The 54,730-nt window shown below is 41.3% G+C and overlaps 1 protein-coding gene across 2 annotated transcripts; it reads left to right on the top strand.

The window, feature by feature from the left end:
- The first annotated feature begins 14,525 nt into the window (after positions 1–14,525).
- On the top strand, positions 14,526–54,195 carry tfcp2 (transcription factor CP2). 2 transcript variants are annotated; one of them, XM_012956682.3, is made up of 16 exons: positions 14,526–15,105; positions 26,658–26,809; positions 31,111–31,187; positions 32,582–32,687; positions 33,864–33,970; positions 34,558–34,710; positions 38,518–38,628; positions 39,005–39,093; positions 39,876–39,902; positions 42,290–42,365; positions 43,261–43,354; positions 45,457–45,547; positions 46,181–46,293; positions 46,544–46,686; positions 49,409–49,460; positions 52,651–54,195. In XM_012956682.3, exons 1-16 carry the CDS (start codon positions 14,984–14,986, stop codon positions 52,686–52,688), a joined length of 1,551 nt encoding a protein of 516 aa, XP_012812136.1. In that variant the 5' UTR covers positions 14,526–14,983; the 3' UTR covers positions 52,689–54,195.
- The last annotated feature ends 535 nt before the right edge of the window (positions 54,196–54,730 follow it).

Below are 54,730 nucleotides of genomic sequence, written 5' to 3'. Positions count from 1 at the left end.
CCCCATATGTATGGGTGCACATAAAGACGTGGCCACCAAATGCCCCAAAACAGGGGCAATGCATAAGGGGAATTTCAGTTGAAATTTTGGGGGCTGCGCTCTATGTGCACTACCTGCAGTTTTTCAGTGATAACCCCCCCTACCTGTGAGATACCCCCACAATCTATATATTTACGAAAAGTGCACACCTTCAGCTATTCAGAGACACCACTCTTCTCTTTCTACATGGAAAATTGTGGCCGCAGTCCCTTGCAGAAGTCAGCGCTTTGGTCAGAAATCAAGGAAAAACCAGATACAACACTAGATTTTGGTCAGAAATCAAGGAAAAACCAGATAAAAACCTAGATTTCTCCCCAAAATCTCCATGGCAACTACCAAAAACTTACTAAACCTCAATTTGCAAGTTCCCCTGAATAAAACGATACCCCATATGTATGGGTGCACATAAAGACGTGGCCACCAAATGCCCCCAAACAGGGGCAATGCATAAGGGGGGGCTGTGCTCTATCTGCAGTTATTTAGTCTAAACACCCCCATACCTGTGAAATAACCCCCGCAAACTATATATTTCTGAAAAGTGCACACCTTCAGCTATTCAGAGACGCCACTCTCCTCTTTCTACATGGAAAATTGTGGCCGCAGTCCCTTGCAGAAGTTAGCGCTTTGGTCAGAAATCAAGGAAAAACCAGATACAAACCTAGATTTCTCCCCAAAATCTCCATGGCAACTACCAAAAACTTACTAACCATCAATCTGCAAGTTCCCCTGAATAAAACGATACCCCATATGTATGGGTGCACATAAAGACGTGGCCACCAAATGCCCCCAAACAGGGGCAATGCATAAGGGCAATTTCAGTTGAAATTTTGGGGGCTGCGCTCTATGTGCACTACCTGCAGTTTTTCACTGTTAACCCCCCCTACCTGTGAGATAACCCCCACAATCTATATATTTACGAAAAGTGCACACCTTCAGCTATTCAGAGACGCCACTCTTCTCTTTCTACATGGAAAATTGTGGCCGCAGTCCCTTGCAGAAGTCAGCGCTTTGGTCAGAAATCAAGGAAAAACCAGATACAAACCTAGATTTTGGTCAGAAATCAAGGAAAAACCAGATAAAAAACCTAGATTTCTCCCCAAAATCTCCATGGCAACTACCAAAAACTTACTAACCATCAATCTGCAAGTTCCCCTGAATAAAACGATACCTATGTCTGGTTGCACATAGGCCGCCAAACCTGAAAATGCATAATATTGGGGCTGCACTCTATGCACCCCTTTTTTTTTGCCTGCACCCGAATGAATGGGATACGCTCGGGTGCAGGCACATGTAGCCGATATACGCATGAAAACGCGTGAGAATGCAAAGTCTCGCGTTTTCATGCGTATATCGGCTACACGTGCCTGCACCCGAGCGTATCCCATTCATTCGGGTGCAGGCACAAGTAGCAGGCGTAGGGCTGAATTTTCGGCAAGCGTTTTTCCACTTGCTGAAAAAATCAGCCCTACGCCTCGTGTGGCATCAGCCTAACCCTTGGCAATAGAAACTACCAGAACAATCTTAGCACCTCTGGACCTTTCTAGAACAACTGAAATCAAATGGAATAAAACCACTAAAAGCAATCAAAGAACAATAGTTGCAATGAAATCGGTAAGAGCCCTGGATCCACCAATGTCACTGCAAAAGCAACCTTTTTGGGGGCACTAAACACACAATAAAGAACAATGCAAAGATAAAACACCGTAAAATCCAATAAAACCACCTAAACCAACAGAAGAACAATAATTGCAATGAAATCGGTGGTCAGAGCCCTGGATCCACCAACGTCACTGCAAATTCAGCACCCAATAGCAATACAAAAAGTTACAGTGCAATAGAATAATTCAAAAACAGAAATCAATTATGAAAATGCCAAAAAAACACTAAAATGCAACCAAATAAATCAGATAATTATAGAGCAAGATCAGAAATAAAGTTTTAGTAAAAAAAAAGACTGCCAAAGAAAGCAAAGACAGAAAGAAAAGAAAAGAAAGAAAGAAAAAAAAAAAAAAAAAAAAAAAAAAAAGTGTAAGTGTAAGTGTGTGTGTAAGTGTCTGTGTGTGCTTGGGAAAGTTGTAAATCAGTGTGTATGTGTACAAAAGTGTAATAATGACAAAGATAGAAGAAAAAATGCAAAAAAAAAAAAAAAAAAAATTTTTTAGACAGTTGAGATAGAAATAAGCAAAATAAACAGTGGTAGAGAGTTGTAGTTCAGCTTACCCAAGGCAGGCAGACGATCAGGGGCGATCAGGGGCGATCAATCCAGCAGGAAGGCAGCAGGGGAGCTCCATCTCGTCCGAAGTGCGCAGCAGGAGTGAGGGAGCCGACAGTAGGCGGCGCTATTTAAAGGGACAGCAGTGGACACGTCATCAACGCGTGTCCACTGCTGTCATTGGCTGGCGACGCGATCGGTGCGGCTCGGGGACCCGGATCGGTGAGTATGTCTTACTCTGCTCGTTGCCTAGGGGGATCTGAGGGGTTTACAAGCGCTGCGCTGCTTTAAAAGCGAGCGCAGCGCTTGTAAACCCGACAGTGCCATTGGACGTAGATTCTACGTCCCATGGCACTTTGGTCCCTTGGTACCTGGGACGTAGAATCTACGTCCCTTGGCACTTAAAGGGTTAAGGCCTTGGTATGCTGCTTTCATGCTTAAAGAAGCCGCTTTGTCCATGACAAGGAGACAAATCTTCAAATATTATTTCCCAGAACAGAAATACAGTTGACTCCGCTTAGTTTGTTGTGCAGTTACATTATCTATCAATTGCATTTTAGCTTTTCCCAAAAGTCAATGCAGCTCTTCCCAAGCCCTGATAAGGAGTGTTGTGGTACAAGGGCAGAGCTCAATAGGAAGCAAAGCCAGCAAGGGCAAAGGGAAACATAGAATGGGTGTAAAGAGAAACAATGAAAGATTAGAATGAAAAATAAATAGTTGACACTGTTGTGATTCTGATAATACAGATAATTAGATTTTCCCTTAACATTATTTTAAATGTTTCTGGTGTATGTACTTGTCTGTGTGACGTACATATGAATCCAAAAAAAACCATTCATTTGTATTTGGCTTAAATCATTTGTGACTATAATTGTTTTCAGCTATTAGCATTGTCCAGCTAAACAATATTCTTGAACTAAATGCAGAGTCACATTGGGATACCAAGGGTCCACCAAAAAAACGTTATATTCCCTATTCTCCCCCCGCAACTTCTTTAATCTCTCAATCTCTTTTCTTTACATACAATCTAATCTATCCATCTATTTCTTCATTTTGTCCCCATACAGAAACAGGAAATGGTTGGACTAGATCTTATTTGGAACTCCGGCTTCTGAACCAAAATCTGTTAAGGAGCCCAACACAACACAGAAACCCCTAATATAGCTAACACTGTAATCTGTTCCTTCAAAAAGTATGAATAGATACCATTTTTATATGCTAAAACATTGTTGTTACAAACTTAACAGCTTTTAACATTGTGGTGTTCTTTTCTCTATTGACATTGTGTGTGCAGGTAGGGTTGCCACCTGTCCAGTTTTGACCCAGACAGCCTGGTTTTCGGGAAGGGCTGTCCAAGTCAAAACCTCCTGCCAGGTTTCCCAAATTAGGAAAACCAGGCAGGACTCACTAACAGTGAGCCCCGCCCCCCATGATGGCACAACCCCACCTCTTCCTTGTCCCACAACATCATGGCCCCACCTCTTTCCCCGCCCCCTGCCCGGCTAAGAAAGCCAGCAGAGGTTGCAGCCCTAGGTGCAAGGAATTGTGGGATTTGGAAGATTCAGGCTGAGGACAGTTGACTACTGTTACATTTTATTTGAGTCTCAGAGTATTCAGCCAGATCAGCAGGAGAAGGGGGAACCAGGCTTAGGGAACTGTTCCAAACCATAAATTGATGTATATTGCAGAATGGCTTGAAATTATGTTTTCTTTTCAAAAAAATTGTGTTTGGGTGGAGTTCCCCTTTAAGCTCTTGACCAGCAGATGGCAGCAGCCCAGCAGTGTCCACAGATCCAAGAATTCACCTGACTTTGTGTGTCCAATCTGAGTTTTGTTTAACTGAATACAAAAGAAGTTTTTCCTTTTAGTGCAATGCAATATTTGCTTTAAGCAGTCAGACACATTATATTATATAATATTATATAATATATATATACTATATATATTAGCTTTTTTGCGTGCACATAAATTCTATTTTGTTGCTAGTGAAAGAGTCAAAATCAAAAACTAAGTTCCAACTATTAAAAAAAAAATACAGAAATTACAGTTAGGGTTTAGTTGTCTGCAAATATTTGTATTTTTTCAATTGACTCCTCAGATAAATAAGTAACCAGAACAATTGTAATGCAGCTCTAAAGCAAAAATCCTAAGCCAGGTGCCATGTATGGAGAGCAAGGAGTCCATTCAGCCTAAGTAAAGCTGTAAGCAAGCCCCACAGTTGTATAAACACAGCATCAGACAAACCCATAGGTGAAACTCTTGGCATATTGCTCCTAATACTTTAACATGTAATTAAAGTGATAACTATAATTGGTGTTAAAACTAAAAAGTTCTACCATATGTAAGAACAAGTTTAGTTCTTATTGGTTTTAAAATTCTTATTGCTTTAGCCTTGGAGGCTACTTTGCATCCAGATAAAATACCTGCTAGGCAAGTGTGAAGAAAAATGTATAGAAGGAGAGCTAATCATAATTTTTCACGCCTTATGCATACTAGTGTTTTATATGTTGTTCCAACTGCTCACATTGATTTGTCTGCAAATGGTTCCAGGGCTGCAGAGCACTCACATCCCTGACTTGTGCAGTGTGTTATAAAACTGGCCATACATCTTGAGATCCACGCATTTGGCGGTCCTACAGAGACCCATCAGACAAACCCAGAGATTAAACTCTTGGCATATTGCTCCTAATACTTTCATGTAATTAAATTGGTGGCTATAATGAGTGTTAAAGCTAGAAAGTTTTACCATATATAAGAACAAGTTAAATTCTTATTTTTAATGCCTTATTATTGCTTTAGCCTTAGGGACTACTTTGCATTCAGACAAGATCCTTGCCAGACAAGTGTAACGAGAAGAAGAGCTAATCATAATTCTTCATGCCTTATGCATATTAGGGTTTTATATGCTGTTCCAACTGCTCACATTGATTTGTCTGCAAATGGTTCCAGGGGTACAGAGCACTAACGTCCATAAACTTGCCTTGACTTGTACAGTATGTTCTAAAACTGGCCATACATCTTGGGTCAGCAAACAGAGACCCATCAGACAAGAGCCCCATTAACAATATGGTCATAACCTTATAGAATATTCAAATCTGATAGAGTTCTGCCTGATTTGCAGCCAGATATTAGTCAGACAGGCCCCATACACACAGGGTCAGAGTGGGGGGTGCAGGGTCCACCGGTGCTGCCACCGCAGAGGCCCCGCACCCCCCAAAGGGACGCCGCTGTGATCCCCACACATCCCCCCCCGGTCAGCTAATTCTCAGCCTAAACTTATATGATGGGCAAGAATCGGTCCCATGTGGCATTAGCTTAAAGCCAGCTTTACTGGACAAGCTTTAACCGAATTTGGAGATCTAAATTAGTGAGTGTATTTTACTTCCTTATACCACTTCTATGTTTATAAAACTGACATCTGGATTAGAGTGGGATTAGTTGCAGTGGCCATTAATACAGGGGTACATGCATTCTCATACATTTAACCTATTTTTGAGCTAATGGTATTGCTGGTGCATACAGACCGTTCTACAGCCTTTAGCTTTGGCCTTAGGGCATTAGACTCTGGATGAGTTTAATAGATACAATCATTTTTATGACTGAAGAATTATTTTTGACTTAAAGGTGGCCATACACAGGCCGATATCGGCCCTTTAGTCCGATTTGTGTAGGGGCACAAATGACTGGCCAGCCCGACCGACATCTGGCCTGAAATCAGGCATGTTAAAAAATTTAGTTGGATCGGGGACCGCATCAACGAGCCCATGCGGTCCCCGATCCGACTAAATTTTTTAACCTGCCCAATTTCAGGCCAGATGTCAACTGAGCCTATTACTGGCGTTCTAATTCAATCGTTTGGCCCCAGGGTTAAACGACCAAATTAGCCTAAATTCACCCGTAGGTGGGGATATCAGGGGGAAAATACGCTCGCTTGGCGACCTCGCCAAGGATCAAAACATACACATGACAGTGAATTATCACACAAAGCATTTTCTCTGCCAGCAAAAGAACGCTGGTGAAGAAATCCACCTGCCACTGCTCACAGGAATAAAGCAAATCACTGGTTTCTCAGCCAGTAAAAAATGTCCAAGAGAAAGAAAATGACTGCACTTTCATTGTCTCTTCAGGCACTATGCTTGCCACCAGTCCAATTCTGAACTGGTTAGTTTTTACTTGCTGCTTAAGTCAAAACTATCTGTTCAGGATTCAGCATTGTGAATTCCAAGCAAAAATCTGGCACCTACCCACCAACAATGTCACAACCCCACCCACACTTGACTTCACCCCATGCATTATTGTTTTGGCCGCAAACCCTTTCAGAAGAAAAAACAAACAAAAACTGAATTTGGATGAACCCTAAATAGAAATGGAAACATTTTTAGAGGGATAATATAAAGGGTACAATTTGTTCTGCAGTCTACGCATAGCTTGCAACAGAACATTCAGCCGTAACAAAATGCCTCCAGGATTTTGAATTATTACAACTAATAATAAAAATATAGAAATCAGATTGATGTTAAAGCTAGGTTATGGCACACAAGATGATTTGTCGCCCATGGTAAATCTGCTCTACTGGGGTGGCTAATCTCCTGAAAGTGCTTTCCTAATGGCATTAATGTAAACCACCAGTGCGAAAACACACGTCAGCTGCACTTTATGTAGTAGCCCAGTGTTGCCCACTGGCAATTTACAATAATTTTGGCAGGAAAGCATTTTCAGATTAGTAATTTAATCCACTTATGTGCCACAACCTGAACGTTAAGGTGACCAAACACTAAAAGAGCAGACCTTTCCACTGATATGTCCACCAAAGTGGCCAATATTGGTGTAATATGATCATTTGGCCCTTAACTTGCTGATGTGGTCCCTGATCTGATGGAAAAATTAAACCTGCTGATTGATATATGGCCAATTTTAGGCCAGATATCAGTTAAGTAGGATTGTAGGAGGTGTCCATACACCTTTAGGCTAATCTCACGTGTGGCGCATTCTCCACTGGCAGATTATATTAAAAGTCTATACATCACATTGAAAGTTAATGCAAGCTTTGCCTTTAAAGATGATGTATATCACATCTTCGAAACTTTCTCTTTTGTAGACACTACAATTGAACGCTATTAGGGTAATGCACATAACTGCCTCTAGCATGGACACCTTATGTGCCATTGCCTTTCATATGTTATAATGAAATGTTAGCCCTTCGGATACAGCTTGATCAAAGCAAGCAGAAAAGCGGCCCAGTTTTGTTATTCCATGAAAATCTATGGAAAGGATTAGTCTGTAAACACAGTGAGCAAAGATAAAACCTATTCTCTTTCAACGGGAGACACTGCTTTCAAGTTTGTTATCAAAACAGACAACTGTTCTTGTTTTTATAACATCTGACACACCCAGTATTTAGGAATAGAGTTTAGAACCAACACACTCTGAAAGTGCTTATTTTGAATTAATAACAGCAATATATAATACCACTTCCACACAAAAATGCATTTTAATAAACACAAATTACAGGAATATTCCGATTCAGCACGTTATATTTGCTTGAAAACCCCCAAGACCACTCTTTACAAAGGTGTTTTGCATTTATTGTTATATTATCTGCTGCAATGATGAACTTCAAAATAAACAGTGAAGGACATAAAACTTCTGCCTGCCCTCCAACCAGTGCTCATTAGCCTGATGTCCCACAGAGCGTTAGTTGCCCACGATAGATCTCTGCTATTGCGGGCGACTAACCACTCTGGAAAGGCAACAATAGGAGTCGTTGATTTTCCGAAGTTTCACAAAGTTTCCTCCTGCAGGCAATTAAAACAGCCTTGCAGAGGAGCACATTTCAGCATCCCAAGAGTGGGTAATTACATCAGGGGGCAGGGTGGTGACGTCGGAGGCTGGTCCGTGATGTCAAGAGGCACAGATATGACACAGCAATCGTGATTGGCTGATTGCCGTGTCATTTACTTCAGAGTCCTGTCTACATTTTAAGACCAAACAGGTGGCAACCCTAGGTATGAGATACAATGACAAGTGAAAATGGTCACAAAAACTGATTTGGCTTATGGCATATAGAAGATTTTTTTTTTGTTACACACACATGACACTTTGGTGCATGCACAATTCTAGATACTGTTTATTAGACACTTAAAATAAAGCAGCATGGACCTACCAGATACCTGCTGTAAAACTGTCATACATAAAGGCCCTTTTAAAATTTGGTTACAGGCAGTGCCGGATTTCTACTGGGGGCACCCCAAGGCCGCCCCCATTCGGCCCCCCCTATTGCAATCCCCCCCGAATGTGTACAGACATGCACGAACAAGCAACCCCACCGCGCAAACACGCATGCGCAAGCGCCAAGTAAAAAACTCCCATACGGAGCAGTGGGGAGATGCAAGCAAAATTTGAAAATTTGCTTGCGGCATGCTGCCCCTGTGTTTGTGCCGCCCTAGGCCCGGGCCTTTGTGGCCTCGCCACAAATCCGGGCCTGGTTACTGGGGGGGGGTCAAAAGATAAACACTAAAGTTCCATTCCTAGTCTTTAGTATGTATGGACCAGTTGCAGGGTCTGCTATAAGGCACCATTTTCTGTCTCCCACAGAGCAAGTGTACATTGGTGCATGTACAGTGAGGAACATAAGTATTTGAACACCCTGCGATTTTGCAAGTTCTCCCACTTAAAAATCATGGAGGGGTCTGAAATCCACATTGTAGGTACCCAACCTGAAGGAGCAGATATCTACCCAGACTACCTCCACAGGGGTATTGGCTGAAAGGTGTATTTACCCTGCCCAGACTCTACCAAGAGGTGGGATAAACCGGTGTTCACCCTCTCTTCTTCCTCATAGCACAGTCTTATGTACCATCTGCTTCTGCTTGTGTGTGAGTATTGATACCCCTGCTTGAAACTGGTTACCATCTTGTCTTGGACAATAAACCTGTACCATAGTTTACCACGAGAACCTTTCTGGCATCCATATATCCTGCACTTGCACTTCACAGCTAGGTGAGTTGTAGTCCAACTACACCCTCAACTCTGGTCAGGTCTCTTCCACCTAAGTGAAGGCCCATCCTAAGAAAGGGAGTTGCATGTATGTATGTATATCTTTATTTATAAAGCGCTACTTATGTACGCAGCGCTGTACAGTAGAATACATTAATACAAACAGGGTGTTAATAATATAATAGATAAATACAAAGTATAATAATAAATACAGATAAATACAGCAGCAATAAGAGTCGAGGACACAAGAGGATGGAGGTCCCTGCCCCGTAGAGCTTACAATCTATATGGGAGGGTAACTAACAGACACAAATAGGCAAATATAGGTGCTGTAGGTCACAGTGGGTGACACTACAATATAAGTGCCAGTTCACATGTAACACATGCTCTCATACGTCTACTAGCCTGGTTTAACCCCTTCATAGCCAAACAAGTGTTACACTAATGTAGCCCACTTTATAATTAGATGTGGCGCTACCTGCTGATATGTCACTATACTTGGCGCTTTCAGAGATCCTGAGCCCCGCTTACTTTGGGGAACAGCTGATACTTTATACTTTGGCGTGCCTCCACCCAGAATAGGGATAGAATGAACTATAACTCCCCTCCTGGGACCTAATACTGTACTGCAGTGTGAGGACTCCCAACACTCCTGGCACCTTGCCCCCTCCCTGGGGTAGTTGCTTACCAGGCAGGTGGATCCTCCAGATATGCAGAGACCGGACACTGGATTGATGTTTAACCAGTGGAACTTATTTATTGTACAGATGTATTAGACAGGCAGGTTGCATACAGGAGCAATGAGGCAGTCAGGGTATACTCCCTCTTCCTTAAGAGACCCTCTCTCCACGAGATATTAGCAGTACTACTCGCCAGATGATTCCCTTTAGGGGTTCCCTCCGGTACTTCTCGCCAGAAGCCCCTCTATAGGGCACTTCCCGGTACTTCTCGCCAAGCGGACACCCCCTCAGCAGACCTCACCCCGGTACTTCCACTTAGATATCCCTGGATTAGGCAAATCTCCTATACTTAGCACTTTATACCCTGACTCCAGCTATGAGTGCTGGTGGATCTTAATCCATTACACCTCCTGTCGGGGCCACGCTGCCCAACTAAATAACCTGTCTCCCACTCCTAGAGTGGTCTATAACAACGCTCTAACTGTCTAATGCTAACCTGTGGTATACCTCTTATCCAAGAGGGGTCCCAGGCTGAAAGACCTGAAGGCACATGGCTGCACAGCCTTATATACTGTGTGCACCCTGTGGCCTAACTATTGAACTGCAGGGAAGCTAAATCCCAGTTAACCCTTATAGTGCCAACCACCCAAGGTGTCCCACTACTAAAGTGTTACCCTCCCTGGGGCCTATCCTGGGGGCAACCAACCTAGGGGACCCAATTTCTAGGGAACCCTACATTCTCCCCCTTGACCAAAAATGTCACCTCCTGGCTGACATACCTTTAACCAAACATATACATTTTACCCACACATTTCTTATACCAAATCCTTCTTCCACGGTCCCTCGCGGGGTCTGAGCAGAAACCTAAATTACCTGGGAAAGAAACAGTAAACACAATTTTACCTTTCCCCCCACCCCAAAGTCTTGGTATAAGTCCCAAAGTCCTTTTTCCTGAAAGAAATTGCACACATACTCAGAAATGCACAGGACAATTATCTCTCAAAAACAAAAGAAAATTTTATTAAACTGCTCCTTTACCACTCCCTCCTCCTCCTTGAGGGAGTCCTTACCCCCTGGTGCTCGGCACCTCCTGGGGTCTTCCACCAACGGGTGGGGATTGTCAACATAAGTGGCAGCTCCAGCCGGCAGCTGCCTGACCCTCCTGTAGGCCATAACTGTGGTGGGGCTCACCCCTCAACTGAAGAACAACTCCCTGCATGTGGGAGAAATGGCAGGCCGTCCACGCCTCCACTTACTGGACAACAAAGCAATCTGATTTCCTCCGAGTGCCCCCTTCACACGAGGTAGGTGAAGTGCTGCTTAACATCCTCATAAGGAATATAATAACGAGGATGAGGCTTCTCCACAGAACGACCACTCTCCAGAGTGTCCTCTATGCTGAAATAGCGGGGCTTGGGGTTATACTTCCCACAGCTCTGCACTGCATGTTTTAATACGGTGCGGCCCCACCACCATTCTTGCTCAGTGGCCCGCACAAATTTCCAAGCCTGCCTGCGCTTGGCTCTGTCAGAACTGCTTAAGATATTTAGGGGCATCTTTTTCTTTCTCTGGATCTCCTCCACGACCCACTCTTCCATCATATGGCCCATCCTCTCATATACCCACAGAGGGGCATATGGCATGTAATAGCCCCATAACATGTGCACCCTAAAATTGATCACCCGTTGGATTCTGGATACGGACCGAAATACAGCTGGGTCTGCCTGTCCAGGCAGCACCCAAAACTGCTTTTCCTCCTGTGGACTTATTTTAGGTGGTGCTACAAAGCTGGAAGGGGAAGCGAACATAGGGCCCTGGTCTGCTGTGGCCTCTTCCCCGGATTCATCACCCCCTGGGGTGTACTCACTGGAGGAGTGAATCCCCCCCCTGTGATATGAGGGTGGCCGCCGGTCTGTTGTGGCATCCCTCAGGGACTGCAAATAGGATGGTGGGGCTAGGACCTCCTCCTGACCCGTTTCAGAGGGCGCTGGTGATGGGGGCCCCATGAATTCTTCCCACTCTTTATCCCTGGTGCCTTGGTAGCGGCCCCGCCTGGGTCCCCGCCGGCCCTTCCGGCCCCTGGGGCAGGTAGCTTGAGTAGCGTCACCCCCTGCCAGTACATCTGGTCTAACCCACGAGTCACTCAGGGTCCCCTGGGTACTCACCGCCTCGGCCGCAGCTTCCACCGCCCAGTCAACAGTGGCGGGAGCGCTGGCCCACTCAGATTCACCCTCCGCACCGGTAGCTGTTTCCTCCGGTTCAGTCGCGGGGTGAATTTCCTCTCCCTCCGGTTCAGCCGCCGGATCCATAACGTCCCCCTCCTGGGTGGAACTAGGGCGGGCAGCAGGACTTCCCTGCGAATCCGCCTCCTCCTCATCACTGAGGGTGATGGCGGCATAGGCCTCGTCCACGGCCTCAATTTCCAGCACTTGCTGGCCTCTGGGACCTGCCCCAAACGGGCCACTCCAGTACGGCCGGTCACAGGTGGTGCACAGGGCCCCGGGATGCTTCATCGACCCGAAGGATTCGGCTTCACAACCGCCACAGAGGGGCACCATCCAGTGTAAGGTGTCGTGTACTTTCATTTCGGCAAAGCTGCCGGCCCAAATGAATCGCCGACCGGTATCCTCCATCCGCACCCCCTGTCGCTTGGATGGCTTGGGTAGCGTTGGGGACTCAGACCCCGATGGCACAAGTTTGCTTTGGTTGGGCATGCTGATGGCTCTCTTCCAACACGCAGCTCCTTCCCTTAGCACAGCCACACACGATCTGCCCAAAATGGCCGCGGTGACGTCACCGGCCAAGTCGCGCCCACTCGGTTTGGCGCACTTTCCCAGTTACACGGTTGGCTAAACGCTCTAAGGGGCGGCTTCAACAATCAGGAATGTTCTGCCTCCTCCTCCTCACGGGACTTCCCACGGAATTTCCCAGGTCTGTTTGGCGCCACAAGCCTGTGATCTGATTGGCCCAGAGCAACTCCTCTGCCCTTTTGGCGCCAATTATCCCTCACTGGATACAGATTCAGGGTGCCCAAAATTTAACCCGATCGGAGGTCAGGCTTCCAGATTCACACTAGGCCCAAAACTTTGTTATGGCCCTTCTGCACTGTTCTTTCTGTTCTTTTTTCTGCTGTTTCGAAATCTCAGCAGTGCCTCCAAATGTAGCCCACTTTATCTTTATATGTGGCACTACCTGCTGATATGTCACTATACTTGGCGCTTTCAGAGATCCTGAGCCCCGCTTACTTTGGGGAACAGCTGATACTTTATACTTTGGCGTGCCTCCACCCAGAATAGGGATAGAATGAACTATAACTCCCCTCCTGGGACCTAATACTGTACTGCAGTGTGAGGACTCCCAACACTCCTGGCACCTTGCCCCCTCCCTGGGGTAGTTGCTTACCAGGCAGGTGGATCCTCCAGATATGCAGAGACCGGACACTGGATTGATGTTTAACCAGTGGAACTTATTTATTGTACAGATGTATTAGACAGGCAGGTTGCATACAGGAGCAATGAGGCAGTCAGGGTATACTCCCTCTTCCTTAAGAGACCCTCTCTCCACGAGATATTAGCAGTACTACTCGCCAGATGATTCCCTTTAGGGGTTCCCTCCGGTACTTCTCGCCAGAAGCCCCTCTATAGGGCACTTCCCGGTACTTCTCGCCAAGCGGACACCCCATCAGCAGACCTCACCCCGGTACTTCCACTTAGATATCCCTGGATTAGGCAAATCTCCTATACTTAGCACTTTATACCCTGACTCCAGCTATGAGTGCTGGTGGATCTTAATCCATTACACCTCCTGTCGGGGCCACGCTGCCCAACTAAATAACCTGTCTCCCACTCCTAGAGTGGTCTATAACAACGCTCTAACTGTCTAATGCTAACCTGTGGTATACCTCTTATCCAAGAGGGGTCCCAGGCTGAAAGACCTGAAGGCACATGGCTGCACAGCCTTATATACTGTGTGCACCCTGTGGCCTAACTATTGAACTGCAGGGAAGCTAAATCCCAGTTAACCCTTATAGTGCCAACCACCCAAGGTGTCCCACTACTAAAGTGTTACCCTCCCTGGGGCCTATCCTGGGGGCAACCAACCTAGGGGACCCAATTTCTAGGGAACCCTACACTAATATACACTGTGATGCAAGGACTAATTAACAAATATGCTGTCTAAATTAAATGTCAGCTTTGTGTTGCATTTTAAAGGGGAAATTCACCTTGATATTAACTTTGAGTGCTAAGGTGCTTTTTTCTACAATTGAGCATTCAAAGACCAACTGCAAATGTTTGCATTTCCAGCATTGAACCCGCCAATCAAAGCTAAGCAAGAGTTACAGGCAGCAACGTGACAGCCTCAAATTCAATTTAAAGCAACCACTGTAACTCCCTCGCTTTACCACACAGACTAAGTGCACGCCCCTCAACAAAACCAACCAATCTCCTCTTATTTCTTTTAGCTTACTGCACACTCTACAAATCCCGGTGCCAATAGTATGGCGTCCTTTCCATCTGATTGGTTGGTTGCTGTAGCTTGGGCGTGGTTATGCGCGTCAGACTACGCGCTGCGTCGGGCCCCGCTGCAGTTTCTTGCCTGAGCCTCTTGTCAGGGGGTTGGTTGGCCGGCATTAGCTCGCCCGCCCAGCGCTTCCGCATTACAGCTGTTTGTAGCCCCTCCCCGCTTAGAACTTCCGAATGAGCGTCTGGAACCGGAAGTTAGCCTCCTGCTTGTGCTGCTCGCTCCCAAGACACCAGCAACCATGATCTCCTAAGGAGCCTCAGAGCGGTTCCTTTGTATAAGTGATAGCCAATTAGCGCTGTGTGACGGCTCCGCTGCTGAATGAGGTGGGAACCGAACACGCAGAGTGCGAGGATGCTGTGAGTGCGAGTTTCCATTCTGAATGCTCTCAGTCGGAACGCTGAGGGTGCAGCTGACCGAGCTATGCGTTAGCGGGCAGGATCGCAGCGCCTTGTGATATTCCCGCTGGGCACTGCCAGGCTTCGGCCCACACAGCTGCGTCACTTTTGCTGAGGATAAGGGGCTCTGTGGAACCATGGCCTGGGCATTGAAGTTACCGCTGGCGGACGAAGTGATCGAGTCTGGCTTGGTGCAAGACTTTGATGCCAGTTTATCTGGGATCGGGCAGGAACTTGGCGCTGGTGCCTACAGCATGAGGTAAGCGCGGATATTAGGGCTGTATGGGAATGTCCAGCTGCTGTTGGTTTGGTGCCCGGCAGAGATGGGGCTCCTGTAAAATAATTCCGTGCATCAGGCTGTGCACTTTAGTCCTTAGGCATTGGGTGCCCCAATAACTGGCACTGGCGCCCCACTAGTCACAGTGCAGATTCCATAGAAGGTGAGAGCTGCAGAGTGTCGGGCTGCTGTGTGTGCCCCAGGCGCTCTCTGTATTGTGTCTGTAATTCCTGTGTGTGCCACTGGCTGCCGTGCCGCAAGTTTCTGTTCGAGGTCCTGTTGGGTCAGCTAGCATGACTTTACCTTCAATTGCATTGTATTGTACTGCTCCTTAACCTAGTGTTGACCCAACATGGGTTTATGCATTATAGTTATCAACAAGTGCATATATCTTATAATTAAAAAGAGAAAGTCGATAAAATAAATTTGTTTGCTTAGTTAAGACTCTGGTTATTAGTTGCCCATGCCTTTGCTAGTTTATGTTGAGGGGACAGAAAAGTAAATTAACTGCTTACATATAGTTACATAGGGTTGAAAAAAGACCATAGTCCATCAAGTTCAACCCTTCCAAGTAAACCCAGCACCCACAAACCCATACTGACCCATCTATACACTCACATACAGACCCATACTGACCTATCTATCCACTCACATACAGACCCATACTGACCTATCTATCCACTCACATACAGACCCATACTGACCTCTCTATCCACTCACATACAGACCCATACTGACCTCTCTATCCACTCACATACAGACCCATACTGACCTATCTATCCACTCACATACAGACCCATACTGACCTCTCTATCCACTCACATACAGACCCATACTGACCTCTCTATCCACTCACATACAGACCCATACTGACCCATCTATACACTCACATACAGACCCATACTGACCCATCTATACACTCACATACAGACCCATACTGACCTATCTATACACTCACATACAGACCCACACTGACCTATCTATACACTCACATACAGACCCACACTGACCTATCTATACACTCACATACAGACCCACACTGGCCTATCTATCCACTCACATACAGACCCACACTGACCTATCTATACACTCACATACAGACCCATCTATACACTCACATACAGACCCACACTGACCCATCTATACACTCACATACAGACCCACACTGACCTATCTATACACTCACATACAGACCCATACTGACCTATCTATACACTCGCATACAGACCCATACTGACCTATCTATACACTCACGTACATAAACCCTATATACCAACATCAATACTAACTGTAGATATTAGTATCACAATAGCCTTAAATACTATGCTTGTTCAAGAACTCATCCAACCCCCTCTTTAAAGGCATTACAGAAAAATCAAACTGCAGCACGACCTTGTTACAAAAAGTGAAAAGGTGATTTTATTTTCAGGTCAGATGAACAGGTATTAACACTAGGAAGGGCATTCCCTAACCTCACTGCCCTCACTGTGAAAAACCAATTCCATTCCTCTAATCGAAAGGGGTGACCTCTGGTACGCTGATCGTTTTTATGGGGAAAAATAAGAACATCCCCTATCTGCCTATAATCCCCTCTAATGTACTTGTACAGAGTAATCATGTCCCCTCGCAAGCGCCTTTTTTCCAGAGAAAACAACCCCAACCTTGACAGTCTAAGCTTATTTACTTATAAAGTGCTTCTCTGTTATTTATATAAAAATATGCACATCTATATATCAAACTCAATCTTTAACTCCTTCTGAACTTTTTGTGAGGCTATTAGACCAGTATAGGATCAATTATCTGGGCTGTTCGGGGCCTGGTGATTTCTGGATAAAGGGATCTTTCTGTAATTAAATTCTGTACCTTAAATCTGCTAAAAATCATTTAAACATAAAGTAAACCCAATAGGATTGTTTTGCCACCAATATGGAGTTGTGCAGCTTAGTTACTTTCAAGTACAAGATACTGTTTTAAGATTACAGCGAAAAAAAAATTGAGATAAACTTGCTGTCAGAGCTTTCTGGTTGAGGGATCCCATACCTGTATTTTAATGTAGAAGGAGGTGAGCAAGAGGCACTAAAACAATTCTTTATTTTTATAATTTTAGTCATTCTCTTGTTGAACTATTTTTATTCTGATTACTGTGTCAGACTGAGAGCATGACTTCACACAAGGTGGCCAGAGACAGTGGTCTGTACTGTTTATTTGGGAGCACTCTTCCTAAAATGACATCTTTTGGTTTTACTTTAAAAGTACAAATTTGTTGTTCTACCCATGTTCTCTTAGACGGTTGTATATCTTTTTCTGCCTAATTTAGTACACTTTGAGTAAATGTGCATGCCATGCACAGGATTGTGAGTATATGATTCTCACCAAATATGCAGTAGAACAAGCCTGGTGGGGGTGGCTGTGGAGTTGCACTACGTGAGATTTGCAGAAGCGTAGCAGGCATGCTGTGCATTTAAAATCACTTTGGTATTTCTTGAATTGACTCAATTGCTCAATTTAAATTCTAAATTCTTAACATTTTGGATTTAGCCCTTGGGCAAGTTTGAGACCTCCATTATCCCTTTCAAGGCTACATGTGGCCTGTGGATTTTATCTAGGACAGTCGTGGGTTGTAGTGACATTTAAAGGGATACTGCAACATGCTAGGTATTTACAGGATGTCAGTATTTCTTTGAAAAGCTTTCTTTAGTCATGGTGTAGCAGTGATGCCAGGCTTGGGTGTTGGGCATAAACTTCAGGCATGAGTCTGGACCACTGTCTGATGCAGAAGCAAAGCCTGTTATATGTTTGCCGAGCCCTTCTGTTCAACATCACTAAAGCAGCCATGTCTGAAATGTGTCAGTCTGACAAAAGTAATGATACAGTGCTTATAATGGAGTCCATGGGAGATGGCCTTTCCGTCATTCGGAACTTTCTGGATAACAGGTTTCCGGGTAAGGGATCCCATACCTGTATCTCTTTAAATGACTCTTATTTACTGTTTTAATACATTTATATAAATATGCAAAGGGTAATGTAGTTTTGTACCCAGTGCATCTATTGATAAAACATTGGTTTCATGGCACCGAAGTTGATAATTTATAATTAACTCAATTTTATTGCTATTTATTTTTTTTAATAAAAATAAATTTTAAAGCAGTCTTAAAATTTTATCTCTGTTGCACCTTTAGGGCAGTGGCACACAGGCAGATTAGTAGCCTTGCTTTGCAAGGAAACTTTGGATGACTTCAGTGGGATGGCATGTTGGGGAGATTAGTCACCCGTAGTAGCAAAAATTTATTGTGGGCGACTAATCTCCCCGTGTGCCACTGCCCTTAGGGCTGTGGCAGACGAGGAGATTAGTCGCCCACGTCAAATCTCCCTTGTCGCGGGCGACTAGTCTCCCCGAAATACCATCCCACCGGCGAGTATGTAAATTGCCTTGAGAGGAAACTTCCGTGTTTTCGGGGAAATCGAGGTGCCGTGTATGCCATCCCACCAGCTATTTACATTTTCGCCGGTGGGATGGCATTTCGGGGATATTTGTTGCCTGCGACAAGGGAGATTTGGCGCGGGCGACTAATCTCCCCATGTGCCACAGCTCTTAGGCTGATGGCACACCAGGCAGTTTTCTCCACCAGTTTATTTAAGCCAGGGAGAAGCACCTGAAACTGTCCCTTTCCGTGTCAATGTTTAAAGCCTAACAGAGATAATAAATAAAAGGCAGCACTGCTGGGTGCTTCTTAGGCTATAGTGCATACTGGCAGGAGTAGCAGCAGGTCATTCGTGCATTTTCATATGGCAATAGCAGGTTAGTGTCTTGCCATCAGGTACAAGTGACCTATGGGGAATTCCTGTGTGCCTGAACTTTTTAGCCTTTTAGTCTTTTAGAATTGGGCTGTATTGGAGTTTCCATCCTAGGCAAGATGAGCTGATAGCATTTTTGTTTTTGTTCTGAGCTCTTTGAGTTTGTTGAATGTTTACAGTACAGATGTGTCTTCAAAGATATGTTAACCATTGTCAAAGTTGTAGAACTAGTTGTGTATCAAATTCTCTAGCAGCTCAGCCAGGTAGCCACTTCTCTTTAACAACTGCGCCTCTAGTAATCGGACAAATAGTCAAATATAAGCCTTATTTTTATGTGTTCATAATTTCTTAAATTTTTTTTAACATGGCTCAGGTATGCAAAAAATGATCCCTGTATCTTTTTTTTTTTTTTTTTTTTTTAAAAGCCCCTGACTTTGATATAAGCATTCATGCTTAGATCATAATCATGTATTAATAGATATGTGTCTAAATTGGATCACAATCATATTACGCTTTAATGTGGCCACTTCTAACAAAGCTGTGTAATTCTGTTCGGTGTTATGATATCGTTGGTGGCATGGTCACCTAAAAAAACAGATGCAGCAGCAGAATCAACCCCCAGAGTTGGTTGTACTATGTAGGGGCAGCAGTGGTGTAATAAGTGGTGCCAACATCATGGTTCCGTGGGGTTTAACACCAGCACCCCTGCTGCATGAAAGGAAGTAGAAAAGTGGATCATGAGGCCAAGAAATAGTTGTTGCAGGGTGGAGCTCTGGGACATGACATTAGGGCCCTAAAAAGAGATCTAATCTATCTTGTGTAGGTATTTATCTGTACTTACCAAGAAGAAGCATTAGCTTTTATTGGCTTTATGTGTCTGCAGCCAGGCCAATGCAGTGCCACTCAGTGCAGACACAGGAGGGAGTGGAGGCCGTTTATTATTACACCACTGCTACCCCTACATAGCCTACATAACTGCCTTAAGGTGGCCAAACAAGTTCTGATTTTAGTCTGCCATCTGACAAACCTTTGTATATCGATTGTATGTTTAAATGCAACATTCTAAAACTAACATTCATTTGAAATTGTAGGATAAAAATAAGGATGTTCTGAACATGAAATGAATGTTCTGAACAATTCATTGCAAGTCCCCCAAGGATATTGTGAGATACACAGTACATCCACAGATTTTGTTGTTATTTTCTAGCTTGTCCGATCAACTAAACGACCGCTCACCATGGTACAAAAATTATCGGGACAATAATTGTGAGCCCACACAAGTGTTTCTTAAGCATAAACTGTTGAGGCAAGCCAAGATGTTATCTGTGACATTACACTGGATTGCCTAATAGTACAACCCTGCAGCTTTACCACTACTAACCTCATTAGCCTAAAGGTGGCCATACACGCACTGATATTATCGTACGAAACCTCGTTTCGTACGATAATCGGTGCGTGTATGGCATGTCGGCGAGTCGACTGATATCGCAGGAAGCTGCTGATATCGGACGACTCGCCGATCAGACCAGTTTGAAAATTTTGATCGGGCGCCATAGAAGGCGCCTGACCAAAATTCTCCCTTCAGAGCTGAATCGGCAGAAGGAGGTAGAAATCCTATTGTTTCTACCTCCTTGCCTGCCGATTCAGCCCTGAATGGTGTGTGGCGGATCTTACGATGTTTCGTGCGACCGATGGTCGTACGAAACATCGTCAGATCGCCACGTGTATGGCCACCTTAACTCTAGCTGTATGGCTACAGATTGGATTTAATTACCATGCATAGTGCAACCATAATTACATAGTTAAGTAGGGTTGGAAAAAAAAAATCCATCAAGTTCAATTCCTCTAAAAGAACCCCAGTGCACATATATATATATATATATACTCATATAGGGTTGCCACGTGTCTGGTTTTGACCCAGACAGCCTGGTTTTCGGTAGCCCGTAGGTGGGAGTATCATACTGTGTATGGTAAGCTTAATGCTAATGCCCCACAGAGAGATAAGATGCTGGTGATCGACATCTTCTCCTAGCCTGACTCCTTCCTGTACAGAAGGAAGGCTAGGATCGATCAATTGCTCTGGATGGCCGTATCGCCATATTTGAAATGACCGGATACAAAGTTTTTACAAGGTATTTTCTAATAAAGCATATAAAACAATAAACGCTTGGAAGGATAGGGCAATTATTGGAGCAGGGTAGAATAGATTCTTTTACTTAAAAAATGTTAGTGTTACTTTTCCTTTAAGTCAGCTTCATTCCAGCCAAGACTTCAGTAACCAAAATGCCTTCAATGTTTTGCGATTAACATAAGGGCAATCAAGGAAGTGTGCAAAGCATTGTGGCAACTGTGATCTTTTCTGGCCGAGAGCCAGATGCAACGTTTTTACAAGGTATTTTCTTATAAAGCATTTAAAATAATAAAGCTGTGAAGCATAGGGCAATTATTGGAGCAGGGTAGAATAGATTTTTTACTTAAAAGTTTGTGTTACTTCTCCTTTAATTTTTCAGTAGAACAAGTAGTTGGAAACAGATGAAAGAAAAAGTAAAGGTGGCCGTGCAAGGGCCGGTAAAAGCTGCTTAGGAATAAAATGGAAATGTATTTAGATCTTAAAAAAATATTTTTTTTTATTTGGGTGAGCATCTCCTGTAACAAATTGCACCATAAAGAATGTATTTTATTTATGACTTTAGGCATGAATAATTTTAAGCAGCAGCCATTAGTTCTACACAGTTTAAAGCTATTTATTGCCTTTTCACTAATTACGCTTCTCATTTTAGATAAGGCTAAGCTAGTAACTGAGAAAAAGGTCATAAATACTATAAAAAAAAAATGGCTGTAGGCGGGTGGGTACTCCAGCGCAGTGGAATGTTGCTTTCCCCCTTGTGCAATGAAACAACTGTCACAGAATGCTCTTAGAAATGTGCTATACTAAGCAAGATCCACATCCCAAGGCTGAATGAGTACAAACACAGTGAATTCAAGTTTGGAGGCGATTAACTCTGAGATGCAAGCTTTCAGTATAAGAATTTGTCTCCAGTGTGGGGGGGTTTCTTTAATTTAAATAAATGAATTTACACATTTGTGTATATATATATATATATATATATACTATCAATTTTATTCGGACATTGCAGATAAATTCTGTCTTGTTGAGTTTATGGGAAACCTTAGTGTATTACTGGCTATGTCTGGGCAAGGTGGAGTGATTGGATGCTGTGGTGTGAAATACAAGTAAACGGAAGGAAGGTGGTGGATTTGAGGGTATGAAACGCTTTATATTGTGGCAAATGATTTGCTCATAATACAAGGCATTAGTAAGGAACCCAGGCCACCTTGCAGGTCTGAGCAGTAGAGGCAACTTGGTGGGCACATTCAGACTAAGAAGAGATTTTTGCAGTTCACCAAATTAGCAAAAAATATGATCATAAAAATCAATGCTAGGGGATTATACTGGGCTTGGCATACTTCTGCAATCTAGAAGTAACATGATCATATGTGTTTGCAGTTTCCTTTGCGCCCAGAGGAACAGTTTTAGTTGGGGAAATGTTAAAATTATATCTCTTATACTTTACCGTAATCCCTTTAAAAGTGCCAGCTTTAGATCTTTCCATTATAGAAGCTTCAGGGGAGATGAGCAGATACCTTGGCTACATATAGGCGCCAATTTAGAAACATCTTGCAGAAAAAGGAATTTATAAAGGTAATAGCACATTTTTAAAGCTGCAGCATGTCATTATGTTAAATCATAAGACAAGTTCACGGAAAAAGCTGGACACCGCTGATATCTGTTTATCGAGCCTTGTATTTGCCCTTTGCTTAAGGGTAATGGCAGACGGGATGTTTTGTCTCTTATTTAATTTCCTCCAGTGTGGGTAACTAAACGTCTAAAGTTGAATCCCCAGTGGGATTATTGTAAATTGCTGCTAGTAAAACATAAATGCTGATTTACATAAAGCCAGGTAGGATTGTAACTTTGGGCATTCTTCTCCAGCAAAAAAAAATGGATAAAAATCCCTTCTCCCATCAATGATCATTAACTATTTATAATGCATAGTCCTGGTGTTCATTCTGCAGTGGTCTATGGAGAATGTATGCATTGCAGTATAACATAAATAACTTCTGCAGAAATAAATACCCTAATACAGGGGGGTATCTAAATGGTGGCCATCCAAGTTATTACCGGTATGTATCTATTTCTGCCAATCGGCTCCAGATGATATCATCAATTTAATATAATCCAGCCAACAAACATGTAGTATGTCAACTATTTTGCATGCTACATGGAAACTGTTGGACTGTGTTAACACAGTGACACATGGATGAGGTTTAGTGTTTTGCCATCTTTGCGATTTTCAGCTTGGTGGGTTCTAAGTGATAGTTCCTTAGCTAGCACATGTATTACCATGGAAGCTAAAGAGGCAAGTTCTAGTGTTTTGACAACCACCTAGTTGTAAATCACATAGGTGGAAATATTCAGATATCAGTTGGGCAGGCTTAATTGGTTGGCACCATGCACTGGCACAGTTGGCAGCTTTAATAAGCCAGTGTATGAACAGCTTTACTTTTTTAGGTAATGTCTTTAAGTTTAATAAATGTGGTTACAATGAGCACCTTACGGTATCCTTGATCATCCATCCATAGTCTTTATTCATAACAAATACTGTAACATGTATAGACATGTAGAGGGTAGGGAAAGGTTAGTATAGTGCAGTGCTGTCCAACTTCTGTGGTACACAGGGCCGAAATTTTTCTGGCCCACATGATGGAGGGCCGATAATGGAAGCCAGTTTTGACCACTCCCCTTTTTTTAAACTGCACCCTCTTCAAACCACACCCATGTTATCGCAAAAGCTTTTGAAACCATACCCACATTAATGGTGGTAGCACAGCACAGACAGCATAGGGCAAGGCAGAATATGGCACACACGGGCAGCATAGGGCAGGCAGAGTATGGCACACACAGGCAAGGTAGGGCAGGCAGAGTATGGCACACGCAGGCAAGGTAAGGCACGGCAGAGTATGGCACACAGGCAGCATAGGGCAGGCAAAGTATGGCACACACAGGCAGCATAGGGCAGGCAGAGTATGGCACACACAGGCAGCATAGGGCAGGCAAAGTATGGCGCACACACAGGCAACATAGGGCAGGCAGAGTATGGCACACACAGGCAGGGTAGGGCAGGCAGAGTATGGCACACAGGCAGCAAAGGGCAGGCAGAGTGGCACAGCACTGGTATAGTGAATGAATAGTTATATTGTTCTACTGATTTGTTTTAAAGAATCACAGAAAAGGGCCCAAGGTAGCATTATTGCAGTATGTTTATCTGAGGAATTATCAAGCAAAGCCATAAGGTATAATAGGTTCTGTATTGTACTAACCATGTCCACAATACCGAAGATGTTGATACTATTTTGTTGCCAATGTTTAATGAACTCTGGTACATATATATGAGACGAATGGTGTAAATCCTCTTGAAATACAAAAATAAGTGTGTGTATTACTGTGCTGAAGTCTTATATGTATTTACACCCTGCACAATGTTTTGGGGAGGTGTGTAACCCACCCTGCGGAAGGGATTGGGTTACGCACCTCCCCGAAAAGTTGTGCAGGGTGTGGATAGGTGTCAAATGAATTCTTGAAGTAGCCAGTATTTGGGCTTCAGATCTTGTTTTGGGGTTAGTTTAAGGCTGATGCCACATGGTACTGATTCTTGGCCTTGCAGAAAAACTTTTGTGTGTGTATGATGTGCCCAGCGGTGGCCTCTTTATCCACCCAAACTCACTAATTAGATAGATATGGGTATATAGCTAGAGCAGGAGCAACAGGGGAGAACATTGTAAGCTCTTTTGGGCAGGGCTCTCTTCACCTCTTGAATCGGTTATTGATATGTTACTCTGTATGTCCATTGTATGAAACCCAATTATTGTACAGCACTGCTGAAAATGTTGGCGCTTTATAAATAAATGTTAATAATAATAACAAAGCTGGAGGTAGTTAACAAAGTTACTAGTGATATCCGCTTTTGCTGTATCCAGATGCCAGACAGATACCTTCTAGATCCACTTTAGTCATGTTCCTCAAGGTTGTGTATTTGGAAGCCATATTTAGATCATCTCTTCCCACTTTTATATTTTGTGTATTTGATCGGTTGTCATGTTTATTGACCTGCTTGCTACCGTATTTTATACTGGTGTCATCTATCTGGGGTTGTGCCGATAGTCTTGACATTTGGAGACAGGTTTCTGGTGCTTAGTAAAGGAGATCATGAGGAGTGGGGACACACCAGATGGGCTTTGGTGCACAGTGTAATACTGCCAAAATGCACACACCTTGTGTAATATCACCTTTCTCTAGCGTAAAGCAGTGTCTTTATCTCTGCCCTAGCTCCCCCTCAAACCATGTTGCTAGCAGTTTAGTTTCCATGGTGATGTAGCTGCTGAAAGTTATCTAGTCCTGTGGTAATTCAACCAGTTAATATATTAACTCTTCACAGACATTGCCTGAGAACAACCTCAGACCTAAAGGATGGGGTTTGTCTGAAATGTCTTAGATGCCAAAATGTTATCTTTTAATTTTTTTATACCTTGTATTTGTTCTCATACCTGTGTGTGTATATGTGTGTGTGTATGTGTGTGTATCTAATCGTTATCTGTCTGTAAGTGCTAATGGGTGCTATATTTCTTTTTCTTGGTATTAATCAAAAGAATCTAAACTCTGTTCTTGCCATACATGTATAAGTATTTCTTCAGTTTATTTGACTTTTAGATGAGCTTCACAATTGGGTGTCCACTGTATTGTGGTTGCAATAAAGTTGCTAGAACAAAATGGAAAGGTATAAGCTGTCTGTTGACCTAATTCAACATTTTGACCCACCTTGAAATGTAAGGCTAATCAGTTGGGTATGACTGCACTCGGCTCATGTCTGGTCAACTTTGATGACAACAATGCCTTCCAGGCTAATGCAGAAGCAGATTAAACAAATGAGTTCAAGTGACCTGGTGGCCTGTGCATGGCTTACACATGGCTAATTGGCCTGCTTTAGACTGCTGATTTGAAGGGTATACAGAGGCTAATTATTGCAGTTTCTGGCTATTCTTTAAAAGTGCATATACTTATTTTGCTTCTTGTACTAATTGTGACAATTATTTGAAAACATCGTTCAGCCAATATGCACGTGGGTAGCTTAGCACTTCTTTCATACAGAATTACCTTAAGGTTTGAGCTACCTTTTGCCAAGGAAACAATTTTAGGTTGAGGTTTGTTACACATTTCCTATTTTAAGGGCTACTTGGCATGCCTCTCCTTCATGTGGGTTTGGTATTTTTAGTGCTGTGACATTTCTAGATTTCCACATAATTTTTTTTTAATCCTGGTTTATATGTAACGATTAACATGATCAACAAGATGCAGTCAACATTTTGGCTTTGTTACCAAACCTATATATTCTATACTCAATTTTGTTTAAGGGGGTACACCTTTGAGTAAAATTTATGATCATTTAGAGAGTAATATTCTGAGACAATTTGCAACTGGTCTTCATTTTTTTTTATTGGATGTTTTTTTTTTTTGAGTTTCAGCACCTATCTGGCTGCTAGGGTTCTAATTTCCTTAGCAACCAGGAAGTGGTTTGAATGAGAGGCTGGTATATGAACAGGAGAGCGCCTCAATGGAAAAACATGCTATATGCATATAAGTGCTTCATATATTTTATTATTTTATGTTTTTATTTTTTCAGTGATGTGCTTGCCTTGCCTATATTCAAGCAAGAAGAATCTAGCCTGCCGTCTGAGAATGAAAACAAAATCCTGCCTTTCCAGTATGTGCTTTGCACTGCTACCTCTCCAGCTGTAAAACTCCACGAAGAGACTCTGACATATCTCAATCAAGGTAAGACTCTTACATTAGCTGCTCCTAATTAATTGTTCCTCAGTGACCACTGCAGTCAACCAGTCAATCCGAGCCAAGGTACCAGGGGGACATTGCTTCAGTCGGACCTCAGTGGGAAATGAACAGCAGCAATTCCGCACACACTGGCTACTCCCGGGGACAAGCATAGCTGGTTAAAGCTTTTATACTTAACTACCCGCTATGTTGTCAGTGTCACTTCTGGAACACTATAGCACTGTGACTGCATTATTTTATGGCTTTTGAACTAGCCAAGCTCAATATAAATGTTCAAGAGCCATAAAATACACAGTTAAGTCCCACAGAGCTTGATATATCTCTGATATTGCAGGCTACTAACCACTCCAAAATGCATTTCCACCGGCAACAATAGGAACGGCCTTTGCATTGTATTCTGGAGTCGTGTAAAGTTGCCTGCAAGAGGTTGCCACAACTTCGGAAAACCAAACCAAAGCAATGCAAAGGCCTTTCCACCAGCAGTTCCTATTTGTGTCGGTGGAAGGGCATTTTTGTTACCCGTGATAGGAGACAACATGGGCAACTAACATGCTCTGTGGGATGTCAGCCTAAAGTTTTATTTCAAGGGGTATAAGAAAAGGATCATATGAGCCATTTAGTCATTGGAATTACAGTTACAACCATCGGCTCGTTGATGCGGTCCCCAAACTATTGCGCCTATTACTGGCGTTCTAATTTGATTGTTTAGCCCCAGGGCGAAATGACCGAATTAGCCTGAATTCACCCGATATTGCCCACACGTAGGTGGTCGCCAAGCGAGTGGATCTTAACCTGTATGGCCACCTTTACTCACCCATTGAAGAATATTCAACTACTTTGGCTTTAGAAGCTCTTGGGCTGCTATTGCAGTATGATTTTAGGGAATTGTCTAACTGTACTGTGTAGCACTCAGTACAGTTTTTACATATATGCGTCAGAATTCACCTTTTAATAAAATCTTCTCTTGACTGTCAACTTTGACAATTTGCCTACCTACTGGAGAGTGTTTTTCACTTAGTGAGATGTTTTGAGTGTTTGTTTTTTTTTTCGCCATGGGAAGAGTTCTGTGATCGACCAGTACAGTTGTCTTCACTAGTCATCCAGGCCTTTTTGTGTTGCTGGGCTATTCTAATGATGGCCTGCTTTACTCAGATTGACAGCTCATTGGGCCTCATCTTGAGAGTATACAGCAACAGCTGCCAATTCCACACTTTAAATCAACTCCAGATATTTTACCTGCCTAACTGTTAATTAATGAGGGTCAGTTCAATTCCTTTTGGTCCTTGGAAAAGTAGGGGACTACATGTTAAAGTTTGCAGTCTGCACTTTAAGCACGCATTCATTATATTCATTTGTGCACAAAGTAGTGCTAATCCAAGCGTGCATCATGGGAAGCACCTGCAATTAGTCCTTAAAAACTGGAACTGGACAGTATAGTCTTTCACAAAGATTTTGGCCCAAAATGTAATGCACTGTATTAGGGAAGGCAGGGGGTAGGAAAAATTGGAGCAAGGCAAGACTGAAACTAGAAACAAGAACAGACCTCAGCCATCAAGCCATTAGGTAAGGAAGGAGAAGGCTTTATATAGATATTACATAGCAATGATTGGTTGTACCAAGACCAATAATGTATGTATGCATATGTATATCTTATAAAGCACTACCTACTTATGCAGCACTGTACAGTAGAATAGATTAATACAGGGGGTTAGCAATGCTATGCCTGGTGTGCATGTTGTTTTTGGGTGGCACATGAGTGCCTGTGGAGTGAGTTGTATCACTAAATGTTCCGAAACTGGGCCATTCTCCTTGGAGGGACCCAAGTAGTGGATGAGAGGGTTAGCATACTAACTATTTTTCTTGGATATCCTGTGAATTGTAGCAGGATGTATTGATTTGATATTGTATTGTATTGATCACGTTTTTCACGTACCACAACTTTTTTTGTGAACTCAAAGGGGACCTGATTGTATACTGTACCACAAAATGGCTTTGAGCTGAGGAAGTGTGAAGCCTTATGTGAAGAACAGTTACTTGGTTGCCTGAAGTCAGATGCTGAAAGCAAGCAGCATACCAACATTTCCCAGAAGCTGCACCATTCCTTCCAGCACAAAGACTGCTCACACTAAAGCTGATGATTTTAATCTTTCCCACAAAAATTTTTGGGATAGATTATTCATTAGGTAGGCAAGCTACCACTTATGTACAGTTTAGTGGATAAGAGGATACAAACAAAAGGCTCATACTATTCTTATGGAAAGCTTCTAAACACATCTCCCAATGTCAGTGCTTCTTTAAGCTACCCCAACTAAAATTTCCAAGCATGTCTAATAGACACAGAGCGATATCCACGATGCAAATATACTGGTCAGGATTGTCTAACCAGCATGTACTAAAAAATGGTCTGAAAATGAGTTTTATACACTTAGGGGCTGATTTACTAAGACACGATTTCGAATCCGAATTGGAAAAATTCCGATTGGAAACGAACATTTTGCGACTTTTTCGTATTTTTTGCGACTTTTTCGGCGTCTTTACGATTTTTGCGTAAAAACGCGAGTTTTTCGGCGTCTTTACGATTTTTGCGTAAAAACGCGAGTTTTTCGTATCCATTGCGAAAGTTGCGCAAAGTCGCGATTTTTTCGTAGCGTTAACACTTGCGCGCAGTCGCGCCTTTTTCGTAGCGTTAAAACTTAAAAGGCGCAACGTTTCACGCAAGTTTTAACGCTACGAAAAAATCGCGACTTTGCGCAACTTTCGTAATGGCTACGAAAAACTCGCGTTTTTACGCAAAAATCGTAAAGACGCCGAAAAACTCGCGTTTTTACGCAAAAATCGTAAAGACGCCGAAAAAAAATCGCAAAATTACCGATCATTACGAAAAAAACGCAATCGGACGCATTCGGCCCGTTCGTGGGTTAGTAAATGTGCCCCTTAGTGGTATATGTATGCCAGATTATGAGGGCAATCTAACAAAGGGTACAAAGTGAGCTCCAGGTCTAGTAACCAATAACAACCAGTCAGCAAATAGCATATGCTGCTATTTTGTGCAGAAAAGTATACATGGGATCCCTCCTGTGTAACAGTACCTTTGGTCTGTGCCAGGTTCCTAGTACTAAGCAAGCCTAAATGTCCACTTTACCTTCTGCGAAGCAGTGACCCGCTCGCCCTTGCATGTCACAGTACCGCTGAGCATCCTTCCCTGCAGTCTTATTAGGTGTCATGTTGAAATGTAGGTTTCAGATTAAAAAAATAAACCTTTTGTAGGAAAATGTGAGAGCTCAAAATGTTAACAGTATTTAGGGTAGCAGAGAATGTCTTATGCAGTATACCGGTTATTTGCCTTAAAATCTGGAAGTAGTTTGCAGGCTCCCAGCTGTGTTAGAAATGCTTTCCGTGAATTCCAAACCTGTGATGTTAATTCTGCAAACATACATTGGCTATATGCAATGACGTCCCATAATATATTACTTTCCTAGGGCTGCATTCAGACAAGCTGGAGAATGTAATTGTAGTCTCTAAGGCCTCTCTGGCCACAATTGCCTTTGTGTTCTCATAGTTCTGTTGGTATAATGCTTCCTGTAGTGGGGGCCCCTTTTGTACCAGAATGTGCTTGTTCAATACCCGGGAAGTCAACATTTAAACTTTTTTAGTGTATAATTTAAAGGTATATACACCCCTTTCTCATAATGCCACTTCTAGAACAATTTTAATAGTATCATTTCAGAGACATTTGAGTTTCACATGTACACTTTATAGCCAGAAGTATCTGGACATTAAATGAGGGAAGGTGGGGGGTATACTACCCAAATGTCCAAAATGCATTTGCACATAATTCCCGTTTTGTTTGTACTTCAAAATGTAATAAATGGTATGTCCTGTCAAATCTTTTGTATTTTTAATGTTCATTAAATTGTGACAGACAAATAGCCCTTTGTCTAAAGAGACTTTTTAGCTTTTACTCATTAATACCCCAGTCCTTGCAAGGCTTTGTGTCAAAGAGCATTTCCCTAGGTAAAGCCCACACTGATACCCAGCTGCTTAAAGCAACAGGCATTCACCCTCTTCCATGGGTTATTAGGAATAGAATTGTCCATTCAGTTTGCATGAATTCTTGTGGGCCATATTTATTACAAGATGCTTATTCAGTTACAGTATATGGGGTTGGGACTTGGCAATTGAGTAACTTTGTAATGAGGTGCATAGGCCGTAAGAAATATTGAGGAAGGATGAAAATATTCACCTCCCGCAAGGGATATTGATTGATGGGTTTCCTTTATATTTAGGGCAGTCTTATGAAATCAGGATGTTGGATAACAGAAAAATGGGAGAATTGCCAGAATTAAATGGAAAGTTGGTTAAGGTGAGTTTGTTCATTTTTTCCATTACTAGTCAGATAATTGCTTTTTTCTACATTCCCCCCCCCCCCCCCCCGTTTTTTTTTTTTGCGAAGTACACAAATGAAGTGTTTTCCTTGGGGACAAAATAAAAATGACCCTATCCTGTACTAAACTAAATTGGTCATGGTTTTATGTGTAAATCCCCACTTAATTAATTTGGCCCAACAATGAGACCTGAATTGGCAGAAATAAAGATAATGTTGGGTAGATGTCACAGGAAGTTTACAGGTGGCCAGAAGTAACAACTTGCACTTTAGTCACAAGGTCACCTAGAGAGAGAAAGTTTTGTAAAATATATTTTTGCCCAAAGCAGTGAACCCCAACCAGTGACTCGGGGCAACATGATGCTCACCAACCCCTTGGATGTTGCTCTCAGTGCCCCCAAACCAGGTAGTTATTTTTGAATTCCTAACTTGTTGGCAAGTTTTGGTTGAATAAAAACAAGATTTACTGCCAAATAGTGTGCATAGAGGCTGCCTAATAGCCAAACCTAGCCCTTATTTGGCACCTCCATGAACTTTTATGAGGCTTGTGTTGCTCCCCAAGTCTTAAGGGTAAAAGACTCAATTGTAGACAGGCACCTAAAACTTGTTACACCATCTCAGATCTGGTATAACCCATTGTATGTGTAATTTAAGTAATTAATTTTGGCATTATGTGTAGCTGAGTATAAAATGGGTTAAAAAAACTTGTTTTTCCTCACACACTGGGATTCCTTTATCAACCCTGGGCAACTGCATGTCAGAAGTAACCCACAGCAACCAATAAATGCAACAATTACCACGAGGTTTACCATGAGTTTTACCATGAGTTACTGCCTGCCCATGGTCAAATTTACCCAGTGTTGATAAATGACCCCCCTTTTTTTAACGGAGTGCAATAAAGTAGTAATTTGTGATTTTTTTTCTAGTTTTATTTATTAATAGTACTCTATGAATCTGGCTCTAAATGCTTTTACTATTTATCTACATTACATCCACCCAGGTTATTGCATGGATTGTGTGGAGTCCACTTGGGCACATAAATATATATAGGCTGTAACCTCTTCTTCTTCTTTATTAAATTTGGGTTATGGCAGAGCATTAACTGGAGTCTTGTGGGCTGTATGTGCTCCATATCAGGGGTATTAATGGCCTTAGTTTGTCCAAGGCATCAGTAGAACATTTGCATTACTTCATTATTGAATTATAATTCAGCATGCAGACATTATATATTATAATTTACTAATACAGTGGAAAAAGTTGGACAGCACTAGTGTGCAGAATAGTTTTTTCAAGTACACACTAATAGGTTACAGTACTTTTACTTTGGTCTGCTGTACAACTAATGAAGCCATTTACTGTCCTGCTTTATTCAGAGTATTTTCCGAGTGGTGTTTCATGACCGCCGCCTACAGTACACAGAGCATCAGCAGCTAGAAGGATGGAGGTGGAATAGACCTGGAGACAGAATACTTGACATTGGTAGGTAGTTAATGTGCAAATGCTGATTACTGAGCCTTATCTAAGACTCTTCATTTTCTACAGCAGTCGTTGTTCTGTTCAGTGCCAATCCTCGGTGGTTGACAGTGGTTGCCAAACTGTGTTGCTGTCCCCACGAGGAGGGGCCTAGAAAACTGGCTAATGTCACAGCCTGATGGCCAATTAGAGTAAGAGTCATACTTATAGTGAGATTTGGGGGGAACACTTATTAGCTGCCCAGGTATTCTTTTCATATACATGTATCCTGGTGAAAACCAAGTTAGTCTTGACCAGCTGCTGGACATGAAAAGGAGTTTAAACCAAAAATAGTTTGAAGATCACTGTTTGTCTTCTGCAGATTTGTCATAGACAAATCACATCTGGAATTGCACAGTGGTGCAGTTCTTTTCCATAGTATTTTTTATGAGAAAATCTAACCTTGTTTCATAATTTTCCAAAAACTGTTTTTTATTCAGTTACAGATAAAAGAATATCTTGGGGGGTAATGAGAAAATGTAGGTTCTGGAATCCCACAAACAATTTCCTGGATGTTTAAATATTTAGATTTAGAAACATTCATGCCATAGTACAGTGCACCATAGGCACATGAATCTATAATATAAAATTTATAATAGTGTCAAATTAAACCCCTTGATTTGATTAAACCCCTTCACCTGTAAAATATATCCATGTAAAGTATACACATTTTCTATTAACATCACTGTAGCATGGGTTAGGTCTTTACAGAACTTTAGATGGATACTAAAGTTGACTGTAGATGCCCAGATTTGGTCAGACAGTGTGTCTGATCTTGATCACTTTAATAATTACACCTAACTATATGGGCATGTATGTGAGCCTTTGGTACATTTCAGCAGACTCTCCTACACCACTTTTGGATATTAATGTATTTGTCAAAACTGATCTGCTGGTATACTCATTGGCAGTTGCATTCACTTTCTTTTAGTTCTGATTATTAGGATCATCAGGAGGATCTCATTTGAAAGCTGTATATTGCTGTATAGAATATTAAATCATGTTATTTAATATCAGTTAAAAGTTTCAGAATGTTTAGCATGGACTACTCTAGAAAGACATTACTCTCATGGGTTTGCAATACAGAACATCCAGCTTATCTATTAATAAACAAGTTCTTTAATCTTCATTTCATGATTTTAGATATTCCTATGTCTGTTGGAATCATTGACCCCAGAGCTAATCCGACCCAGCTGAATACCGTTGAGTTCCTTTGGGACCCTGCAAAGAGGACATCAGTGTTTATTCAAGTAAGCTGGTCTTTTCTGCTTGGTGCACTCTGTATTTAGTGCTTGTGCACACAAACCATATGCTTCTATGTTGCGTTATATTCCTTGTCTCTTGAAGTATGCCAAAAACACTCAAATTTTCTATTGGGCAGCAGACAGCATTTTAAATTCTAAAAAATGTTGACTGCAGACTTGCGTCTGGGGCTGCTTTGAGTCTATAGAGCATACAGCATTTAAAACACAGTTACTTGCCCAAAATTGCTTTCCATATATTGCATTACTAGCCATTTAGCTAGTTTGGGGTCAATACTATAGCTAAGAGGTATGAACTTTTGTGTGATAAAGAAAAAAATCTATTCAGTTTGTAACTGTGTAAACTACCTCCACCTGCCAATACAGCCCTAGACGTAGATTAACCTGCCTAATCGACAAGATGATTGATATCCACAGCCTCTGTGATATCAGTCGTCTCGTCGATCCACCAGCTTTAGCCGAGTATTACAGTGTAATATGATTTTCTTTAAAGAAAACCTTTAATTTGGCAAATATGTTTTAGAATGGATAAGGAAGTCTAAATTGCTGTCCTTTGTTTTCAAATCCAAATATAGGTTCATTGCATAAGCACTGAATTCACCATGAGGAAGCATGGAGGTGAGAAAGGTGTTCCCTTCCGAGTTCAGATCGACACATTTAAAGAAAATGAGAATGGAGAGTACACAGAGCATTTACACTCTGCCAGCTGTCAGATCAAAGTCTTCAAGGTACAGAGGAACTGGCTGCCTTGTCTTGTGAAAGGCAAATTTGACATTCTTGATTCAAATGTTGACATTGCAGAGAGAATAATAGCAGCCATTGCATGACGAGCTTATTAATTGCATAGCAACATGGCTTGCCAGGTGTAACACTCATTTTCCTTTTCGATTACCAGTTTAGGTTATCTGTGTCAGCCTTTTTTTAAAAAGCCTTTGTGCTATCCATATAGTCTGGCTTGCTGTATAGAAGATCCAATTACTAGCATGAGTATTGCATATTTACACATGCTTGTGAATAATTTTTGATGGATATTTTGCAGGACTGGGGTTCTTAGCTGTACCTGTGTCTGTAGGTTTTCTTCCACACTCCTAAAATAGGCAGCTTAATTGGCTTTTATTTAATTTTACCCTACTCTGTGTGAGTGTATGATACACCACTTAGTTTGCAAGGTCCACGTGAGCAGTCTTTTTAAACTGCTGCTTGATATGTTGGTGCTATGTTATTAAAGGATAATATTTAATTTCATGCATTAAAAATTACAATATAATTTTAAAACCCTGGTTTTATTTCTGAGAACTTTAATGATCAAAATAGAGATAACGTGAACTTTAGATTCTTTTACCCAATGGAAAATATTTGGAAATCACTAGACCGATGTATCAAATTCAGCCTTGTCCTGTCTGCCAAGCATTGCAGTTCCAAGAAGCTAAAGTAACTGCGTGAGTTTAGCATCTTTGATAATCTGCTCGAAAAGGAAACTAAGTTTGCAGTGATTGCCTGTATTAAAGGAGAACTGAAGCTTAACAAAAAAGTAGGCTAGATATGCGTAACATTATTTGGGGTCCTTTAGCAACCCCTGACCCTTTAGCAGTGACGTTCTTTGCCTCCAAATATTCCCCCAGTAGCCCCCCATCTTCCTTTCTGTTGATTCACTACACATGCTGTGCTGCTGTCACTTACCTAAGTTTAGGGACTGATTCACAATATAATGTATATAGAGTCTAAAAATCATGATACAAGACTGATTAGGAATTAATCCAGATTATTAGTACATGGCAGCTCCAAAACCAGTGCATTGTGCGTCAGCATTTAATAAATAGCCCTGTAGTTTTAGCTTTTCTGACAGGCAAACCTCATGATTCTTTGTGACGACCCCTAAGCTTAGCTTTTAAACAGCTGCCCAGAGCCCACTGAGCATGTACAGTGTCACTAACAAAATTCAAGATGGTGATCTCCTGTGGATAACAAGTCTGGATCATTACTGTTACACAGATGCTGAATCTTTTGTCTGATGTAGTAAATTCAGTATACAGTGTTAAAAAGAAAAAAAAAAAACAAGCTGCCGTCTCAGCTCCTTCAGACCCAGTTGGCTGCTTACTGGCCATGGATGCATCCATCACAACAGGCCTTTACATAGCTGGAAATCATTCAGATCTGATTGTTGGACTTTGGCCTTAAGACCAGATCAGGCCGATTTGCAGCAGTGCATTTGGTGGCCAGATTATTCAAAATGCTGTTAATTTAGTGAGCTAGACAAAGAAGTGGATCTTAGGGTGCATGACCAACTTTAGTTAGCCAGTACGCAATGTTTGTGTCTTGTATTTTACTCTTTACTAGCTGACATGAAACCTAAATGCTCCTTGTATCCCAGCACTAACTCTAAGGAGGGACACTGGGTTTCATAGCCACAACTGGTTTAGCTGCTTTTCTGCTTTAGACAGTTTGCTTTCTCACCAGACTTAAACTTTTAGCCTCAGGAGCTTTCCTTTCATTTGAATATAAATAGCATTTCCCTGCTTCTGAACTGAGCTAAATTGGCTCTTACCCACTAAGTGTGCATGCAGTGCTGAAGAACAGCCTGACTTGCTACAGTAAAAACTGTCCGCCCCCACTCAGCCAGTCTGGCCAAAAGTACAGTTTTTTCCATGCCCTCTATTTATATGTTTCATTAAGGGCAAGTAAGTTTATAACATCCCTCTCCCATAATAGGTGTAGCAGAGAGGGATTTAACTAGGTTACGTAACAGTGCCATTGCGTGCAAACCTCACAGGGAACCTGGGAGATGTGCCAGAATGTCTAAGCTGTCTCGTTCTGACCTCAACTTTTCATTCACATCCTGCCTTTTGATTTGGGAATTTCGTGTCTAATGAGAGAGCTCTGCCAGTTTCACTATCTGTGTTGCACAATTAGCTGGCTTTGCTCCTAATTGAGTACATCTCTAGTGAGAAACTGATAGAGAAACTTATGTAGCTTTACGGCTCTGGCACACGGGGAGATTAGTCGCCCGCGGCAAAACTCCCTGTCCGCGGGCGACTAATCTCCCCGAGTTGCCATCCCACCGGCGAACATGTAAGTCGTCGGTGGGATGGCAGACGCGGCGGGGCGATTTCGGGAAATCGCCGAAAAAAACTCGCGCGTCTTTTCCGGTGATTTGCGCAAATCGCGCCGCCGCGTCTGCCATCCCGCCGGCGACTTACATGTTCGCCGGTGGGATGGCAGGGGGAAGGCAACTCGGGGAGATTAGTCGCCCGCGAACAGGGAGTTTTGCCGCGGGCGACTAATCTCCCCGTGTGCCAGAGCCCTTAGAAAGATTTTTAAAGTGGCCACAAAACATTGTCTTTTTGCCCAGGCCCTAAAGGCCATAGCCCATGGGGGAGAACGGTTTTGACTAATCTCCCCGAAATCACTTCCTGCCAGCAGTAAAGTGAATCTCCAGTGGAAAGGCATACATTCCGACAGGAAGAAACTTTGTGTGACAAAGGTGATGAATATTATTTATGCCTTCCCTCTGGCGATTCGCTTTATTGCTGACGGGAAGGGATTTTGGGGAGAATTATCTCCCCATGGGCCATGGCCCTTACTGGTAGACACTACTCTGTTCAGGTCTTTCACTTTGATAAATGCTAGGGAACTAGCCAAAATGTTAGTCTCCACAATAAAGTTTATTTTTTAATTCTTATAAGACATTTCGGTTACACATGTATACGTGTAACTGCTTTTATTTTCATCAGCCACCTTACCTATACAAACGTAATAGTCAAACATGTACCTGCTTTTATTTTCATTTCAACTTCCTTACCTATGCAAACGTGCCTTTGCCCGGGCAAGCAGAGCTGCACCAATTAGAACTGGCCCCAAGGAAACATACAGCTCTTCATATTTTTTCACTTTTATAGCAAAATTTAATATTAATTGCCTTCTGTCCTAGGGGAGTGACATTTTCATTTCTTAAGCCTGTAGGTATTTGCTTGTACATGTGATTTGTGTTTACAAACAGATAAATCACTTGTCAGCTTAGTAACTGATAGTGTGAGCAAAGGGCAATACTGTATGATATCATGAGACATGCCTTATACTGCCATATTATTGTGCTGCCACTATTACTGCAGGCCTGTGAAGTACATATGTGTTGGAGAACCTCTTTTGTCATTTTATGAGAGAAACATCTTATACTTGTGCCATTATTAAGGCAGCTTTTTGTGCTTCTGCCTTTATATGCTGTGATTCTGTGTGTTACTGAAGGTGATGGCACAAGCAGTAATGTGCTTTTTAACAATGAGGACTATAGTTGTCTGTATGTGCCCGAATCTTGCAGCTGCTTCCCATTCTTGTGAATAGGAAGCATGTTATTCCTGAATACCCTACACAGGCATTAAATAAGTATTGCTCAGCAGTGTTGGCCCTCATTGCATAGGGGTACCTCACTCTGGTTCTCCTAGAGGACTTCCACGTTAGACTAAGAATGTTGTTTTCTTCTTTACAAGGAATCTAAGCATGCCATGTAAATATTATGTATCTGTTATGGAATCCTTTAGCCAAAAGGAGCAGACAGAAAGCAGAAAACAGACAGAGAAAAGATGGAGAAGAGGACACCTCAGGAAAAGGAGAAATACCAGCCTTCCTATGAAACAACCATCCTCACAGAGGCAAGTACATCTAAGATGGGGTTTGGAAATTGGTAGTCAAAGCAACTAACAAGACTAATGTTATCTTTTATTTGCCTGGATATAATTAAATGAACAAACTATTGCCAGGAACAGTACTTTGTCTTGTTATTCTGCTTACTTGGGTGGCTGCTCATGTGTGCAGAATAAAAACTGTCTATAAGTGCAAATGTTCTTAACTCCGTTATGTTGCATTTTTATACTTCTGATTTCATTGTGGTGTTATTGCCATTTGCCTCCTAAAAATATCTTGCACTACTAAACCAGTCATTAACCCTAAAATTGTAAACATATATACTGGCATGTTGCATAATTGTTCTGATCCAATCAGATTATGGGTTCTGTTTTCTGTTTTTAGTGCTCACCTTGGCCAGAAATCACCTATGTGTCAAATGCTCCATCTCCAGGATTTAATAGCAGTCACAACAGTTTCCCAATTGGGGAAGGGTAAGTGTTATCTTGTCCTTTACACAAACCCAACATGGTTTTCACATGGTGCCTCTTTTTTAAAGGGGTTTACCAGTACACCTAGAACATAATAGGTTTGGGTTTTCACTCCGTAATAGAGTGAATCAACAAATGGCTTGTTTATTTCTTTGCAAGTAGATCTAGCAATTTCCCTGGAGTTGCAGTTTGCACTTGGGTGTCCCCAAACAGGATGCTTGTCAAGTGAATAATGATCTCTGCAACTTGGACAGTTGCAGAATTGTTTGAGCCATTACTTGAGATAAGGACTTTGGTTCAGATTTCAAGTCAAACTCGGTTGGAAATTAACCACCTGCGTGGGGTAACAGGCATTTCTGGGCAGCTCATGTAACTATACACCTATGTTCCGCAACTCCTTCAGTTGTGCCAAAGGAGAAGAAAGGAAGAGGCTAGGAGCTAACAATATTTTTATTTGCATTATCCCATTAGGTGAAGAGCATTTTTGTAAACAATTACTTACCTTTAAAGAAAGGCGCTAAGCAAAGTGAAATGTTTTTTAAAAAGTAAGGGGGTAACCAGGCTTGTTCTATTACTTGTGCAGCACTGCTGAGGTCCAACTGAATGAGTTTTATTATGTGTGTGCTACTAATTAGTGATGAGAAATTTTGGTACTAAATATATATTTATTCTCATTAAATTATCATTCAAAAATGGCTGTGACTAGATTAGCTTTAAAAGCCCCCCCCCCCCCATCTGTTTATGTACAATTTTAGGTAATTTTTTTTTTTTTTTTTTTTTTTTAGACAAACCAAACCCCTCGAAACAGCTAGGTAATGCCCCTGGTTATTATACCGTTTTACCGTTAACTCAGATAAGGTTTTTCCTCCACTTGTATATTCCTATTGGCCCACCTATACTAGCTGGTGGCTCAGGGCTCCGATTTCTACAGCGATATAAACATTGGGCTTCAAATGGGATTTCGGAATACTACGGTCAAGTTCTTTGGCATAAAAAAATGTAGCAACTTGGCTATAAAGCTTGATAAAACAGCTGCTTTTAGAAACAAATGAAGGAGAAATAATCCTTGCTACAACTTTCTTACAATTTTTGGTGAAAAAAAAATTGTTGTGTGAAATGTAACAGGCTGTTTCCAGGCATAAAACTAAATAGGGTATATAGTACAATGTCATGTACATGACACTAGGGTTTTTTTTAATGTTGTAACCTGTCAGTATTTGGTGTTTTCGAGGTATTATCAGTAACAGTATCCTTAATCTTCATAAATCTGTTCAGAAATGAATCTGAACACTGTTGCCTCCATAGATTCATACAGACAGTCTTTATCTGCTGTGCAGACTGCAGCCGCTAAGCATGACCAAGCTAAGAGACTGTAAACATGGTAGCAGTTAATGTGAGAATGCCAGGTTTTGCAGAGGCACCAGGGATCTGACCATAGGCCAGTGTTACTAAGCGAAGCACCAAATGATCTCACATCCTAGCCCCAGGAATGATCCTCATTATTTTCATGCTGGTGGTGAATATATCTTAGGTTAATACAGACTCTTGGGTAAATATCAACCATAATTCATTTGTGAAAGAATTATATTATGTCATATTAAGACACACCCTTGAATCGACATGCCCCCTCCTCCCCTGTGGATAACACAGCCACCCCCAGTATATAATTACATACATTAGATATCATTTAACAAACTACCAGAACAAACCCCTGCCAGGTTCACCTCCCACAGGCAGCATAGGGCAGGCAGAGTATGGCACACACACAGGCAGCATAGGGCAGGCAGAGTATGACACACACACAGGCAGCATAGGGCAGGCAGAGTATGGCACACACAGGTGGGGGGCCACACAGAGGGGGGTCCGGCCCACAGGCCGCCAGTTGGACAGCACTGCTATAGATGATAGGAACCTGTTAGTATCTCTAGTAAAAGAAATACCACACTATTCTGTTGATAAATGAAACCCCCAGCATTAATTATAGTTTCAAGTATTCTAACATGGCTTCAGTTCAGTTGGGTCTGTGTAAAAAGGATGCATTAACACTGTCTCAGATGTCAAAAATATATATTTTTTACACAGACCAATTTCCTGGGATAATGGAAGCTTGCAAATGCATGAAATGCAGAAATACAGTTACATACATGGAATTTCTTACCTGAGGACAGCTGTGCTGAGTGCTGTCAAAATGCTTTTGTGAACTTGTCTTAAGGGATATTAAATACCCCTGCATCTCTGCTTCTATACAACTCTGGGAGTAGTTCTTTTTCCCCGAGTACGTTGCTTTAATCAGCAATTCTCATCCTTTTTTTTTTTTTTTACCCAGGCTTTAAAAATAATTATATACAACTCTTCCCATTTAGGGCATAGAAAACTGATGCTTTAAATGAGCTCTCTATAGAAATAGCAAGAGCTTTCATCCATGTCTGCTTCCCAAGGGGCACCCTGGATCCTCAGTACATTTGCAGGCGTGTATTGCTCAAGAAGCTCTGTTACTGAATACTGATAGCTTCATTTACTTTTGCATACATTTTGTTAATGTTCCTACAACTTGGATTTGGAAATGCTGATACTTTTGCCGAATTAGAAATTCATGTGCTGTTTTTACCTGTCTCATTGGGAGTAGCCTTTCTTTACACTTCTATTTCTGCAGTGTCTCTAATGACGGGCTGTAATTGCAACAGGTAGCCTTCCTGTTCCCCTCAACAGATGAAATCATGTTTAGTCAGGTTTCTGGGGCTTTTCCCCTAGCAACCACAAATGTATTCATGCCAAGCACACCCTATTTATGAAGGGCCTTATAGCTATGTGTTACGGAAATGTTATTAGAAAGCTTTATTTAGAGAAATGTGTTTACTAGTACAAGTATGAGACCTGAATGCTTGGGACCTGGTGTTTTCCAGATAAGGGATCCTTATAAAATTTGGACCACCATACCATAAATCTGTTAAAAAAAAAATCATTTAAGTAATGTTCTAATTATTAAAAATGATTTCTCTTATTTTCTGTAATAATAGAATTATTTGGTCAAAATGGAGTCTGTGGAAATGGTCTTCCCGTAATTAAAAGATTTCTGTTTTCCAGATAAGGGATCCCATACCTGTATTTGATTGCTTCAGCTATGGCATTAGATATGCCTTAAGGAATTCTAGTCTTGTTTTTTGCCTGATTGTGCATCTTTTTTTTTTTTTTATAATAGGAATGGCTCCCCAAATCACCAGCCTGAGCCTCCTGCTCCCATTGTAGATGTAAGTGCAGGATTGACGCCAATCCAGGTACATTTATACGCTTTATATTGTATAGGGTTTTTGAGGTGCCAGGAGAGAACAAGGTGCTGGCACAGCCATGTCATTAGGCACTATGCCTAGCTGAGACTGGCTGATACTATTATCTGTATGTAAATGTGTATTAATGCATATAATCATCTTAGTTCTATTTGCAATTGCATTACATGCCAGGGTTGTAAGAAAATATGTACACTCTGTAAATAGGTTCATTTTTTTTAGAGACAGTGAACAGTGTGCATATGTTTCTCTCTGCACACTTGTATTTATTCATGAGAGTGGAAGCTGCCATGCTGTTTGCAGAAGCAGAGGCATAATTCACATACTGCTGTTGAACAGATTGTGACTGTTGAAATGCTTTCTATAGCACATAGCTCAACCGAGGTAGTGGTATTATTGCCCCCCGCTCATTGCCTAATTGTAAGTTTGCAGACATAGCTTCTATGCACACAGTAAGCCCATGTTTTATCCATAACGTGGGTTTATCTAACATAACTTGGGCCATATACACAGACATTATCAATAAAAAGCATAGAGTTTGTTAAACAGTCCAGGGTAGAAAATCCATTACCTGCATGTCTACCGCCTTACTTACATGTGTACCATAATAAACACAAATATACTATTGGGCAGCAAGTAACATTCTCAGATTGTGCAAACAATCTCAGTTTTCCGTTTCACTGGAAAAATGCATTTCACTGCCTTTGTGTTTTTTTTCTGCTCCTATGAGGCCAAGTTGAGGTTTGATAGCCCACATAACTACCTCATGCAGGCTGAACGACTTGTCTCCTAGAGAAGGAAATGCCCTTACCATTGGCACACTGATTTGCTATCTAATGTTCAGACTGGAGCTTTGTGGCGCTATCTCTATGCATTTCTCTTGTAGAACCTCTTGCCTACATCAACCCCTCAGGAGGCACAACAGTGGCTACATAGAAATAGATTTGCTGCATTCTCGCGGCTTTTCACAAATTTCTCAGGTAACCGACTGGGAGGAAACCCCTACATCTTCACATTCCCCTCAGCCCTTCATACAACTTGCACTTCTTTTCCTTTAAGTACACAGCATGTACTTCTCTATGCCCAGGTGACAGCTCTGTGCCGCCCAGCCTTATAAACTGCCATAACAGGCTGCCTCTCTATTTCCAGATGTTGAGCTACAACTTCCAGCATTACACGACCACTTAAAAGTACTAACTTTTAGTATGATGCATACAGTGATATTCTGAGACGATTTGCATTTGGTCTTCATGCTTTATTTTGTCTGTTTCTTCAGTTATGTAGCATTTTTCTCAGCAGCTCTAGTTTGGAATTTCAGCAGCTATCTGGTTGATAGGGTTTTGTTTACCTTAGCAACCAGGCAGTGGTTAATATGAGTGACTAGAATATGAATAGGGGGTGGGACAGAATAGAAAGATAAGTAATACAAAGTAACAATAATAATACAATTATAAGCACACCAAACCATATGTTTTTGGTTTTGGGGGGGTTAGTGTCCCCCATCTGAAAGCTGAAAGATGTAAAAGAGGAAGGCAAATAATTAAAAAAAAAACTACAAAAAAATAATAATAATAATGAAGACCAGTTGCAGAGGAATATGACATTCTGTAACGTACTAAAAGTTTACCAGTAGCTGAACCACGTCATTTGCACTACTACTGATCCAGAAGGATGCCCAAGTGTAACTGTTCTATTGGTAATGCCTGTGTAGATGTGGGATAAATATGCCCCATCACAGAATTACGTAAATTGTGCCCACTAGATGAAATATAATTGCTTGAAAGCAGGCATGGCAAGCCTATAGTATCTTATCCTTTGCTAGTTTTGTACTTCCAATGTTGATAGTGCTGGAGAATGCTGGGAGTTATAGTTTTGCAAGTGCTGGAATTACGGCAGTGTCTCTCTGGGATTAGGCTACCCTTTCTTCTTCTGAATTAAAATCAAATAGCAAGGAATATCTTTAAAAAAAATGTCTGATTTAAAGCAACATTTGATCCCTTATACATGTGTTCTTTCTGTTTTCAGCTCTGAGAGCACAAGGGGCAGTCTTAGGGGGAAAAACTATTTTAGGGTTAGTGCATGAGATGTGCTTTGCTCTCGATTCTTTAACCCTCTGATATTAAACAGATGCACATAGCTTTTTTTCCAATGTAATTTAAACACCAGATGTTGGGGAATCTTAATTCTAATGGTCATGTACAAAGAATTCTATGGAACCGTTTGGCAGTCTGTGGGCAGTACAAATCCATTGGATGGCCACATCCAGCCCAGCTAGAGCACTCATCTATTGCAGGTTAGAATGCAATAAGGGCAAAACTAGATTGTAGGTCTTAGTGAGAAATACATGCATTAATTTATCTTGGGTTAGGGGTTGCACACACCCTGGCGAAAAACCTTATATTAATTAGGCATAAACCATCCTTTTTACTTCTTTTTTTAATGCCTGAATTTGTAATAAGATCCCACCTTATAGCATAGTTACATTTTTTTTTATCTAGGACATCAACCAAATTATTACAAACCCGTGAAAGCTGACTTATTAAAACTTGCAAATTGCAAGTGATGCTTTCAACCAGTACCTTTACTTTATGTAAGCACAGTAATCTGCTCCCTCAAAATAAAAGCTGAAAGCATACCAGAGGTCAAATGGCATCGGCTTATAACTATAAATAAAAAGTGCGGTTGCCTATAGACCCATTAAAGCAAATGTACTGTAGAGTTATACTTAGGGGGAGGTCACTCACATGGAAATGGTTGCTCCGGGGAAGGTACTGAGTGAGTATCTAGTTGGTTCTCGTTAACAGAGGTGTGTTAGTTCAGCCTGCTAGGCCCATTAGAAATCATGGAATATACATATAACATATAGAAACATTTTAGTTTTATTTTCTATTTCATTTTATGGTTAGACACGCAGGTACACATACATTTTTCTGCATTCCAATACCGGGGCAGTCGCAGTATTTCAAATGTCTAGGTATATCTTCTTTCTGCTTTTTCTTCATAAGGTGCAGTGGGGTTCTGAAATATATTTGAACATTTTGCCCACTGAACTATGAACATGCTAACATTTGGAATTTTTCAGGTGCAGATTTATTAAAGTTAACTAGGGATGATGTTATCCAAATCTGTGGTCCTGCAGATGGCATTCGACTCTTTAATGCTCTTAAGGGCAGGTAAGTTTTCATGTCTTTCATTTGTTGCTGACTTATTTCAGAAGCCCGTTGGAAATGATGAAATACCGTAACTTAACAGTGCATAGCTAATTCAGTATATTCCCCAGTAGTTGCTTTTATTAACATACTTATAGCTTAACTGTAATGCTTTGTGTCTAAGAGACACAGAATCCCTCCTTTATTGTTTTTAAAGCTATATTTACAACCCTGCTAGAAAATTCCATTAAATGCATAAATGTCAATTTCAGGTCCCAGTATCATTAGGTTGGTATTTTGTTTCATTAGAGCAGCCCGACTCTTCATTAAGCAGGTTGCTCCTATAGAGAATAATGACTTCTGCTAATCTGTAAAGTGTTGGCTCTGTATCTTTTGATCTTCTGTAGATACCAGTGGTGGTTTGTTTTTTTTTTTTTTGTTTTTTTTTTAAATAATGTGCCACTCCCAGGACATCTGGTCTTGAGGATGGCAACCCTGCATCTGCCTAGGGTCAGGCACACAGAGAGGATTTTAGATCGGAAATGCATACTCCTGCATTTGAGGCTACAAAATTCACTCCGTGTGCCTACACATACATACATATACATTGCCACACAGTGGTACTAGATAATGCTATTTTTTCTAATATTCCTCTAGGATGGTGCGGCCAAGACTTACCATTTATGTCTGTCAGGAGTCCCAGCAGTTGAGGGAGCAGCAGCAACAACACAAACACGAGAATGGGGAGGCAGGAAACAGTGCTTTTTATGGTAAATCATTTTTCTCATGCTGCTACTCTGGAGTTCCTGCAATACATTACACGTTTTAAACCTGCCAATCTATATCTGGCTGGTTTTCAACAGATATTGGTCAGGCAGGCCCCATACACAGACCAATAAGCATGTTAACTGTCTGGGAGGACCAAATCCTTGGTTTTCATTGGCTTGTCTATGGCCACCTTGAGTGGGCTCTAAATGGAAAGAGACCTACATGTTTTTTTTTTTTTTTCAATTTCAATAGTTTATCATGCCATTTACTTGGAGGAAATGACGGCCATTGAATTAACTGAGAAGATTGCCCAGCTCTTCAGTATTTCTCCCCATCAAATCAACCAGATCTACAAACAAGGGCCCACTGGAATCCATGTTCTTATCAGTGATGAGGTAACTCTATAAGAGTAGAAGTGGTCCTTTTTTCCCCCTCTGTATTATTTTAATTGAAATGTAATAGGTAAATGTATAATGATTTTGCTCTTGTGTAGGTGATGCTGGTTGCAGTTTCTGTTATGCTTAAGCTGCTATTGTTCCCAGAATCCATGATCACAACTTTTAGTGCAATTGTAATAGTAGTAATAGTGTATTAGTAATGTAATACAGAAAGTCATAAGGGGTGTCACCAGCCCATAAAGTATTTTCACAGGCACACAATGTTCTCCAGAGCAAAATGTCCCTGGGGCAAGAAGAAAAAGTAGCTGGGCTGGAGGAAAAATGCACTGTGCACCTTAGTATGCCCCACCATCGCCCTTCCTAGTAGACTTTCAACAAGCACTAGTAGAGCTCGGCATTTCTATAAGTACATCATCCAGAAATGCACAGTCCTAGCGGCACTGTGAAAAGTTTTCTATTACTGCATGTGAGGCTGGAGCTGGGTAACAAAATAAAATGCTGTATGAAGCGCTTTGATGAAGCAACCTGCAGAAACACCCTGGAGACAACAAAATATACTGTATAACAAACTCTCAGTGCCATCACTTGACCAGCAGTTTGTTCTTTTCCATACATATAAATATTGTCTCTTTAGGCGAAGTTGCCAAAAGAGCAGATCTTTTCTACACATCTTTGCCCACATTGAGGTGGGAGATATGCGGCCATCTGAATGGGCCAAAATGTATGGCCACTATTTAAGGGACAGTAACACCATTTTTTTAATACTTTACTCCCCCCAAAACAGCTATAATGGGAAAAGGCAACAGAAGCTTGAATTCCTCTGGGCACTGAACCAGAAGTCAGCTTTGCACTGATGACCTAAAGCACGGAAGCTTTTTTTTTTTAGCATCTGCAGCTTAAATATGTGCTCACATCATTACCCCCCAAAAATGTCTGAAGGAATAGAAACAAAAATTTTAGCTGCAGAAGCTGAACAAAAAGCTTAGGTGCTTTTGGTCATCAGTGCAAAGCTGACTTCCGGTTCAGTGCCCAGAGGAATTCAAGCTGCTTTCGCCTTTCTCCTATGAGGCACTTTGCAAGTGAAATGCAAGCTAAACATAATGAATGAAAATAATCCAAGGGGAGTAAGCCTTAACTATCATTATAGTTGTTATGGGGGGAATTAAGTATATAAAAAAAAATTTGGTGTTACTGTTACTTTAATATCTATACGGCCTGATACCTTATACATAAATCCCACCATGCAAATATAAAAGCCATTATTGTTTCATGGATAGACAAAGAACAAAGTTTCAGGTGACCCGCCTTTCATCAGCCTTACCTGTTATCTGCAGTGGAAAGTGTGTTCCTGAATTCCTATTATCACAGTTTATACATATCAATTATCTGTTCATTTTTATTTTTTCTTAACCTTGTCTTAAATGTGACTAGGGCAAGCAGTTTGCCAAATGCCCATCATTGATACATCCATGCTGTCTACTCTAGAAGTCCTTTTATTCTGCAGCTAAAAGGAATGTAAGAAGTGCTTGCAAATTGGTCATATGTTCCTTTTAAGTAAATACTTTGATTTATCAGCCTGTGAAACGCTCCTTGCACTATCCTCTTATCTGCCCAGATTTACTAGTAGACAAAGCAAACACAGCCTATACTGTTCCATTCCCTCAGCAAATGGTGTCACTTAACTATTTCATTTTTGAAAAATGAAACAGGCAAGTGATCTGGCTTTTGATAAAACTGACCCTACTCTGTGTGCATGCAAGAAGGACCTTAGATTGTAAGCTCCACTGGGGCAGGGACTGATGTGCATGACATATAATTACTATAAAGCTCTGCAATATCTCTGCACTTTATACAGAATTATAATAATAGGAAGCAGTTTGTGAAAATAGTTTGATTACTTTTTTTTATTTTATTTATTTATACTTGTTTCTTTTGAGCCAGATCTTTTTAGACTTTTTAGATTCAAGATTCCACATTGCAGTCTTTTATTTGCTTGGGGCCCTCCTTAGAAGAGCACAAGGTTTTAGATATATAACAGCAGTGTCATAAAATATTTTAGACTGTGATTTTAGTTGTATCTAAAAAAGAAAATCAGCAGCAGACCAATTTGCCCCTCGGCTGGCACCTCTGTCCTCTTTTTTTTTTTTTTTTTTTTTTTTTTTTCCTCCTCCCTTTGTATGGGAACCTCTACTTGCATTGTTTTACTTGCATCTCGCTGAACAAAGCTAATCACTAATTGCTGGGCATACCTCACTGCCCACTTCCATTCAAACTCTATGAGGGTTGCTGAGAATGGTTGGTCAAGGATCAAAACATGCTAAGATATAGCTATTCTCTTTATCTTGTCAGCTTTAGGTTACCATGAATGCTTTAAGAAGATATAAAGTGCATTATTTGAAAAAGGGAAATGTATGTTCAGACGCAAAAGAATCTACAAGCTGAGTTAGAAATACTTTTATTTCTGTCAAGAAAAGCACTGCAAAATGAGTTTTAAAACCTATTCTGTTTTAAAAACCTTCTGTTGGGCCAATAAATGAAGGATATAATGTGGCTGCAGTTTTGAACTCTAGCACATTGGCAGTAAATTGGCCTACTCAGATTTATTGTGCCTAGTGAAATTCTGATAGCATGACAGTTTGCAGTAGAGGTGATATTTTCACCCTGTTGTGATAAATCATTTAGACTGAAATGTATTAAATTTTTTTTTTCTTATTTATAGATGATCCAAAACTTTCAGGACGAGTCTTGTTTTATCTTGGACACAATGAAAGGTATGGAACACAAACCTCACTTTTTTCTCTCTGTAGATTCTATTTGCAGATTCTTACTGATGGTGTCTGGGAACACTGTATGTTCAAGATCTCATTCCCAAATCAAGGGCTTTAGTATGAAGTCAATCCTCTTTGCTGCTATTCTTATAAAAGGTCCCCCACTAGATATTGGAACATTGTTGGTGGGATCTTGAAAGGGCCTTGCCCAAACTCTTTCACAAAGCAGAAAGCACAAACATTATCTAGAATTTGATTATAGACTGGAGCCTTAGGGCAGTGGCAGAAGGGGAGATTAGTCACCCCACGTCAAATCTTCATTACCGTGGGCAAGTAATCTCCCCGCAATGCCATCCCACCGGCAAGAATGTAAATCGCCGGTGGGATGGCATACGCGCTGCTACAATTTCCCGAAGTTGCCTTGAGAGGAAACTTCAGGCAATCATAGCAACGTGTATGCCATCCCTTCGGTGATTTACATTTTTGCCAGTGGGATGGCATTGCGGTGAGATTAGTCGCCCACGGTAACGAAGATTTGTCGCGGGGTGACTAATCTCCCCATCTGCCACTGCCCTTAAGGTTTGATTTCATTGGAACCAGGGGTCTAAGCCCAAACCATGTAAAATAGCCCAGACCATTGTTTATCCTCCACCAAACTTCATTAGCAATCATTAGCATTATGCATTCAGATAGGTAATGTTCTCCTGATGGCATCTGCCAGACTGCCAGATAGTGAAATTCCAGTTATCACTCAAGTGGGATGCATTTTCACTTCTGATTCCAAATTAGATTGAGTGTTTCAGGAAAAGGTGATGTACCGTGCTAGCCAGTCAAAATGTTTACAGGGTAACCCTTTTGAAATAAAAAATAACAAAAGGGGTATAAAGGTGATACCTCTATGTGACTGGCTGCTGGGGTCACCGTGCATGGGCTGTTTTTTTCCCTTGCTGAATGACCCCGTACTCCTTTCTCACATACAAGGAGCAAATAAATTAAAGCTTGTTTACCATTGCCCTAAAATGATTTTGTTTTTGCAGAAACTATTCCGGTCTAAAATCCATGTCAACTTTTTGATTGCCCTGTTACTTTTGAGGGTAGATCTAGTATGGAGTTTTAACTTCACTTTCATTACATTTAGCATCCTAGACATATTTGAAGGCCTGAAGCTTTAAATCCTACTCTCTGTATTAAAGCTATAAATAAATGATGATGAAATAAAGTTTATCTTTAGTGAACACTTCATCTAGAAGACTAATGTAGACCTCTAGTGGCCACCCGCTGAAATTCAGTGTGCCTGCTTTGCTGTCATTGTCAGCTGGTACTTGACATTGCAACCAAATAGTAACAGTGGCATCCAGCTACTTCTAGTATTTCTACATGAACCATCATTATTAGTATTTTTAAGACTAATGTAGAAATATGGTGTTTCTAGAGGCTAAAAATATTTTGCAGTGCAAGGGCTTTCAACATTAATGTAATATATTTTCTTGGCTGAAACTTGCTTTAAATAAACCTTGTTGAAATATTTATTAAGTCTTTTAATTTTGTGTTTAGGTTTGAAATGAGCTTAAGACTCTACTCTTAAGGTGGCCATACACAGGTAGATAACAGCTGGCTATTTGGGCCTTCAGGAATATACTTAGCAGCTTATTGGCCCATGTATGGGGCCCTCTGGCAGGCCTGCCATCTGAACATTGGGCAGATATTCATGCACCCCAACAGCTTCTATTTTAAATTGTTGTCATCCCTCATATCAGGGAAAGATCTGCTTGTTTGGCAACCTCCGCTAATGAGCAGATCTTAAAGTGTATGGCAAGCTTTAGTCACTATATATAGATATCCTCTATATTTATCTAGAGTCATGTTATTCAGTAAGCTCCGAACAATGGCAGTAGTATACCCCACTGTACATAAGTTAAAGGGGAAGTTCAACTTTCAATTAACATTTAGTGTGTTATCGATGGATAGTTCTAAGCAACTTTTTACAATTGATTTTCATTATTTGTTTTCTTAATTATTATCCTTCCTATTTTGGCTCCTCCCAGCCTGCAACTGATAATTCTGTTCGCTTGTTGGGGGGGCCACTGAGGCTTCCTAATGCTTCCTGATTGTTGGGGTAATTAATACCTAGCAGTCACAAAGTTTAAATTCCAATTACAAGAGCTGCAGAAAAAAAAGGAAATAAACCCACAACAATTGAAGATCAACTGACAATTTTGTTATAATTTTTCTGTCCGCAAAATACTAAACATTAAACTTTAAATGAGGATTATCTATCTGACCACTACCGAAATAGACATTTTGAAGTTTTTAGGTGCCCTCTCTGCCCATATCATAGGCAGATCATACCCCTATACCAACATATTCACCTCGCAGAAAAATTAGATCTTCCCTTCACAGTGAAAAAGATATTCAAAGCAATGTTAAACCTACTACTATCAAGTAAACCACAAAGGGATGAAATAGAAACATAGTGGAAAGAAATGATACAGTCCCTACCCCAGGGGATTTTCAAACTTGGCCAGTCCTTGGACGGATAATGGTCATGCAGAATTTTATTTTGGCCCTTGCACAGGCCTATAGGCTGCCAGCTTGGTTTGGACCAATGTATCTTAATCAGGTATGTTTTAAATTAATGAGTGGGAGGCAGGACAAAGCAGATTGTACTGCAAAGTGCAATTTATATACATGGTATACAGTATCTAGAAGAATTAAGTCTTAAACAACTGGACTTTTCTATAGCATCTTACAGCAGCCCCTCTGTTATTTGCCTGAACCCACATATTGCCAGTCTGGGTCTGGCTTTCAGTCAGTGGGCATTCATGGCTGTTTGTGGCTAGCACGCTGTTGCTTGGCAGGTCTGTCCATGAAATTAAAATGAAGTTGAACAGGGATGTTTGTGTGGAGAGAAGAATAGGTATAAAATATACAGGTATGTAATAGAATTGGTGCATGAACACCCAAGCCCAGTAACTCATTGCCGATTGGTCTAGAGTGGTTAGAAAAATGAAAGCAAATGTCTGGTTCCAGGGCATAGTGCCCTGAGGCATATGTTCTCTGATTTACTTTGTCTTCTAGTGGCTCAGCCTTGTATCCCAGTGTGTACATTTCATGGGATTACATACTTAATGATGTTTCCATATTAATATAAAGATTATGTTTAATCATCTCATTTGTTTTGTTTTGCCTTTAGCTGAAACAAATGACAGCTATCACATCATCTTAAAATGAGGTGCGAGGTGCCACGGATCAGATGAATAGAGATGTTATCCACAGAAGAAGCAGATTCTGTCTCTCTGAGCCATTTTTTCAGCTCACAAGACTTACATGCACTAGTAACAAGACCCTAAAGGAGAAAAAAACATGTGTTGCCAAGTGATGGATTGGCATACTGTGATCTTTACCCGCCTTCATTTCTCACCTAGTCCAGTCATCCTCAGCAGAGTGGCTTTTCTTGTGCAGATTGAAAGCAGGCATTCTATTTCCTCTGCTCCATCCCATACTGTGGGGACTATAGAGAATGCTGTTGCAGGCCCAAAGAGGCTTAAAGGAAAGCATATTAATCAAATGAGAGGGTAGCTGAAGGGTTGTGAAAGCTTATTGATTCTAAGGATCTGCTCACAGCTCAATGTAACATAACACAGTATGTTTCTGACATTGTGATCGCAGAGAAAGTAAAAGCCTAAGCTGAGCAGCACATGACTGGTTCGTACATTCACTGGCATCTTTTGTTCGTTTGTTTTTTATACTTGTAAAAGAAATGTAAGGCTTTTCATGGAGGATGTGAGGCCAATATTCCAAGTTCCTAAACACTGTGTAAGTGATCATCCCAAAAAAACGGAAAAGGGTTTCATTTTTATGTAGCATGTGTATCTTTTGTATGATGCTTTTTGTACCTTCTCCTTATTCTTTAGCTATTGCTGTCACCCCCCCCCCCCCCCCCAGCCGGAATTTTTACTTGTCTTTGAGCATATTTTTTTTTATGGCTGCCTTTATGTAAGGATCATCGCCTGTTATTTTACATGACTGGGGGCAGATAATGCTCCTATCACTTGTTAGGGTATTTTGTTTTGCTGTGAGAGAACCTGGAATCATATAGTGTAATATTGCTGCAAGTGACCAGGTAAAGCAACAATGACAAAAGGAAACCCCTGTCCCTTACAGTTTGTTTTATGGTCATGATGTCGTCTTTGCTGCCAACCAGCATGACTGCCTACCCCTGTATTGTTCCCCTTTTATTTCCGTCATCTGAATTAACAAAATATTGCTTTGCTCTATTTATGCAGACACCTGTGGAAGTCTACATGTTTTATAAGATAGAGTAACCCCCTTATGTCCCGCCACCCCCCAAAAAGATTGAATCATTTGGATCCCAAGCTACCGAGAGTGTTTTACTCCAGAAACCAGATGTTATATTGTCCTTAAATTGAAATTACTTAATATTGGTAATGGGAATTAAGAAAGGACATGTTTTTTTAGTAGCTGTTTATTCAGCTACTTTGGCATTATGTGCAGTTGGCTCTGTCTTGCCAGCCTAACACCCCTATCCCACGAACCTCCAAAATCCTGTCCTTGTGTATCCTATGGGGGAATAATAGTCCAATGAAAATTAGCTGCAATATTTGTAAATTTGGTTCTGGGAAAGAAAATAAAACAAAGTGTACAATTCTCAAAACTCTTAAACACCAAATAATGTATTTCATAATAAATGGACAAACTTTTTTTGTTTTATAACTAATGTGATTTTTTTTTTTCAATTTCTATTTTTTCTATTTCATTGCACTGGTATATATTTAAATCAGTTAAATCACTATTTACATCCCATAGATTATATTACAGATTGGACAGAATTCTTGTTTTATCCTGGTAGTTATCAAATTTTTGGTGCAGCTGGTTTGTCCACATTGAAAGCCATTTAGGGTAAGATGGTAGAATTCTCCTGCCTAATATGAAGGTTAGTTTCTGTAGGATTTGGGGTGAACCCTTTTTTGCCAGCCTAGGTATTCTTGGAAGTGTTTACAGTGTCTGAAAAGATAGCATCAACCACAAGAGAAATGTACAGCAATGAACCCCAGTGTTAAGCAGTAATTTTTTAGTGGGATGTCTAAGTCCTGTCCCAGCTTCCCTAACAAACTTGGGTTTCTAAACATAGCACAAGTTATAGTTCTAGAAAGCCGGATGGCTGCATATTTACAACTAGGTTAGGGATCATGCTAACATGTGTGGTTTCGTATGTGCTGTGAAGCGTTCTGGTATGTTCGGGTGATGCATGG

The sequence above is a fragment of the Xenopus tropicalis genome, chromosome 2 (assembly GCF_000004195.4).
Source record: "Xenopus tropicalis strain Nigerian chromosome 2, UCB_Xtro_10.0, whole genome shotgun sequence".
Taxonomy (NCBI): domain Eukaryota; kingdom Metazoa; phylum Chordata; class Amphibia; order Anura; family Pipidae; genus Xenopus; species Xenopus tropicalis.
The sequence above is the reverse complement of the archived record's forward strand: the minus strand, read 5'-3'. Positions and strand labels throughout refer to the sequence as shown.

What these genes read in the sequence shown, in the direction of transcription:
- tfcp2 (XM_012956682.3), top strand. Translation starts at nt 14,984, where the DNA reads ATGGCCTGGGCATTGAAGTTACCGCTGGCGGACGAAGTGATCGAGTCT. An exon ending in TCTGACATATCTCAATCAAG is followed by an intron (nt 26,810 to 31,110) that starts GTAAGACTCTTA and finishes CTTTATATTTAG; the next exon opens with GGCAGTCTTATGAAATCAGG. An exon ending in AAACAACCATCCTCACAGAG is followed by an intron (nt 38,629 to 39,004) that starts GCAAGTACATCT and finishes TTCTGTTTTTAG; the next exon opens with TGCTCACCTTGGCCAGAAAT.